The sequence below is a fragment of the Oncorhynchus tshawytscha genome, linkage group LG11 (assembly GCF_018296145.1).
Source record: "Oncorhynchus tshawytscha isolate Ot180627B linkage group LG11, Otsh_v2.0, whole genome shotgun sequence".
Classification (NCBI taxonomy): Eukaryota; Metazoa; Chordata; class Actinopteri; order Salmoniformes; family Salmonidae; genus Oncorhynchus; species Oncorhynchus tshawytscha.
The window spans coordinates 13145991-13218079 of NC_056439.1; the positions used below are offsets into that span (position 1 = coordinate 13145991).

The 72089-nt window shown below is 42.1% G+C and overlaps 3 protein-coding genes and 1 long non-coding RNA gene across 8 annotated transcripts; 1 reads left to right on the forward strand and 3 right to left on the reverse strand.

The window, feature by feature from the left end:
* The first annotated feature begins 10024 nt into the window (after positions 1–10024).
* gnpnat1 (glucosamine-phosphate N-acetyltransferase 1) lies at positions 10025–14751 on the forward strand. The gene is made up of 3 exons (XM_024438080.1): positions 10025–10034; positions 14059–14217; positions 14624–14751. The coding sequence occupies exons 1-3, from the start codon at positions 10025–10027 to the stop codon at positions 14749–14751; spliced, it is 297 nt and encodes a 98-aa protein (XP_024293848.1).
* An 8795-nt stretch (positions 14752–23546) lies between these two features.
* styx (serine/threonine/tyrosine interacting protein) lies at positions 23547–32650 on the reverse strand. Of its 3 annotated transcripts, none has more exons than XM_024436787.2 (12): positions 32431–32650; positions 32027–32059; positions 31829–31882; positions 30858–30955; positions 30688–30748; positions 29040–29072; positions 27591–27627; positions 25938–25977; positions 25738–25788; positions 25550–25622; positions 25267–25360; positions 23547–24112 (listed from the first exon to the last, which is right to left on the reverse strand). In XM_024436787.2, exons 1-12 carry the CDS (start codon positions 32488–32490, stop codon positions 24039–24041), a joined length of 708 nt encoding a protein of 235 aa, XP_024292555.1. In that variant the 5' UTR covers positions 32491–32650; the 3' UTR covers positions 23547–24038. The 3 variants fall into 3 exon arrangements, with proteins under 3 accessions (XP_024292555.1, XP_024292557.1, XP_024292556.1); XM_024436789.2 differs by lacking the exon at positions 32431–32650 and adding an exon at positions 32156–32369; XM_024436788.2 differs by lacking the exon at positions 29040–29072 and having other exon boundaries at positions 32431–32647.
* A 4474-nt stretch (positions 32651–37124) lies between these two features.
* Positions 37125–44501, reverse strand: LOC121847719. Its single transcript, XR_006084531.1, has 2 exons — positions 44247–44501; positions 37125–38962 (listed from the first exon to the last, which is right to left on the reverse strand). It is a non-coding gene; the product is annotated as an uncharacterized LOC121847719 (long non-coding RNA).
* An 8954-nt stretch (positions 44502–53455) lies between these two features.
* Positions 53456–62747, reverse strand: LOC112261460 (fos-related antigen 2-like). Of its 3 annotated transcripts, XM_024436791.2 has the most exons (6): positions 62390–62747; positions 62084–62203; positions 61413–61582; positions 59089–59343; positions 58735–58842; positions 53456–56049 (listed from the first exon to the last, which is right to left on the reverse strand). In XM_024436791.2, the coding sequence occupies exons 3-6, from the start codon at positions 61413–61415 to the stop codon at positions 55519–55521; spliced, it is 897 nt and encodes a 298-aa protein (XP_024292559.1). In that variant the 5' UTR covers positions 61416–61582; positions 62084–62203; positions 62390–62747; the 3' UTR covers positions 53456–55518. The 3 variants fall into 3 exon arrangements, with proteins under 3 accessions (XP_024292559.1, XP_042185727.1, XP_024292558.1); XM_042329793.1 differs by lacking the exon at positions 61413–61582 and having other exon boundaries at positions 62390–62746; XM_024436790.2 differs by lacking the exon at positions 61413–61582 and having other exon boundaries at positions 62084–62747.
* Between the last annotated feature and the right edge of the window lie 9342 nt (positions 62748–72089).

Here is a 72089-nt window from a genome sequence, read left to right on the forward strand (position 1 = left end):
CTTGGCTGATTTCTTTTGATTTTCCCATGATGTCAAGCAAAGAGGCACTGAGTTTGAAGGTAGGCCTTGAAATACATCCAAAGGTACACCTCCAATTGACTCAAATGATGTCAAGTAGCCTATCAGAAGCTTCTCAAGCCATGACATCATTATCTGGAATTTTTCAAGCTGTTTAAAGGCACAGTCAACTTAGTGTATGTAAACTTCGGAACCACTGGAATTGTTATACAGTGGATTACAGTGGGGAGAACAAGTACACTGCTCAAAAAAATAAAGGGAACACTTAAACAACACAATGTAACTCCAGGTCAATCACACTTCTGTGAAATCAAACTGTCCACTTAGGAAGCAACACTGATTGACAATAAATTTCACATGCTGTTGTGCAAATGGAATAGACAGGTGGAAATTATAGGCAATTAGCAAGACACCCCCAATAAAGGAGTGGTTCTGCAGGTGTTGACTACAGACCACTTCTCAGTTCCTATGCTTCCTGGCTGATGTTTTGGTCACTTTTGAATGCTGGCGGTGCTTTCACTCTATTGGTAGCATGAGACGGAGTCTACAACCCACACAAGTGGCTCAGGTAGTGCAGCTCATCCAGGATGGCACATCAATGTGAGATGTGGCAAGAAGGTTTGCTGTGTCTGTCAGTGTAGTGTCAAGAGCATGGAGGCGCTACCAGGAGACAGGCCAGTACATCAGGAGACGTGGAGGAGGCCGTAGGAGGGCAACAACCCAGCAGCAGGACCGCTACCTCTGCCTTTGTGCAAGGAGGAGCAGGAGGAGCACTGCCAGAGCCCTGCAAAATGACCTCCAGCAGGCCACAAATGTGCATGTGTCTGCTCAAACGGTCAGGAACAGACTCCATGAGGGTGGTATGAGGGCCCGACTTCCACAGGTGGGGGTTGTGCTTACAGCCCAACACCGTGCAGGATGTTTGGCATTTGCCAGAGAACACCAAGATTGGCAAATTCGCCACTGGCGCCCTGTGCTCTTCACAGATGAAAGCAGGTTCACACTGAGCACGTGACAGTCGTAACAGTCTGGAGACGCCGTGGAGAACGTTCTGCTGCCTGAAACATCCTCCAGCATGACCGGTTTGGCGGTGGGTCAGTCATGGTGTGGGGTGGCATTTCTTTGGGGGGCCGCACAGCCCTCCATGTGCTCGCCAGATGTAGCCTGACTGCCATTAGATACCGAGATGAGATCCTCAGACCCCTTGTGAGACCATATGCTGGTGCGGTTGGCCCTGGGTTCCTCCTAATGCAAGACAATGCTAGACCTCATGTGGCTGGAGTGTGTCAGCAGTTCCTGCAAGAGGAAGGCATTGATGCTATGGACTGGCCCGCCCGTTCCCCAGACCTGAATCCAATTGAGCACATCTGGGACATCATGTCTCGCTCCGTTGCACCACAGACCGTCCAGGAGTTGGCGGATGCTTTAGTCCAGGTCTGGGCAGAGATACCTCAGGAGACCATCCGCCACCTCATCAGGAGCATGCCCAGGTGTTGTCGGGAGGTCATACAGGCACGTGGAGGCCACACACACTACTTAGCCTCATTTTGACTTGTTTTAAGGACATTACATCAAAGTTGGATCAGCCTGAGGTGTGGTTTTCCACTTTAATTTTGAGTGTGACTCCAAATCCAGACCTTCATGGGTTGATCAATTTGATTTCCATTGATCATTTTTGTGTGATTGTTTTTGTCAGCACATTCAACTATGTAAATAAAAAAGTATTTAATAAAAATATTTCATTCATTCAGATCTAGGATGTGTTATTTTAGTGTTCCCTTTATTTTTTTGAGCAGTGTATTTGATACACTGCCGATTCTGCAGGTTTTCCTACTTACAAAGCATGTAGAGGTCTGTAATTTTTATCATAGGTACACTTCAACTGTGGGAGACGGAATCTAAAACAAAAATCCAGAAAATCACATTGTATGATTTTTAAGTAATTCATTTGCATTTTATTGCATGACATAAGTATTTGATCACCTACCAACCAGTAAGAATTCCGGCTCTCACAGACCTGTTAGTTTTTATTTAAGAAGCCCTCCTGTTCTGCACTCATTACCTGTATTAACTGCACCTATTTGAACTCATTACCTGTATAAAAGACACCTGTCCACACACTCAATCAAACCGACTGGTAATTTGGCTAAATGTCCTAACCTACTTACCAAAACTATAGTTTGTTAACAATAAATTTGTGTAGTGGTTGAAAAAAAAGTTTTAATGACTCCAACCTAAGTGTATGTAAACTTTCGACTTCAACTGTCCACTCAATCAACGGTTTTTCTTCAATTTTACTCTTTTCTACATTGTAGAATAGTTGTGAAGACATAAACTATGAAATGACACACATGGAATCAAGTAATAACCAAAAAAGTGCTTAACAAATCAAAATATATTTTAGATTTGAGGTTCTTTGATGTACCCACCCTTCGCCTTGATAACAGCTTTGCACATGCTTGGAATTCTCTCAACCAGCTTCCTCTGGAATGCTTTTCCTACAGTCTTGAAGGAGTTCCGACATATGCTGAGCACTTGTTGGATGTTTTTCATTCACTCTGCAGTCCATTTCATGCCAAACCATCTCAATTGGGTTGAGGTCGGCTGATTGTGGAAGTTTAAAAAATCCAAATAAGAAATAAAAGGAACAAGTTATTAAAGAGCAGCAGTAAAATAACAATAGATAGACTATATAGGGGTACCAGTACAGAGTCAATGTGCGGGGGCACTGGTTAGTCAAAGTAATTGAGGTAATAAGTACAGTTAATAAAGTAACTATGCTTAGATAATAACAGAGAGTAGCAGCAGCGTAAAAGAGGGGGTGGGGGGGCAATGCAAATAGTCTTGGTAGCCATTTGATTAGATGTTCAGGAGTCTTATGCCTTGGAGTAGAAGCTGTTTAGAAGCCTATTGGAACAGTCTATGACTAGGGTGGCTGGAGTCTTTAACAATTATTAGGGCCTTCCTCTGACACCTGGTATAGAAGTCCTGGACGGCAGGAAGCTTGACCTCAGTGATGTAATGGGCCGTACGCACTACCCTCTGTAGTGCCTTGCGGTCGGAGGCTGAACAGTTGCCATACCAGGCAGTTATGCAACCAGTGCTCTCGATGGTGCAGCTGTAGAACTTTTGAGGATCTGAGGACCCATGCCAAATCTTTTCAGTCTACTGAGGGGGAATAGGTTTTGTCGTGCCACGACCGTCTTGGTGTGCTTGGACCATGATAGTTTGTTGGTGATGTGGACTCCAAGGAACTTGACGCTCTCTTCCTGCTCCACTACAGCCCCATCGATGAGAAAGGGGGCGTGCTCGGTCCTCCTAATCCTGTAGTCCACAATCATCTCCTTTGTCTTGATCACATTGAGGGAGAGGTTGTTGTCCTGGCACCACACGGCCAGTTCTCTCACTACAGGCTGTTTCGTCGTTTTCGTTGATCAGGCCAGCCACTGTTGTGTCATCGGCAAACTTAATGATGGAGTTGGAGTCGTGCCTGGCGTGCAGTCATGAGTGAACAGGGAGTACAGGAGGGGACTGAGTGCGCACCCCTTGAGGGGCCTCTGTGTTGAGGATCAGCTTGGTGGATGTGTTGTTACCTACCCTTACCACCTGGAGGCGTTCCGTAAGGACGTCCAGGATCCAGTTGCAGAGGGAGGTGTTTAGTTCCAGGTTCCTTAGCTCATTGATGAGCATTGAGGGCACTATGGTGTTGAACTCTGAGCTGTAGTCAGCGAATAGCATTCTCACATAGGTGTTCCTTTTGTCCAGGGTGGGAAAGGGCAGTGTGAAGTGCACCAGAGATTGCATCATCTATGGATCTGTTGGGGAGGTATGCAAATTGGAGTGGGCCTAGGTGTCTGGAATAATGCTGTGTATGTGAGCCATGACCAGCCTTTCAAAGCACTTCATGGCTACAGACGTGAGTGCTACGGGTCAGTAGTCATTTAGGCAGGTTACCTTAGTGTTCTTGGGCACAGGGAATTTGGTAGTATGGTTAAAACATGTTGATATTACAGACTCAGACAGGTAGAGGCTGAAAATGTCAGTGAAAATACTTACGAGTTGGTCAGCGCATGCTCGCAGTACACTTCCTGGTAATCCATCTGGCCCTGTGGTCTTGTGAATGTTGACCTCTTTAAAGGTCTTACTCACATTGGCTGTGGAGAGCGTGCTCACACAGTCGTCTGGAACAGCTGGTGCTCTCATGCATGTTTCAGTGTTTTTTGCCTCGAAGAGAGCATAGAGGTAGTTTAGCTCGGCTGGTAGGCTCGTGTCACTGTGCAGCTCTCGGCTGTGCTTCCCTTTGTAGTCTTTAATGGTTTGCAAGAGCTGCCACATCCGATGAGCGTCAATACAATCTTAGTCCTATTTTGATGCTTTGCCTTCCTCGGAGGGAACCATCAGCGGGATTTCTTATAATCTTCTGTGTTAGAGTCTCTCTACTTGAAAGCGGCAGCTCTAGCCTTTAGCCCAGTGTGGATGTTGCCTGTAATCCATTGCTTCTGGTTGGGGTATGTACATACGGTAACTGTGGGGATAACATCATCGATGCACTTATTGATGAAGCGAATGACTGATGTGGTGTACTCCTCAATGCCATTGGAAGAATCTCAGAACATATTCCAGTCTATGCTAGCAAAACAGTCCTGTAGCTTAGCTGCTGCATCTGACCACTTTTTTATTGACTGAGTCACTGGTGCTTCCTATTTTAATTTTAGCTTGTAATCAGGAATCAGGAGGATAGAATTATGGTCAGATTTGCCAAATGCTGTGTGTGGAGTAAAGGTGGTCTGGAGTTGTTTTCCCTAAGGTTGCACATTTAAAGTGCTGATAGAAATGTGTTAAAATGGATTTAAGTTTCCCTGCATTAAAGTCCCCTGCCACTAGGAACGCCGCCTCTGGATGAGCCTTTTCCTGTTTTCTTATCAAGGAATACAACTCATTGCGTGTGGTCTTAGTGCCAGCATCGGTCTTTGGTGGTATGTAGACAGCTATGAAAAATATAGATGAAAACTCTCTAGGTAGATAGTGTGGTCTACAGCTTATCTTGAGATACTCTACCTCAGGCGAGCAAAACCTTGCGACTTCCTTAGATATCGTGCACTAGCTGTTGTTCACAAATATGCATATTTATTGGGGCGGCAGGGTAGCCTAGTGGTTAGAGTGTTCGACTAGTAACCGAAAGATTGCAAGTTCAAATCCCCGAGCTGACAAGGTACAAATCTGTCATTCTGCCCCTGAACAGGCCGTTCACCCACTGTTCCTAGGCCGTCATTGAAAATAAGAATTTGTTCTTAACTGACTTGCCTAGTTAAATAAAGGTTAAAAAAAATAAGCCGACCCCTTACCAGACACTGCTGTTCTAACCTGCCGATACGGAGTTTAACCAGCCAGCTGGCTGTTAATGTTGTCGTTCAGCCACGACTCTGTGAAGCATAAAATATTACATTTTTTAATGTCCTGTTGGTAGTTTAATCTTCCTCGTAGGTCGTCATTTTTATTTTCCAATGACTGCATGTTAGCTAGTAGAACAGAAGGCAGTGGGGGTTTATTCGATAACCTACGAATTCTCAGAAAGCAGCCCGACCTCCATCCTCTTTCTCTCCATCTTCTCTTCACACAATTGACTGGGAATTGCGCCTGTTGTCTAGAAAGCAGTATGTCCTTCAAGTCGGGCTCTTCGAACTCGTTAAAGGAAAAAAAACTTTTGCCAGATCTTGGTGAGTAATCGCTGTTCTGATGTCCAGAAGATATTTTCGGCCATAAGAGATGGTAGCAGCAATAATAAGTTACAAACAGCTCAAAAAAACACATTCGGTTAGGAGCACGTAAAACGTCAGCCATCTTCTCCAACGCCATGATACCTGGAGGTGTGTTGAGTCATTGTCCTGTTGAAAAACAAACGATAGTCCCATTATAGTGCAAAGCAGATGGGATGGTGTATCGCTGCAGAATGCTGTGGTAGCCATGCTGGATAAGTGTGCCTTGAATTCTAAATAAACCACTGACGGTGTCACCATCAAAGCACCCCCACACCATCATAACTCTTCCTCCATGCTTCACGGTGGGAACCACACATGCAGAGATCATCCACTCACCTACTCTATGTCTCACAAAGACACAGCAGTTGGAACCAAAAATCTCAAATTTGGACTCAGACAAAGGACAGATTTCCACCGGTCTAATGTCCATTGCTTGGGTTTCTTGGCCAAAGCAAGTCTCGTCTTCTTATTGGTGTGCTTTAGTAGTGGTTTCTTTGCAGCAATTCGACCATGAAGGCCTGATTCACGCAGTCTCTCTGAACAGTTGATGTTGAAATGTGTCTGTTACTTGAACTCTGTGAGGCATTTATTTAGGCTGCGATTTCTGAGGCTGGTAACTCTAATGAACATTTCCTCTGTAGCAGAAGTAACTCTGGGTCTTCCTTTCCTGTGGCGGTCCTCATGCGAGCCAGTTTCATCATAGCACTTGATGGTTTTTGCGACTGCACTTGAAGAAACTTTAAAAGTTCTTGAAATGTTTCATATTGACTGACCTTCATGTCTTAACATAATTATGAACTGTCGTTTCTCTTTGCTTATTTGAGCTGTTCTTGCCGTAATTTGGACTTGGTCTTTTACCAAAATAGGCTATCTTCTGTATACCTTGCCACAACACAACTGATTGGCTCAAATGCATTAAGAAGGAAATAAATTCCACAAATTAGTTCAACATTTGAAGTCAATGCGCAAAGTGTATTTTATAGCATTAAGAATTAAGATTAGGTTAACAAAAAAAGTGGTTTGTTCCCTTTTCCATGATGGCAGCCTCCCGAAATAGAAAGAAGCCTTCTTCAAATTCTCATCTAACCAACCCTGTATAGTTTCCGTGTGGTCTTTGTATAATGTACGTTTAAACAATGCATACAACCCAAACGTTTTAATTATGAGTGATTGACAAAAAAGTGTTGTTACACTTACCGCATTGGCGACCCACTTCAATCAAAATGAAACACTTAAAAATGTAGCTGGCTATCTTCTACAAGTTGTCCTGTACCTGTGATATACAAATTATTCCCAGATTCCATGTGGTTTTAGAGCTGTGCTAGTTTTACCAGGACTTTCCACTTGATTTCCTCCCTCTTGTTCTATTGATTTCAATGTGATATCGATATGCGATGTGATATAGATATTCACAACTACAATGACTGACCGCTGAAGCGCCTAGGGGGCTGGGACCAGCTCGTGCGCCAACAATCAATGATAGGCTGAGTGAGTTTAAACCACGCCCAGTCTCTACTCTGTGACAGGCCGGCTCCGAAGCAGGAACTATTTCTTTCAGAGTATATTATAATAACTTTGTCAGGAACAAGTCAGCTCTCTGTTTGCCCTGCGAGGTGGGACAGAGAGCCCATATATATGAAAATTGCATTTACCACTTATTGCTTAGCTAATAAAAAGTACATAGTATACAATCGATGACTCAGCGTCATACTTATCCTGATACCAGATTCGATTGACGCAACCCTTAACAATAACCATTATATCGAAATAAACTTGATATGGTGTTTGGTCTTCACACACCAACAAAACTATCAGTAGAGTTGAAAATGCGATTGAAACTCATTTAAATTGTATTTTTTATTCGGTACATGGGAATTTTTATGCGCAACCTTTTATGCGCAACAAGTTAATTTGATGGAAACATGGTGGGAAAATGCAGATTTTAGAATATTGTCAAGAAAATCTGTTGCCAATTGGATGCGTTTCCCTTTCTGTTTTGGCAACCCCCCTATCAAAATCCAACACTGAAATGTAGCTGAATGTCTTCTGCGGGTTTACCAGTGAGGTAAAAAATAACTCCCATTTCCATGTCATTTTTTAGTTGTGCTAGTTTCAACAGCATGAACAACCAGATTTCCCCCCTAATTAATATGAGTGATTTATTGCCACTTGTCAAAACAACAGGGTTTTTGGTGCTTGTGCAGTTATTAAGGTTTAAAATAATACAAGTAATATGATTACTATTAGCTAGGTTTCCATCCAATTGGTGACAGAATATTCAATAGAATATTCAAAAATCTTCATAAAGAAAATATGTGCATTTTCCCACCAGTGGTGTGTTGGCACCAAAGTGATTTGTTGCAGATAAAAATCAGTGTGTGACGACTTAGTGCACACAAAATGTACTTTTGCGCTTAAGTTCTCATTTACAGAATAAAAATCTAAAGTTCAATGTGTTTCAACTCCACCAATAGTTTTGTCACAAAAGCTGTTGTAATGAATAGCATTTATGCCAACTCTGGTTTTGGCATGTGCGCAGTAGCCAACAGTTTGCAGATACAGTAACCAAAGGGTTGCTAGATCAAATCCCCAAACTCACAAAAATCTGTTGTTCTACCCCAGAACAAGTCAGTTAACCCACTGTTCCTATGCTGTCATTGTAAGTAAGAATTTGTTATTAACTGACTTGCCTAGTTAAATAAAAATTAAATAGTCTACATATTAATTTTGGATATGTAAGAATATTTTTTGTTGTTGTCAAGCATCGATTATCAAGTCACCAGAATAACACCCTTGATATTTATTGGAAAGGAGCATCAAGCTCATCACCATGCACATTCACCCCCTGTGAAGTTCATCATAATATATTTCATATGTAGCCTAATATGCCACGTTCACGTGCTAGTCTGAACTAGGAACTCAGAAATTTCAGACATGCTAACTGGTTGTAGTTATACATGTGCCCAGTTCAACCAGTTAGCAAGTCAAACATTTCCAAGTTCTGACTAGTACGTGAGCGTGGCAATAAACTGCATGGTTTCCTGAGTCGTAGTGGGAGGACCACACACCATGTCATTGCGTGACTCCAAGTTTACTTAAATTGATGGTTGTTATATCAATATTGTACATTTTACCGACATGAAAAGATCCCACCATGTAAACGAACAAATTAACTGTCAGAATTATACAATTGTACCAAAACTTCCTGTTTTCATCACAGCTGGGGGGGTTTTATACGGTAAAACAGACAGGGTTGGCTTAGACTGTTGACAACATGTAAACTACACTGAGTGTACAAAACATTAAGAACACCTGCTCTTTTCATGACCAGCTGAATTCAGATGAAAGCTATGATCCCGTATTGATGTCACTTGTTAAATCTACTTCAATCAGTGTAGATGAAGGGGAGAAGACAGGTTAAATAAGTATTTTAACCCTTGAGACAATTGAGAGATGGATTGTGTAAGTGTGCTATTCAGTGGGTCAATGGGTAAGACAAAATATTTAAGTGCTTTTGAATGGGGTATGGAAGTAGGTCCCAGGTGCACCGTTTTGTGTCAAGATCTGCAATGGTGATGGATTTTTACGCTCAACCGTTTCCCATGTGTATCAAGAATGGTCCACCACACAAAGGACATCCAGCCAACTTGACACAACTGTGGGATGCATTAGAGTCAACATGGACCAGCATCCCTGTGGAACACTTTCAACACCTTGTACAGTCCATACCCTGATTAATTGAGGCTGTTCTAATGGCAAAAGGGGGGGGGGGCAGGGGTGCAACTCAATATTAGGAAGGTGTTCTTAATGTTTTGTACACCCCTCATCACTGTCAAACGCCCCCTAAATCACTTCTGCGAGCAAGCCTTCCAGTATCTTGGAAGGATATTGCCCTCATCCCGTCAGTAGAGGATGCCTGGTTGTTCTTTAAAAGTAACTTCCTCACCATCTTAAATAAGCATGCACCTTTCAAAAAATGTAGAACTAAGAACAGATATAGCCCTTGGTTCACTCCAGACCTGACTGCCCTCGACCAGCACAAAAACATCCTGTGGCGTATGTCACATGAGTTGACGCTGGAGAGACGAAGCAGGTACGGGGAGTCAAACATTTAATAAGGAACGTACATGGAACGAGACAGGAACAGCGTAATCATACAACAAAAACAAAGACAAAACAATCAATGCAGAAGCTGGGAACAGACCTGGGGAACAGACAAATATAGGCGAGTTAATAACAGGTGATGAATGAGTCCAGGTAAGTCCAAAATTGCTGATGTGCGTAACGAGGGAAGGCAGGTGTGTGTAATGGATGATAGGAGTGCATGATGCAGGGCAGCCTGGCGCCCTCAAGCAAGAGCAGACGTGACAGTGCCCCCCCCAGGGCTGCCACCTGGCGTCCCACCTGGGCAAACTGGCCATGACATGGGCGCTGGGCAAGCCAGTTGGGGTGCGGAAGCCCAACGACCCGGCAGGAGCATGAGAGCCTGGCGAGCCGGCTGAGGCATGGAAGCCCAAAGATCCGGCTAAGGCAAGACACCTGTCGATCCCGCTGCAGAGAGGGAACCCGAAGATCCGGTGGAGTGTGACCTTGGATGGGAAGCCGCCAAGCCAACCGAGGCAAGGAAACCTCTCGAGCCAGCCAGGGCGAGAAAGCCTGACGGGCTGGCTTAGGCACCCCCAGTTCCATCGGCAGAGGAATCCACCCCGACGTCACCAACAAAACAAAAAACAAACAAAAAACCCTCCTGGACCGGCTGGGCGAACAAGAACTGACGATCCGGCTGAGGCCAGAAGTGGGATGGGTGCCATCCGAGCCAACCGGGGCAAGGAAACCTCTCGAGACAGCTAGGGCGTGGAAGCACGACAAGCTGGCTAGGCACCCCCGGTTCCATCAGTGGCAACCCAGAGCCGATGCCACCATACCAACCGGAACACCAGTACTCCCCGATGCTTCGGGGGAATTCCTTGATCCACCTCTACGCAGACGACACCCTTCTTTGGACACTGTGTTACCAAACCTCCAAACAAGCTTCAATGCCATACAACACTCATTCCGTGGCCTCCAACTGCTTTTAAACGCTAGTAAAACTAAATGCATGCTTTTCAATCGATTGCTGCCCGCACCCACCCACCCGACTAGCATCAATACTCTGGACGATTCTGACTTAGAATATGTGGACAACTTCAAATACCTTGGTGTCTGGCTAGACTGTAAACTCTTCTTCCAGACTTATATTAAGCATCTCCAATCCAAAATTAAATCTAGAATCGGCTTCCTATTTTGCAACAAAGCCTCCTTCATTCACGCTGCCAAACATGCCCTCGTAAAACTAAGTATCCTACCAATCTACAACTTCGGCAATGTCATTTACAAAATAGCCTCCAACATTCTACTCAGCAAATTGGAAGCAGTCTATCACAGTGCCATCCGTTTTGTCACCAAAGCCCCATATACCACCCACCACTGCGACCTGTATGCTCTCGTTGGCTGTCCCTCGCTACATATTCGTCGCCAGACCCACTGGCTCCAGGTCATCTATAAGTCTTTGCAAGGTACAGCTCCACCTTATCTCAGCTCACTGGTCACCATAACAACACCCACCCGTAGAACGCGCTCCATCAGGTATCTCACTGGTCATCCCCAAAGCCAACACCAGTATTTTGCACTCCAGTATTTCTACTTGCACATCATCATCTGCACATCTATCACTCCAGTGTTAATTTGCCAAATTGTAATTACTTCGCTACTATGGCCTATTCATTGCCTTACCTCCTTACGCCATTTGCACACAATGTACATAGATTTTTCTATTGTGTTATTGACTGTTCTTTTGTTTATCCCATGTGTAACTCTGTGTTGTTGTTTTTTGTTGCACTGCTTTGCTTTATCTTGGCCAGTTGTCAATGAGAACTTGTTCTCAACTGGCCTTACCTGGTTAAATAAAGGTGAAATAAAAAAATAAAAACGTATCTCTCAAATACATCGGCACAGTTGTTTGTTAGCTGTCGAATTGTCACAATATTATCATAGACACGACATGAGTCAAAACACCTCAAAACAAGAAACGGTATCAATATGATACAACGAGCTGAAACGAGCAACCTGACTTCCCCATATGGCAGCTTCTTGTCATTGTTGCTAGCTATCTGACCTTAGACTCGTGCCTCATCAATGTGCGTGCATAATTTTGGTGAAGTTTTCAGCCAATCCGTCTATACAAGGCAACACAATTTATTTTTACCACCATCAGTCATTTCCCTTACTTAGAAAAAGGTGAAAGTGGAGGTAAATGCTTGTTCTATGGCTACACCCAATAGTATCCAAGAAGTGAGATTGGTCCATCTCCTGTTACACATCCTGGATAAGAGGAGAGTATTGAGGTGGCATATCCACAATACAGTTGTTATTCAATCACAGTAAATGGGATATATGAGACAATGAATTATTTTGCTTGACAAAGCCAAGAGCAAATAATAATTTCCCCCATATAATTGTGTGAATAATTTAAATTATTCACACAATTTCCTCAAGTAGAATGTTAGTCACTCACTCACATTGTGTGTACCATTTTAGAAATGTAAATTTGAACCCACATTTAGATACATTTTGGACTTCATTCATGTTGAATAAGAGCATACCGTATTTTCTCAGTCAAGGTCCATTGTCTGTACATCAGAACTGTTGTGACTTTGTTGAATCATTTACTGATTCATTATGGGAATGATTAATTTATCTAATTAATTTGGTTATCCTATCCAAATTAATCTAAGAAGGGCATCATTCAGGGTATTGATATAGAGAGAACCTTTGAATTAACTTTATCAGTAGTTATCATTAACCGTCATATAATTAATCCTAAATCAACAATAGACTTAATCAACAATCAATTTACTATATTATCATTCTGAATAGTTGTCAAGCTCTCAGACTTCAAGAACTCAATCGCTCGATAAGCACTTCGAAGCAGATCAATTGAATAGGCTTATGTAGCCTACTCACAGGCAGATATGATAACACTTTAACAGGACTTTGGAGAATTGGAAATTATTATTTGTGAGAACAAGAAAAGTGAAGGAGAGACGACATCAGTAAAGTTTCACAGCCGTGAAACTATAGACTCCCTAACTAGAGGTAGACCAGCCTGGTTACAGATTAACACCCACTGTGGACAGTGTCAGGACGGTATTGGTCATTGATATGTAATTCAAACTAATAGTCTACAATAACCAGTTACAGCCACCACTTTCACACAGACACAAAGAGATAAAGTTTGTTTAAGGCACTAGGGTGCACTGGAATATCCGGGTCCCTTTAGGTAAAGATAAAACTTTGTGGTTCGTCGTGAGTGAGAAGAGTGTGTTGTTTGGCAAAGTTCTTCTCCGGTGAGTTGGATAAGGCTTCCTCGATCAGTGTTTTTGGCTTCTAAGGAGGATAATTCGTCCCAAGTGCGTGGCCTTGCCATGTGGAACTTGAACTCATTTCTGGTTAGTAAAGTCCTCTAATTTATAGGGACTCACAGAAGGTGGGCTCTAATGGCCGGACAGTGTCATTGGGACCACCCCGTTGATTGTAACGATTCAGCATAGCAATACTCACATGATATAAACCTGAGACTTACTCATAAGTGTTCACAGCATGTTTTTCTTGTCCGGAAGACAGTTTCACATTCCCCATGATGAAAAACGTAGACTGTAGAGTACAAACATGACCATGGTTACCTTTACACACGGTATGTTACAGCAACATCCACATTATACTCCCTTTTAACGACAGAAAAATCAGAAGAAAGATATTCAAGTTACAGTATATCAACATGTCATGCATGAGTCCTTCGGTTTTAAATGTCCTTTTACACTCTAGGCGCCATTTTATCAATGCTACAAAGGGTAACAATTCCTGACTCTCCTCTTGGGATACACATGCAGATCACCAGGTGGTCTGCTAACTTGCTGAAGGTTCTGGTTTATGTTTCCTGACCTGCTCAGGCCATTCAGAGTCACAAAGGGAGAGCAGTTTATTGGTCTTGTGATGGGTTGAAAGGGGGCGCCGTCAATTACAGAACTGTAAATCTTGGCCTGGAATGTGGTACTCTGTCCACTTATGGGCTCTCATTATAACAGAACTGAACACAACTGAATTAATACTGCATTTGTAATGAAAAAAAGTAAGCAAATTAGGCAAAAATTGGGGAAAGGATTGACCCACTATACATGGTCAGTATTTCATTAGTACATTCATTGTATTCCCACACCTTTCGGTGTGTCTGTGTCTGGCAGAGCCTGTGGCATGCTGCTGGTGGAGACGCCCCTGTTCGAGTCAGCACTGTTCCAGGAGCTGGACTGTAGTAGCAACACCCATGTCCTCTCCCCCATCTCCCCCTCCCAGCCTGGGGAAGGCCTGGTCCTCAGGTCGCTCTGTACAGCTGACTTCAACAGGGGTAAGGAAGGAAGTGCCACTGCAACACAGCTGTACCTGGGTTGTCTTCATTCGGAACCAAACAGAAGAAAACTGACTGAAACAGGAAGACTATCTGGACTTGTCCAATGGGAAACGGTCATTTCTGTTGCAAAACCTTTTCCTACTGTGTTCCGTAATGAACACACCCTGACTGACGTGTTCCCAATAATAAGATTGACTGACCTGAAACAATAAGAGACTGACTAACATGTCCCTAACAATAGAGTGACTTTCCTGAAAGTCAAGGTCTTCACAATAAGAGACTGACTAATGTATTGTATTCTTTACTGCTCAATGTCAAAAAGAAAAGGTTGTCTAAAAGAAAAGGTTGAATTTACGTTGAATGGAAGTTTGCTAATAGTCCCAATGCTGTTTTTGCTACACAGGATTCTACAAGATGTTATCCCAACTCACAACTGCCGGGGATGTTACTCCAGAGCAGTTCATCAGTAAGTACCAACCAATGCATATACTGTATGATGCCTCAGATATGGCAAGTAATTTGACAGGTTGATTTCGACAGTGGGCATTGTATAGTGGATGTAAGTTTTTCCAGTTTTCCAGTATACCAAATATCATGCTACATTAAACCCCTCCTGGATCTAGGTGATTTCATCTCCTTTTTGGTTTATGTAGTTGGTCTATTCATATAGAGACATATTCTGATTTGTGGTACACCTAAATCATGCTTTAATGACAATGGGATATTTGTTTAAAATCACATTTGTCAAAATTGTATTTCAGCCCATAGGTGACCTCTGCCTACTGACAAATTTACATATCATCTGCCATATTTTGACTATTTCACAGAGAGAGGAAGGGTAGAGGAGGTGGTTGTCAGTTACGTGCCGGGGGAAACAGCTGGGGAAACTGTGAGTAGTCTGTGGTGCCTCTGTTTCAAGCCCTGTTCTGGCCTGAATGCCAAGCGTCACGTCTGGAGGAAACCTGGCACCATCCCTACGGTGAAGCATGGTGGGGGCAGCATCATGCTGTGAGGATGTTTTTCAGATGCAGGGACTGGGATACTAGTCAGGATTGAGGGAAAGATGAACAGAGCAAAGTACAGAGAGATCCTTGATGAAAACCTGCTCCAAAGCGCTCAGGTCCTCAGACTGGGACGAAGGTTCACCTTCCAACAGGACAACGACCCTAGGCACACCGCCAAGACAATGCAGGAGTGGCTTCGGGGCAAGTCTCTGAATGTCTGAATACTTTCCGAAGGCACTGTATATAACATTCTATTGTTTTCAAGAATTTTGTATAATTTAAATTGAAAAACTAAGTTTTAAATCCAGTGCATTTTGTGTATCAGTTCATTAACAATGTGCCATGGAATTGGTACATTGAAAATCTCTTCCCAACTATTTTGCAATCTATATGACACAGGTTTGGTCCTTCAATGAAACTGGTATAACTATTTATCACATTTGTCTTTAGCAGGGCCGACAGACAAGTTCCTTACTTTCTCCCCCTTCCACTTGCCTCTTCCATTTTTGCGGTAATGCTGCAATTAGTTGGTTGTAATTTTGAGTAGAGCGGACATTTACATTAATATATGTTAGCTGAATGTGTGACATAACTCCACAAGTCCTATTTATGATTAAAAATATATATTTACCAAGATGTTTTATTCCCCTGCCAAAAATGTAATCAATTAGAATATTTGAGTTGTACCATAATATTTGTTGTAATATTTGTTTTGTCTTTTCTGTTGGATTAAACTGAAATTACAACCAACTTTCCATGGCTTGTTATAAAAATAGCAATATTATAGAGAGAATTACATTTTCTAATTTTCAAACCAAAAGTGAGAGGTTGTAATCTGAAAAAAGGGAAAAATGCCATGCTTGAACATGAGGTGAGACATTCTTACTAATCTGCTAGAGAACCAGTTCGGATTTAGTTTTGCATGACTGAAGCTTTTAGTGAGAGGTCTAATGCTTTAATATTGACTAATTTCTGCCCTCTAAATTCATATTCATTATATAAATAGGCTAGATGAATTTTGTCTGGCTTGCCATTCCAGGGTGATTATTCCACAAATAGACCGGTATTTTCCTTTCACGGTAGCAAGATCTTAACTATTTTTGCTAACTTTCTAGAAAAATGTATTTTAGTGAGATTTTAGTGAGATTTCTTTCTTTTGGGATATTAATGCCGAGTATGTCCACTTCAAAGTCAGATCATTTTATTGGTAAACTTACCAATAAAATTATCTGACTTTGAAGTGGACATACTCGGCATTAATATCCCAAAAGAAAGAAATCTCACTAAAATCTCACTAAAATACATTTTTCTAGAAAGTTAGCAAAAATAGTTAAGATCTTGCTACCGTGAAAGGAAAATACCGGTCTATTTGTGGAATAATCACCCTGGAATGGCAAGCCAGACAAAATTCATAGTAGTTACACGGTAATGTAAAAGTTGTTTTTTTGTGATCCAATACATAATATAGTACACTTAACATAACTTGGCTGTATCCAGAGAGGTTAGAAAAATGATCTAGATCCTCTATGAGGCTGTGGAGGGATCCAAATGGTGGATTTAAAAGAACATGGATCATCAACGTACAATGACACCTTTGTTTTATATTTCTAATCCCTTAATACTATTATTGGATCTAATTTTAACAGCTAACATTTAACAGCTAACCGTTGAAAAATAAATCCAATATGGATGGTAAGAGATAGATGGAAGGGGTTGAATGTAAAACATACAGGGTCTGTAAAATGTATATAAATTCAGAACTTTTGTGAAATAGCAGTTAAAAATATCAAACTGGATGGACATCAGAAATAGAGGAAGGCCAGGAATAAAAACAAACAAAACATAACCATAATGTGTATAGCTGGAAGTAGGAGCCGAAGTGATATTGTTTATTACTGTATTCCAATTGGGGGAGTGGTGGTAAGGGTTTGCGGGGAATAATACGGAAAGGTATATTTTTAAAGAAGTGTACATGTGTATGTATATATGTACAGTTGAAGTCGGACGTTTACATACACTTAGGTTGGAGTCATTAAAACTCATTTTTCAACCACTCCTCAAATTTCTTGTTAATAAACTATAGTTTTGGCAAGTTGGTTAGGACATCTACTTTGTGCATGACACAATCATTTTTCCAACAATTGTTTACAGTCAGATTATTTCACTTATAATTCACTGTATCACAATTCCAGTGGGTCAGAAGTTTATATACACTAAGTTGACTGTGCCTTTAAACAACTTGGTAAATTCCAGAAATTATGTAATGACTTTAGAAGCTTCTGATAGGCTAATTGATATAATTTGAGTCAATTGGAGGTGTACCTGTGGATGTATTTCAAAGCCTACCTTCAAACTCAGTGCCTCTTTGCTTGACATCATGGGAAAATCAAAAGATTGTAGACCTCCACAAGTCTGGTTCATCCTTGGGAGCAATTTCCAAATGCCTGAAGGTACCACGTTCATCTGTACAAAAAATAGTACGCAAGTATAAACACCATGGGACCACGGAGCCATCATACCGCTCAGGAAGGAGATGCGTTCTGTCTCCTAGAGATGAATGTACTTTGGTGCGAAAAGTGCAATCAATCCCAGAACAACAGCAAAGGACCTTGTGAAGATGCTGGAGGAAACGGGTACAAAAGTATCTATATCCACAGTAAAACGAGTCCTATATCGACATAACCTGAAAGGCCGCTCAGCAAGGCAGAAGCCACTGATCCATAACCGCCAAAAAAATAAGCCAGACTACGGTTTGCAACTGCACATGGAGACCGAGATCGTACTTTTTGGAGAAATGTCCTCTGGTCTGATGAAACAAAAATAGAACTGTTTGCAAGCCGAAGAACACCATCCCGACCATGAAGCACGGGGTGGCAGCATCATGTTGTGGGGGTTCTTTGCTACAGGAGGGACTGGTGCACTTCACAAAAATAGATGGCATCATGAGGTAGGAAAATTATGTGGATATATTGACATCAGTCAGGAAGTTAAAGCTTGGTCACAAATGGGTCTTCCAAATGGACAATGACCCCAAACATACTTCCAAAGTTGTGGCAAAATTGCTTCAAAGTCAAGGTATTGGAGTGGCCATCACAAAGCCCTTACCACAATCCCATAGAACATTTGTGGGCAGAACTGAAAAAGCGTGTGTGAGCAAGGAGGCCTAGAAACCTGGGTCAAACATTTTGGGTAGCCTTCCACAAGCTTCCCACAATAAGTTGGGTGAATTTCGGCCCATTCCTCCTGACAGAGCTGGTGTAACTGAGTCAGGTTAAGCAGCCAACAAGTGCTCAGTATATGTGGGAACTCCCTCAAGATCGTTGGAAAAGTATTCCAGGTGAAGCTGGTTAAGAGAAAGCTTTGCACACTCTTGGCAATTATCAAGGCAAAGGGTGGCTATTTGAAGAATCACAAATATAAAATATATTTTGATTTGTTTAACATTTTTTTGGTTACTACATAATTCCATAGGTGTTATTTCATAGTTTTGAAGTCTTCACTATTATTCTACAATATAAAAAATAGTAAAAATAAAGAAAAACCCTTCAATGAGTAGGAGTTCTAAAACACTTGACCGGTAGTGTATATTTCGCCCCCTCCCAGTCCTTTCTCCACACAACTTCATCTAAAATTGTTTAATGAGTTTCCTGTAAACAATAGATATTATATTCCTTCTATTTTAGCCAGGTAAATACGAATTGTCTTTTATTATCTGCTAAGCCATTACAATTATAACTGGCTATACTTATTTCACCATTTACAATAATGCAATACAAGTTTCAATTCTATTTATCATAATATATGTTTGTAAACTTTCAATTAAAAAGTAACATAATGATTGAGTGTCCATATAGCTGTACCATGGTATTTGCACTGCCACTGAATAAATCTCCAATTGTTCTCCACTATTACACCCTCTAAAATCTCCCCCCATGGATTGTCATTCCAGTGACTGGCAGACCACCCGTCCACCTGTATCCTAGGGCGTTTGAGAGGTTGGGACCCATCCTTTAAAAAGAGCATGCAGTGCCACCTACAGAACAGAAGCAGTTTAAATGCCAAAAGCGTTTCCAAAAGCACTCACCTCAATTCTATTGTATAGTTATTTAAAAAATGTCTATATATTAAAACTCTTGCATATCTCCATTTATTTATACAATTAATGAATAATATGCGTAATAATGTTGGCAGTCCATACAAAGGATTGTTACCTATAACCAGGATTGACTTTACAAAAATTATTTTGGCAAACAATTATTGTGATTCATCCTGTATTGTCCCTAACATCATTACCCCATAGCAACAGATGTGGGATACAGTACATACACACACACACCTCACAAACATCCACAAGCTCAGATGTTTAACAGTTGTTGGATCCCCGAGCCAAACTCAAGAGAACACTTGGTGTGAACACATATACAGTTGTAGCTTTTTGAGAAGGCATGCAAAATTGAGCAAGAACGGGGAGATTTGATTAACCAATGTCAATTTATAGCTGATGCCGCTCAGATCCCCCCCTGTGCAGTCAGACCTTTTGATTATTTTGTGCCACAATACTTGCTGGCAACACTAGCTGCAGTAAGCCATGGGGAGGGTCACACACAGTCAGAGGGGGCAAAGTATTGTGGCACAAAATAATACCTGGGTCATCAACGTTCTCATGGGGCGGCAGGGTAGCCTAGTGGTTAGAGCGTTGGACTAGTAACCAAAAGGTTGCAAGTTCAAATCCCCGAGGTGACAAGGTACAAATCTGTCGTTCTGCCCCTGAACAGGCAGTTAACCCACTGTTCCTAGGCCGTCATTGAAAATAAGAGTTTGTTCTTAACTGACTTGCCTAGTAAAATAAAAAATAAATACAAATTTGCAGCTTGTATATTATGCTCACCCAACTTGGGGCTTTGGCTTTGTTGAATCTTTGTATAATTTTGTATAATCTATTTTAAATGTATATCCCATGTATGCACAACATTGAAAGCGCTCTGTCACAACTCCTGCTCACAGACACACACAAATCGGCTCTGGCTTTTGCAACCAATTTTACTCACTTTCCTCCACACATTTCCGAATACAAAAAACACACACCCCACCTTCCATCACAATACACTCACACATATCCATATAATGGATTGTCTTGACAAAGGAGAAATGCTCACTAACAGGTATGTAAACGAACAGATTTTTTTTGAGGAAAACGTTTTTCGTGCGTATAGAACATTTCTGGGATCTTTTATTTTAGCTCATGAAACCAACACTTTACATGTTGCGTTTATATTTTTGTTCAGCATATACAGTTGAAGTCGGAAGTTTACATACACCTTAGCCAAATACATTTAAACTCAAGTTTTTCACAATTCCTGACATTTAATCCTAGTAAAAATTCTCTATTTTAGGTCAGTTAGGATCACCACTTTATTTTAAGAATGTGAAATGTCAGAATAATAGTAGAGAGAACTATTTATTTCAGCTTATATTTTTGTAGTTCTGTTTCACCAGACCAGAGGACATTTCTCCAAAAAGTATGATCTTTGTCCCCATGTGCAGTTGCAAACCGTAGCCTGGCTTGTTATGACGGTTTTGGAGCAGTGGCTTCTTCCTTGCTGAGCGGCCTTTCAGGTTATGCCGATATAGGACTTGTTTAACTGTGGATATAGATACTTTTGTACCGGTTTCCACCAACATCTTCACAATGTCCTTTGCTGGTGTTCTGGGATTGATGTGCACTTTTTGCACCAAAGTACGTTCATCTCTAGGAGACAGAACACGTCTCCTTCTTGAGCGGTATGACGGCTGCGTGGTCCCATGGTGTTCATACATGCATACTATTGTTGGTATGTGGTACCTTCAGGCATTCAGAAAATTGCTCCCAAGGATGAACCAGACTTCTGGAGGTCTACAAAAAAATTCCTGAGGTCTTGGCTGATTTCTTTTGATTTTCCCTTGATGTCAAGCAAAGAGGCACCGAGTTTGAAGGTAGGCCTTGAAATACATCCACAGGTACACCTCCAATTGACTCAAATTATGTCAATTAGCCTAACAGAAGCTTCTAAAGCCATGACATAATTTTCTGACATTTTCCAAGCTGTTTAAAGGCAGTGTCAACTTAGTGTATTTAAACTTCTGACCCACTGGAATTGTGATTAAGTTAAATAATCTGACTGTAAACAGGACTAAATGTCAAATTGTGAATAACTGAGTTTACATGTATTTGACGAAGGTGTATGTAAACTTCTGACTTCAACTGTATACATATGTGATTCTTCCATTCCCCCCCCAATTTAGTTTTGGAAAATATTTTCTTAACTCCATTGTTGGTTAAGGGCTTGTAAAGTAAGCATTTCATGGTAAGGACTACAGTCATGGCCAAAAGTTTTGAGAATGACAAATATTAATTTCCACAAAGTTTCTTGCTTCAGTGTCTTTAGATATTTTGGTCAGATGTTACTATGGAATACTAAGTAGAAGTATAATTACAAGCATTTCATACGTGGCAAAGGTTTTTATTGACAATTACATGAAGTTGATGCAAAGAGTCAACATTTGCAGTGTTGACACTTCTTTTTCAAGACCTCTGCAATCCACCCTGGCATGCTGTCAATTCACTTCTGGGCCACATCCTGACTGATGGCAGCCTATTCTTGCATAATCAATGCTTGGAGTCCGTCAGAATTTGTGGGTTTTTGTTTGTCCACCCGCCTCTTGAGGATTGACCACAAATTCTCAATGCGATTAAGGTCTGGGGTAGTTTCCTGGCCATGGACCTAAAATATCTGTTTTGTTCCCCAAGCCACTTAGTTGTCACTTTTGCCTTATGGCAAGGTGCTCCATCATGCTGGAAAGGGCATTGTTCGTCACCAAACTGTTCCTGGATGGTTGGGAGAAGTTGCTCTAGGTGGATGTGTTGGTACCATTCTTTATTCATGGCTGTGTTCTTAGGAAAAATTGTGAGTGAGCCCACTCCCTTGGCTGAGAATCAACCCCACACATTAATGGTCTCAGGATGCTTTACTGTTGGCATGACACGGGACTGATGGTAGAGCTCACCTTGTCTTCTCCGGACAAGCTTGTTTCCGGATGCCCCAAACAATCGGAAAGGGGATTCATCAGAGAAAATGACTTTACCTCAGTAGTCCAATCCCTGTACCTTTTACAGAATATCAGTCTGGCTTCTTTGCTGCCCTTCTTGACACCAGGCCATCTTCCAAAAGTCTTCGCTTCACTGTGCGTGCAGATGCACTCACACCTGCCTGCTACCAATCCTGAGCAAGCTCTGTGTTGGCGGTGCTCCGATCCCGCTGCTGAATCAACATTAGAAGATGGTCCTGGCACTTGCTGGACTTTCTTGGGTGTCCTGAAGCCTTCTTCACAACAGTTGAACCACTCTCCTTGAAGTTCTTGATCCGATAAATGGTTGATTTAAGTGCAATCTTACTGGCAGCATAATCCTTGCGTGTGAAGCCATTTTTGTGCAAAGCAATGATGACGGCATGTGTTTCCTTGCAGTTAACCATGATTGAAAGAGGAAGAACAATGAATCCAAGCACCACCCTCCTTTTGAAGCTTCCAGCCTGTTATTCGAACTCAATCAGCATGACAAAGTGATCTCCAGCCTTGTCCTCATCAACACTCACACCTGTGTTAAAGAGAGAATCACTGACATGTCAGCTGGTCGTCTTGTGGCAGGGCTGAAATGCAGTGGGAATGTTTTTTGGGGATTCAGTTAATTTGCATGGCAAAGAGGGACTTTGCAATTCATCTAATCACTCTCCATAACATTCTGGAGTATATGCAAATTGCCATCATACAAACTGAGGCAGCAGACTTTGTGAAAATTAATATTTGTGTCATTCTCAAAACCGTTGGCGACGACTGTACACCGGTTGTATTCAGCGCATGTGACAAATACAATTTGATTTGACATGGGTTGTATTAGTTACTGGTTATTTCAGCCCTCAGGAAGTTTGTAATCAAGAGGAAATTCTGTCCCATAAACTACATAGCTACAGTACATTTGGTATCAGATATCAAAGAATTGCCATGTATATTTGTGTGGGGTAAATTAAGTGTAATTGTAGTGAAAGCTTATTTATTCAACCTTATTTTCAGTAGTCTTAACTGTAGACATTTGTATTTTATCATTTAATTATAAGAATACATTCTATGTAAAAGGCAAATAAATACTTTTTAAACATTCGACTGGTTGTTACTTTGTCTATTGCTCGAAATACAAAAACCTGACTTATACTACTTGGGTGCATTGACTTTTACGTAAACGTCCATAATAGTGTTAATTTGATAATCTAGAAATGACAGTACAACAGGCATGTTAGCCGTCTGTTTATTGAGCAGTGGGTCGTTAATTCTCTGGCAAGCTTTTTTCTCTCCCTTTCATTTAAATACCATCACATTTTAAGCCTGATCTCTGTCCAACACTCCCAAATGTGGGCCTCCATCTCTCCATAGGGCATTGACTTTCTATTACTGTCACTTACGCCAACTGCCACCTTCTGGCGAGAAATGACAAATCAAGTATCAAAAGTGCATTATTGCAATACTGTCCCGCTGAAAATGCAAAATGCTTTAAATAGTATAAAACTGCAAAAAACAGTGCATACAGCAAAAAATAATAATCACTTATGAAACTGTACCCCCCCTCCCTTTGGTCTCAAACGTCAGGAAGCGAACCTAATCCCCCCCCCACCCGTCCCCTTTAGAAAAGTTGAAATATTCACATTTTTAATCCCAATAAAAATGTTTTTTTTTTTTTTAAAAGAGTGCACTGTATGCAAAGACACCTCTATCTGCATAATAAACCTATCCGTTCTGTGCAGCAGTGACCTGCATTCCCCCGAAATCCTCGTCTTCTTCCAGGCTTCGTTTAAGGCTGCCTGAGAAGTACAGACATTCACAGGGTCAAACATCCAGTAATAAAGAAAGGGAAAGATAGCAGTGACTGGTGGTGAACTTAAAAGGGATACTTCGGTACAATATGTTACCTTACATTTTTTTCAAACTGCACGCAGAGCCATAAAAATGGTATCTGTGAGTTTGTCTGAATCGGGTATGTAGGAAATTACCGAAGTATCCCTTTAATAAACTGTGTGTAAACACCTGAATTTCATGGGAAAGAGTCGCTTATCTTTGGGCACTTATGAGAGCATCAATTCTGTTCAGTTGCTGATCAACTTCTTTCAATGCATATTGCAATACAGGGATAAAAGTTGAGCCTACATGTCAACTGCATAAACCACATGATTGGCGGTCATGCCGTTTTGATTTAAGTCGCTTCAAGTCTCTGCAGTTGCTCCTCATCCACTGCACCCTGCAGCTATTGTGGAAAGCACAATTGTCCCCCAATCATTAATTAGGGTGTTTAGCTTGACCTACGTGAACCTGAATAAGAATAATTTGCCACGATTTATAAGCTGTAGTGCCCCCATATACTCTACTGGCAGACCGCGGTCAGTCTTCAACCCGATATCATATAAACACTCATAAGGCATGGAAAATGTGTAGAATTGCGGGAAATTAGCTTTAAAATGAATAATTCTATCTCCGCCAACAGGGCTGTGAACAGTTTGGGTCGCATGGGTTTCGAGTTGGGGGGTTTGCCACCTAGGAAAGGTGTGTGACCGGAACTTCTCAAATAGTACTTGAGTACCCCTGCTATAGTGGATCCAAACAAATGTGATATTTGAGAGACCTCTTACCACAATATGATATTTAGTTTGTGAGTGTTCTTAATGTGTTGTTGGACGATATAGGGTGGTAGAATGTCACAATAAACTCTTCTCTAACTAAAACCTCTATTGAACAACGGTGGGTATTTTGACGCTGCCCTGTTGCTATGAGCTTTGCGGTTGGAAAACCACTAAATGTGTTGTCTGTACATAAGAACCTCCGCCGACTGCAATCGAGGACTTTCTAGGCTGTTGGTAAGTCATCTTAAAATGCACCCACGGTGACACAGACGTGTATGGTAAGCGTGGAATGAGCCCAGGTTCCTGTAACTGTAACATGAATGGAAGATGCACACACTGACCTGGCATTCCAGCATGCAGGGAGAACGATCTGCCCAGCTGTATTGGTGACATCATCTTGATGGTTAGTTTAGCTGAGTAGATCGCTTCATATTCCTGGAAAACACATCATCAAGAGATGGAGCGCTGCATTAAAAACCATTCAGACAGAAATGTCTTGTATCAAGCAGACATCCATCTGACACATTTGTAAAGTTGAAAACCATTGAATATGCCTCATGTAATCTCAGTGATCAGAGCTGTTTGAAAGATTATGAGTTCACGACTTGATACACAGGACCCTACCTGTAATTGATGCACAAAGCCCACGTTAGGGTTGATGCAGAATCTCCTCTCCTGAACGTGGCTGAAAGCATCCCTGTAGAAGAACCAGCACATTTCAGAAGGACATGTTACTAGATATTTGGTCACAATGCATCTGGACAGTGTCTCTGCAATAAATTAAACCTGCTTGGTTTGTTGAATGGTCTTACCTGTACTTTATGCCAAATGTCTCCATAAGGTATGCAATAACTAAGGCAGCGCTGAAAGGACAAGACAATAATTGTGATTGAGAGTAATACTTGTCTAACAGGAAGATCAAGCAAGATCAATACTCAAGCAGGCAAGAAGAGTATTTTCAAACAGTAAGGATCTATTAAAAATCTAATCTATAACATGAGATGTGACAAACCTTCTTGATATCCCTGCGTTTCCATGAACTAGTACCTTTCCTATGTGAACAAGACAAGGACAGAGTCAAGATACACTACTGTTCAAAAGTTTGGGTCACTTATAAATCCCCTTGTTTTTGAAAGGCACATTGTTTGTCCATTAAAACATCAAATTGATCAGAAATAGTGTAGACATTGTTAATGTTGTTATTGACTATTGTAGCTGGAAACAGCTGATTTATGGCATATCTACATAGGCATACAGAGGCCCAATATCAGCAACCATCACTTCTGTGTTCCAATGGCATGTGTTAGCTAATCCAAGTTTATAATTTTAAAAGGCTGATGTTGATTAGAAAACCCCGTTGCAATTATGTTAGCACAGCTGAAAACTGTAGTTCTGATTAAAGGAGGAATAAAACTGGCCTTCTTTAGACTAGTTGAATATCTGGAGCATCAGCATTTGTGGGTTCGATTACAGGCTCAAAATGGCTAGAAACAAATAACTTTTCTGAAACTCATCAGTCTATTCTTGTTCTGAGAAATGAAGGCTATTCCATGCGAGAAATGGCCAAGAAACTGAAGATCTGGTACAACGCTGTGTACTACTCCCTTCCCAGAACAGCGCAAACTGTCCCTAACCAGAATAGAAAGAGGAGTGGGAGTCCCCAATGCACAATTGAGCAAGAGGACAAGTACATTAGAGCGCCTAGTTTGAGAAACAGATGCCTCACAAGTCCTAAAACTGGCAGCTTCGTTAAATAGTACCTGCAAAACACCAGTCTCAACATCAACAATGAAGAGGCGACTCCGGGATGCTGAACTTCTAGGCAGAGTTGCAAAGAAAAAGCCATATCTCAGACTGGTCAATAAAAAGAAGAGGTGGGCAAAACACAGACACTGGACAGAGGAACTCTGCCTAGGCGGCCAGCATCCCAGATTCGCCTCTTCACTGTTGATGTTGAGACGGGTACTATTTAATGAAGTTGCCAGTTGAGGACTTGTGAGGCGTCTGTTCTCAAACTAGACACTAATGTACTTGTCCTCTTGCTCAGTTGTGCACCGGGGCCTCCCACTCCTCTTTCTATTGTAGTTAGAGCCAGTTTGCGCTGTTCTGTGAAGGGAGTAGTACACAGTGTTGTACCAGATCTTCAGTTTCTTGGCAATTTCTCGCATTGAACAGCCTTCAAACAGGCAAAATGGTTTTCTAATGATCAATTTGCCTTTTAAAATGATAAACTTGGATTAGCTAACACAACGTGCCATTAGAACACAGGAGTGATGGTTGCTGATAATGGGCATCTGTAGATACTCCATAAAAATACATTTTTTTAAAAATCAACCGTTTCCAGCTACACTAGTTATTTACAACATTAACAATGTCTACCTTGTATTTCTGATAAATGTGAAGGTATTTTAAACGGACAAAAAAAGTTGCTTTTCTTTCAAAAACAAGGACATTTCTAAGTGACCCCAAAATTTTTAACAGTAGTGTATATTGTAAAGAGTTCACAAGTACTGTATAGTACTGCAAATTCCAACAATTCTCAAGATGCAGGGTACAAGAAATGTAACATTGAAGTAAAAGTACCCGCACACTGTTGTACGCACACAGTTTATTGCAACTAAATTCTAAAGACAAGATACTATTCAATTAAAGAAATGTTTATTACCTCCACTGGCTAAACAGTCATCAATAAATTCTTTAATCTGTGGAGAGAGGAAAATATATACATTTTAACATGACAGGGCAAATCAAATCAAATTGTAGTCACATGTCCCGAATACAACACCTTTACAGTGAAATGCTTACTTATAAAGCCCTTAACAAAAAAATTAACTGCATTGTTGGTTAAGTAAAAAAATGAAAAATAACAGTAACAAATAATTAAAGAGCAGTGGTAAAATAACAATAGCGAGGCTATATACAGGGGTACAGGTACAGATTCAATGTGCGGGGGCACCGGTTAGTCAAGGTAATTGAGGTAATATGTACATGTCGGAAGTTAAAGTGACTATGCATAGATAATAAATAGAGTAGTAGCAGCGTAGGTGGGCAATGCAAATAGTCTGGGTAGCCATTTGATCAGCTGTTCAGGAGTCTTATGGGTTGGGGGAAGAAGCCTTTTGGACGTAGCACTCTTTTGGCACTCCGGTACCGCTTGCCATGCAGTAGCAGAGAGAACATTCTATGACTAGGGTGGCTGGATTCTGACAATTTTCAGGGCCTTCCTCGGACACCGCCTGGTATAGAGGCCGAGCAGGCCATACCTGGCAGTGATGCAACCAGTTTTAATGGTGCAGCTGTAGAACATTGAGGATCTGAGGACCCATGCCACATATTTTCAGTCTCCCGAGCAGGAATAGGCTTCGTCGTGCCCTGGATTGTCTTGGTGTGTTTGGACCATGATGGTTTATTGGTGTACTGGACACCAAGGAACTTGAAGCTCTCAACCTGTACCACTTCAGCCCCGTCGATGAGAATGGGGGCATGCCCGGTCCTCTTTTTCCTGTAGTCCACAATCATCTGCTTTGTCTTGATCACGTTGAGGGAGAGGTTGTTGTCCTGGCACCACACAGCCAGGTCTCTGACCTCCTCCCTATAGGCTGTCTCATTGTTGTCGGTGATCAGGCCTACTACAGTTGTGTCATCGGCAAACTTAATGATGGTGTTGGAGTTGTGCCTGGCCATGCAGTCATGAGTGAACAGGGAGTACAGGAGGAGAATGAGCACGCACCCCTGAGGGGCCCCCATGTTGAGGATCAGCGTGGCAAATGTGTTGTTACCTACCCTTACCACCCGGGGGTGGCCCGTCAGGATCCAGTTGCAGAGGGAGGTGTTTAGTACCAGGGTGAGCATTGAAGGCACTATGGTGTGGAACGCTGAGCTGTAGTCAATGAATAGCATTCTCACAGGTGTTCCTTTTGTCCATGTGGGAAAGGGCAGTGTGGAGTGCAATAGAGATTACATAATTTATGGATCTGTTGGGGCGGTATGCAAATTGGAGTGGGTCTAGGGCTTCTGGGATAATGGTGTCTATGTGAGCGATGACTGACCTTTCAAAGCACTTCATGGTTACAGACGTGAGTGCTATGGGTCAGTAGTCATTTAGGCAGGTTACCTTAGTGTTCTTGGGCACAGGGACTATGGTGGTCTGCTTGAAAAAAGTTGGTATTACAGACAGGGAGAGATTAAAAATGTCAATGAAGACTCTTGCCAGTTGCGCATGCTCGGAGTACACGTCCTGGTAATCCATCAGTAAGATTCGATCTTATTCCAGTATTGACACTTTGCCTGTTTGATGGTTCTTCTGAGGGCATTGTGGGATTTCTTATAAGCTTCCCGGGTTAGTCCCCCACTCGTTGAAAGCGGCAGCTCTACCCAATAGCTCAGTGCGGATGTTGCTTGTAATCCATGGCTTCTGGTTGGGGTATGTACAGTTGAAGTCAGAAGTTTACATATACCTTAGCCAAATACATTTAAACTCAGTTTTTCACAATTGCTGACATTTAAGCCTAGTAAAAAAATCCATCTTAGGTCAGTTAGGATCACTTAATTTTAAGAATGTGTAATGTCAGAATAATAGTGGAGAGAATTATTTATTTCCGCTTTTATTTCTTTCACTTTCCCAGTGGGTCAGAAGTTTACATACACTCAATTAGTATTTAGTAGCATTGCCTTTAAATTGTTTAACTTGGGTCAAACGTTTTGGGTAGCCTTCAACAAGCTTCCCACAATAAGTTGGGTAAATTTGACAGAGCTGGTGACAGAGCTGGTGTAACTGAGTCAGGTTGGTCGGCCTCCTTGCTCGCACACACTTTTTCAGTTCTGCCCAAAAATGTTCTACAGGATTGAGGTCAGGGCCTTCTGATGGCCACTCCAATACCTTGACTTTGTTGTCCTTTAGCCATTTTTCCACAACTTTGGAAGTATGCTTGGGGTCATTGTCCAGTTGGAAGACCCATTTACGACCAAGCTTTAACTTCCTAACTGATGTCTTGAGCTGTTGCTTCAATATATCCCATAATTTTACTTCCTCATGATAACATCTATTTTGTGACGTACACCAGTCCCTTCTGCAGCAAAGCACCCCCACAACATGATGCAGGACAAGTTTTACTGTGGATATAGATACTGGAGGAAACCGGTACAAAAGTATCTCCACAAGGTCCTTTGCTGTTGTTCTGGGATAGATTTGCACTTTGACACCAAAGTACATTCATCTCTAGGAGACAGAACATGTCCCCTTCCTGAGCGGTATGACGGCTGCGTGGTCTAAAGCCATTACATAATTTTCTGGAATTTTCCAAACTGTTTAAAGGCACAGTCAACTTATTGCATGTAAACTTTTGAGCCACTGGAATTGTGATACAGTGAAGTATAAGTGAAATAATCTGTCTGTAAACAATTATTGGAAAAAATACTTGTGTCATGCACAAAGTAGACTTGCCAAAACTATAGTTTGCTAACAAGAAATTTGTGGAGTGGTTGAAAAACTAGTTTTAATGACTCCAACCTAAGTATATGTAAACTTCCGACTTCAATTGTACGTACAGTCCCTGTGGGGACGACGTCATCGATGCACTTATTGATGAAGCCAGTGACTGAGGTGGTGTACTCCTCAATGCCATCAGAAGAATCCCGGAACATATTCCAGTCTGTGCTAGCAAAACAGTCCTGTAGCTTTGCATCTGCTTCAGCTGACCACTTTTTTTATTGACCGACTGAAATACTATGTGACATTATCCACCACACATGCTGAAACTCACCATAGGGAAATATCTAATTATGTTTTCCACAGGATTGTCAGCAATATCTAAAACGAGGTATCTGAAAACAGAAGAAAGCAGGCCACATTAATTGGCTGATAAATTAAGTGAGAGATGTCATTGGCTGAGTTATAAACACTACAAGTACCTGTTCTCAGTTTGTCGCTTACCTAAATTTATGTGGGAAGTTGGGCTTTATAAAATTGGCCTCGATATCTTGGCGGACACACACCATGTGCGTTATCCCCTGTCTTTCAAGGACAGAAAGCTAAAAGAGACCAAAAGAGATGAGTTAACTTTGAGATTCTACAATATGTTGTTATTTTTATAGTGCAGGGCACGATTTCCCAAAATCATCTCACTAGGAGCTGATCCGTCATTAATATTGTGGAATAATTATCATTTCAAGGTAAGATTTGGAGAAGGTTGATCAGAGAGCAGCCCTGCCTTTCTTTCGATCCTATCAGTATTAACACATGCTCCAACGACACACAATTTGTTATTCGGCGCGTTGTAGGATCATTAAAACACTTGTAAGCATAAGTTCCATCACTTTCGGAAAACCGTGCTGAGGACCTTCAATGTTTCGATGACCAACGTAGAGGGCCGGTGTGGGTTCTGGCTTTTCATCTAGCCAAGCAGAAACACACCTGCTTCTAGTAATCAACTAAACCCAGTCTATAGTCAAGATTTGACAGGTTGAATCAGGGGTGTAAACCATTACGCCAATTCTGTTGCAAAACGTTATCTATTGCAAATTAGCGTTACTTATGGGGGGAGTGGACTAAGACACTGCATCTCAGTGCAAGAGGCGTCACTGCAGTACCTGGTTCGAATCTAGGCTGCATCACATCCGGCCATGATTGGGAGTCCCATAGGGCGGCGCACAATTGGCCCAGCATCGTCCGGGTTTGGCTGGGGTAGGCCGTCATTGTAAATAAGAATTTGTTCTGAACTGGCTTGTCTAGCTAAAAAAGGTTAAATAAAAATACTTTGGTAGTTTCCTCTTAGTTTCATTCCGTTTGGTTCTTAAACTGTAAACAGTTTCTGCTTGACTAGTCTGGAACAAATGCCTGCACCCACACCTGCCCTCAGCAGATAAGAACAGCCACCCCAGCAGATTTACAGGATACCAAATTACCTTGCTTTTCATAGCAGCTGAGTAGGGACCTAAAAACAGGCCTGGTAGAATTTCCTAAAACAGATGAACAGGTTTTAGGTACATCATTATGAGATTACATGATTTAGCTACTATAGCTAATCACTCAGCAGCAGTCACTTTTGGTGCCCCTTACAATAATTCAATTTTGGGGACAAAAGGGCAACAAGCAAACGGTACCTGCATCTCTCTTCTCATTGGATACGCCCAGTCCTGTGGAATAGATAAGAAAATCAATGGAATATGTTAACGGACTGGTTAGCTAGTTCTCTAGCCGGTCAGTAGTCATCGGCCACAAGATACCCCTACCTGGATGTGTTATTGTAGCGAGCATAAGCTACACTTGCCAATGGGACAGCCAGGTGAACTCTTTCGACTGGCGATATGTAGTTAGCTAGTTAGCAAACAAACATTTGAAAAATGCTTCATACGTGATTACATTTAGCTAAAAGTCCAATTTAGCGAGTGCGATTACATGTTATTAGAGTAATTTGTTCATACGGGCTGTTTTTGAGTATGCTCGCAAAAGTTAGCTAAATTGTTCATGATTTGCTATTTGCGTTAGCTTGCATGCTAGCGCTTACCAATAGGTCATCCTTTGACGCAGGAAGGGACGGGAACTGAAGTTTATTATCCTCGTCCATGTTGCAGTGACCTCAGGCGGACGTGGCCTAGGCCTGTCGCACGGTTTTCGTGGTTTGCTAAATGTATAATTGCAGGAGTTTGTTTTGAGGTTGCGTATTCATGTCCGCCATGCTGCTCGCTCGGAGGAGTCACGTGACCAAAGTTACGTAGATGTCGTTCGTCACTAGTTATCAACTCCACAAAGTCATAAACCACGCCTATTTCTACAATTTATCTTCTTAAAATGTGATTTTAAACCTACCCTTCAACCTAACCACGCGGCTAACATTATGCCAAAACATAAACTTAAATTAAGACTAAAACGGGTTGCTTTCATGGTAACTAGTGGAAACCATTCTTCTTCTCAGGTGATGTTTTAGGGCAAACGGTGTATTTCCGCACACTACTGGATGCTGGAAATTAAAAAAAGCTTTGGTGCTATCTGGTTCATTGGGACATCCCTACCCCACTGAATTTGAAATTTAAAGAAATTAAGATTAGGGTTAGGATTATGGTTAAGGTTAGGGTAGGGATGTCCCAAGGATCCCGGATGACCAATAAAAAAAGGGATATCCAAAACGTAAAATGGAATTCACTAAAAACTAAATACAAAGCAAAAACGTAAAACCCTCAGTCCCTCAAAACACACTCAGAGCCCTACTCAGGCCTGTATGTCCATTCCATAATTTCCATTTTACTGTCCTGTCCTGTCCTGTTATTAGGGCATGTTGTTTGTTAATAACATGTCAGCACTTTTTTATTTGATGGGCGCCATTTAGGCTATTTGATCAGAGAAACCTGCATGATGTAAAAACTGTCTCTCATTACATTGTCATAGATTTTATCTACAGCCGGTAGGCTACAGAAAAGGCCACATACTCTTTCTACAGATATATACTATATCTGCTACATGATTTATGTTAGATTCTTTTTTTGAATGATGCGTCACTGCAACAGCGCCCCGGAGAGGCGATAAATATTTTGCGAATTGGGCACTGCTTATCACAGGGTGGCATCAGTGCTCACCTAAAAAGCCCCTATGCCAGTGGTTGAGATAATTTGTAATTGTTTTGGGGCAGAGTTATGTGAAGTTTTATGTGTTGTTGGAGGTGAGTCTTGATCAGTTGAGGTCAGAAAATTCTGACTCCATAGGGGGCCTCCTAATCTACTTCTGCAGTTTATCGCCATAGCAATAAATGCCAAAATATCTACTTCCTTCATAACAATGGAGCCAGAGAAGGCAGACGTTTTAAGTGCCCCCAACCAATTGTATTTTTTGTTTGTTTATTTGCGTTGTTTGTAACTTATTTTTTTTACTTATTTTGTACATAATGTTGCCGCTACAGTCTCTTATGACCGAAAATAACTTCTGTATATCAGGACCGTGATTACTCACCACGGACTGGCAGAATCCTTTTTTCTATTAATGAGTCTGATGAGCACGACGTGAACGATATACTGCTTTCTCAGGAACAGGCGCAGATCCCCATGATTTGCGCGAAGAGGAGGTGGAGAAAAAGTGTCCAGAGGGCGGGCTGCCTTCTAATAATTCGTAGGCGATCGAATAAACCCCCACTTCCTTCCATTCTGCGAGCAACCATGGAATCTTTGGACAATGAAATAGATGACCTACTCAGAAGATTAAACTACCAACGGGACATTCAAAACTGTAATATCTTATGCTTCTCGGAGTCGTGGCTGAATGATGACACTATCAACATACAGCTGGCTGGTTATACGCTGCACCGGCAGGATAGAATAGCGGCTTCTGGTAAGACAAAGGGTGGCGGACTATGTATTTTGTAAATAACAGCTGGTGCACGATATCTAAGGAAGTCTCGAGCTATTGCTCACCTGAGGTAGAGTATCTCATGATAAGCTGTAGACCACACTATCTACCGAGAGAGTTTTCATCTGCATTTTTCATTTACATACCACCACAGTCAGAGGCTGGCACTAAGACAGCAATGAATAAGCTATATTCCACCATAAGTAAACAAGAAAATGCTCACATAGAGGCGACGCTCCTAGTTGCCGGGGACTTTAATGTAGGGAAACTTAAACCAAATTTCTATCAGCATGTTAAATGTTCAACCAGAGGGAACAAAAAAACTCTGGACCACCTTTACTCCACACACAGAGACGCATGTAAAGCTCTCCCTCAACCCTAATTTGGCAAATCTGAAAATAATTATATCCTCCTGATTCCTGCTTACAAGCAAAAATGAAAGCAGGACGCACCAGTGACTAGATCAATAAAATAAAATGGTCAGATGAAGCAGATGCTAAGGTACAGGACTGTTTTGCTAGCACAGACTGGAATATGTTCCGGGATTCCTCCGATGGCATTGAGGAGTACACCACATCAGTCATTGGCTTCATCAATAAGTGCATCGATGACGTCGTCCCCACAGTGACCGTACGTACATACCCCAACCAGAAGCCATGGATTACAGGCAACAGTCGCGCTGAGCTAAAGGGTAGAACTGCCACTTTCAAGGAGCACTACTTGAGCGGGACTCCTTGAAACTTATAGGAAATCCTGCTATACCCTCCGACGAATGCTCTCCTCCATCCAACAGGCAAAGCGTCAATACAGGACTAAGTTTGAATCGTACTACATCGGCTCTGACCCACTCCAATTTGCGTACCGCCCCAACAGATCCCCAAATGATGCAATCTCTATTGCACTCCACACTGCCCTTTCCCACCTGGACAAAAAGAACACCAATGTGAGAAAGCTATTCATCGTTCAGCTCAGCGTTCAACACCATTGTGCCTTCAAAGCTCATCAATAAGCTAATGATCCTGGGACTAAACACCTCCCTCTGCAACTGGATCCTGGATTTCCTGACGGGCCGCCCTATATGGTAAGGAGAGATCATCTGCCACGCTGATCCTCAACACAGGGGCCCCTCAGGGGTGCGTGTTCAGTCTCCTCCTGTACTCCCTGTTCACCCATGACTGCATGGCCAGGTATGACTCCAGCACCATCATTAAGTTTGCCGATGACACAACAGTAGTAGGCCTGATCACCGACAACAATGAGACAGCCTATAGGGAGGATGTCCGAGACCTGGCCGAGTGGTGCCAGGACAACAACCTCTCCCTCAACATGATCAAGACAAAACAGATGATTGTGGACTACAGGAAAAAGAGGACCGGGCATGCCCCCATTCTCATCGAGGGGCTGAAGTGGAGCAGTTTGAGAGCTTCAAGTTCCTTGGTGTCCACTTCACCTGTATGGTCTCAGTGAGATTACATACCCCCATAGCTGGTATAATATCAAAGATAAGGACCATGATTTTTATTGCAAAAAGTTATCGGAACCTGCAAAACTTATTAAGGTTAAAAAAGGGTTCTATAGAACCGTCGTCAGGATCGTCTCCGAGTGGGGGTATGTAATCTCGCTGAGACCATACGGTTGTCAGCCACTTGGAGGCTTGGTGCATGTACAAAGAAAAAGTACCAAATTCAACCATTGGTGGATGGAAACTAAAATAACGGCAATGCATGTAGTCGTGTTAAGGTTTTCATTGTTTTCTTGTCAGAGTTCTATGGTTTTGCATATAACATATTTGACACGTATTGCAGGTTACAGAAGACGCCTGTTGTACTATGAAATCGCCACTCATCCCTGTTAGATCTTGATGTGTTGGCTCTCTATGTATGTACACGTTAGTACAAAAACGTAGAATAGCATCTGTTTCATCTGCTCTTCCGAAGTCGTTCAGAGTGCACACTTTGTTTTTTAATATATAAATATCATTGTGGATATTTTTGTTTGTTTTTTGGGGAAAATTGTGTGATGGTGAAGGGCTACGTAAAGGACAGGGCGCAGTTTGCTTCTGAGAATCCCTGTCTAACAGTCGCTTCCCAATCACTTATGTCCAGTAGCCTTCAGAAATATCCATTAGGCGGGATTCACAGACTATCTTTTTATCTGTCCTGGCCGATAAATATTCGGGGCCATTGGCCTGTGGGCTTGAAGCTAAAGCTGTGCTAACATAGTGTTAAAGTATATGCTCCACTAGACTCGCTCCGCGTTCGTGTCCCTAACTAGAGAAAATACGGAATGAGTTTACAGGGCCATGGTGGACATTTTTTGGGGAGATATCATGTATTTAACACCCTGTATATTTGGTTTAGAGAACAAAGGCAGTGAATTCAAACAACAGGAGGGGATGTCGAGACATTTTGTCTACAACCGGGGTGGGGGCACCGGGCGCTAATTAGAAATATCAATGTTTAAACCCGGGGGGTCGGCAGATATCTGGACATGCTGCATGCACGATAGTGTAAACCTTGGTTTCAAACGATCCCCTACAGAGAGAAGGGGCCTTGAGTGCAGATGCCTGGGCATTGTTGAACACACACCCCTCCCCTTTGTTTTTGAAACACACACTCCTGCTGGCCCGTCACACGCACCCTGATTTTCTGTGTCTTTTTTCTTCGCAACAGACCGGAGTGATGATGTAAAATACATTTTCCTATCGTTAAAGGGTGAGATACTGTTTTAAATACCTTTTATTTAATTCCAAAATATTTAGTACAAACTTTTTAAAGACATGTTAGAATTAATTACCCAATTTTACTAATATTTAAACATGCATCACGAGTGTTTTATGTAAAAACATTGGAGGCCTACAGTTGTAAATCATTACAAACTTTAATAACCAGTAATGTTTATAACATACCATTGTAGGAAAGACTATAAAATAATACATTGTTTTTTTAAGACATTGCATTTCTCTGCGACAGACCAGGGCATGAGAGAAAAGACAGTTTCCCCTTTCGTTAAAGGGTGAGATACATTTTTAAAACCAATGATTTAATTCAAAATATTTAGTACATACATTTTAACACACGTTATAATTCAACATTTTTACTATTTCTGACAGATAAAGGGGCTGGTTAGCCCTGACCATTATCCGTTTCCAATTCACCATCGCAAAGACGCTTGCCCGCTCCATCAAAGCTCCGGACGTTTTCACTCTAGGGAAAGATCCTCCTTCTGGCTTGCGAGTCCTGTGTTTGTCTCAACGATAACCTCGGCCATCGCCGTAATTGTTCACGATTTTGGAAAAGACTGTCCAGCTTATTCATAAGTGTTCTGAAGATATGATAATCACGCCATTTAAAACTTAACACAGGCATAAAAAAAAAGTTTACATCCTTGCATGCTTTGGAAAATACATATGAACTGACAGTGCAAATGCGACGAAATCTATCAAATTGTTCACATGCTAAAATTGTCACTTTGGAGTCAGGGGTATACGCCATTGAAGCGATTCTTAGGGCTCCATTAACTCCATTAAAACATTCTGGGGTCTCACGCAAAACATCCTCCAGGCTTTTGTCATTGGGTTCATGACATGAGCCGCATAGCACCCCGAGAATTGGCCTAGGAGACATATTTTTATGTTTAATATTCTGGGTTTTATTTTAAAAATCTTGTTTAGGTTCTAATCTCCCTGGTGTACATGCACCGAACATCCATAGGCTGGAACCACCTGGAAGCTCTGTGCATGTACATATAAAGAGAACTAAATAGGAAACTCAACAGAGTGTTAGGCTGAGAAACATTATTTAGATGGCTGTTTTATTGTTGTTGAAAGCGTGAAATGTACACAATGCCAAGGGACCTTGTTTCTAACACACACACACACACATTCCTGCTTCATAGATAGCAATCCTACAGGCAATAAAACAGGGGTGTGGGGCCATACTCTTTCAAAAGTTCAAACACAGAACCCCCCAGTTCAACCAGGTACCTAGACATCAATCAGCATGACAACTTCAAAGGAATAGATGCAATATAGATATAAAATAACACACCCTCTAACACGTGACAACAGGAACAGGATGTCCTGGCCGGATGCCCATATTTGGACATGTACGCATCATCTGGACACAGGGCCATAAATCAAAATTTTGACCCGTGCCGTCTGCTCTATACTCACTCCCAACTACACTCCAGACATTTTCATATTGGTCTTCTCCACTCCAACTTCCACAGAGACTCCAGAAAAAACACCCTTCAATGGTGCTCTGCTCCGATGGCAGTCACCTCTTTCTCCTTGATTCTGGTGAGGCGCAACGCATAGTCCTTTTGTTCTGCCGACACAAAAAAATCTACAGAATTCCAGTTCTCGTCAGCCTCAAAGATTTCACTTTACCCAACAGATTATTCACCATTTAACATCAAAACAGATCTCCCAGGTACATCTTCTTATCCTTAAACCATGCTGCTACTACAAACTGTGAAGTAGGCCTAGTTGAAGTATTTGTCTTATTATACTAAAAATCAATTAGTAGTAGGCTTAGATGTTTTTTTCATTGTGATTTGAGCTCTCTTTATCTGTCCTTCAGTGACGGTTGTCCGTCCAGTATTGTCGTCACCTTCATTCTCATCTTTGCTAGTGCCATCAGATTCAAACTCAGCATCAGATTCCGCCATTTTCTGCTCACCATGTAATGTGTTCAACTGCTCTGTGTAAAAAAACAAACAGGAGAAGGACTCGTGAGAATTAAGCAAGCAGGTATAATAGAATAGACTCAGTTACAATGAACTTCACTAGTCCACTGTATCAATAGGCCTAACTCTACATACAACCATCCATACGATATTTTAGTAATTACATATTGTACATACATGATGGTGATCATGATGAGGATGATGGTGACGTAGAACAGACAAACATACAGTCAAGAAACATGCAAAATACATAAATGTATAGTAAGATGCAATTTAATTCCCTTTGCAGCTGTGACATTAAAGTTAGTGTCAGTTAGAATAATTTGTGCTGTCCTAAGACAAATACTTCCTGTACAGTGTGCGTACAGTATAATGATGTGTGACTGAACAACATGGCAAGGCATGGCACAAGTAGTAGAGAGACACAAGCATTGGAAAATGTTAAGATGAAGACTCCGCCCATGATCTACTGCATATGCATTCACAGGGTAGGTACATATCAAGAGTCGCTTTAGGTGAAGAGAGAGAAGGACCACTGCCTTTAAAATGAGTCTCTTTCAAGAAAGGAGAAGAGTTCAGCCTCTGAAATGAGTCCTGCCGTGGATTAGGACCCCTTCCATGGAGCTAAGAAGTGAAAACAGTCTGTGCTGTATGTTTGAGTATCTGTGTGTGCAGATATGACTTGAGATCTGAAATCCTGCAAGGAGCTCAATACAATTCCATCATTTTCAGACAGTTTGAATTAAAGCTGGAATGTTTTTCTGTGTTGTCCTGAGGCCCCGTCCACAAGCATAGACCGGCTGTATGTCCATGAAGAGTGACCAGTCTATGATGCTGCCAATAGAATTCAGACAGAAAGCTTTTCCTACAAAACAAGGGTACATTCCCATGCATATCTTTTTGTTGTTGTGGAGGGTGACATTTTATGATACTTTTTACGAGTTTGCGGTCTATCAAAAAGCCAGTGAAGTTCAGGGATGGAGAACATTACATAATAGCATGAAATGTAACAAAGTTATTACAATTGAAATGATGCATAGAAATCATAGAACATGGTCAGAGGAAAAATACACTATTGCTAAATCCAAAAGAGAATGACTTGACATTTAAAAGGCATGATATTCTTTGTTTCGTGGTTTAACTAATGTTCATGTTATGTTTTTGACAAGGCCCAGCATGAGAGATCGGACTCACCTGTTACCTGTGTGTGTCCATGAAGACTGCCTATAGAATTCAGACAGAAAGCCTTTCCTACAAAACAAGGGTACCTTCCCATGCATATATTTTTTGTTGGGTGACATTTTATTCAAATCAAATGTATTTATATAGCCCTTCTTACATCAGCTGATATCTCAAAGTGCTGTACAGAAACCCAGCATAAAACCCCAAACAGCAAGCAATGCAGGTGTAGAAGCACGGTGGCTAGTAAAAACTCCCTAGAAAGGCCAAAATCTAGGAAAAACCAGGCTATGAGGGGTGGCCAGCCCTCTTCTGGCTGTGCCGGGGTGGAGATTATAACAGAACATGGCCAAGATGTTCAAATGTTCATAAATGACCAGCATGGTCAAATAATAATAATCACAGTAGTTGTCGAGGGTGCAGCAAGTCAGCACCTCAGGAGTAAATGTCAGTTGGCTTTTCATAGCTGATCATTCAGAGTATCTCTACCTCTCCTGCTGTCTCTAGAGAGTTGAAAACAGCAGGTCTGGGACAGGTAGCACATCCGGTGAACAGGTCAGGGTTCCATAGCCGCAGGCAGAACAGTTGAAACTGGAGCAGCAGCACGGCCAGGTGGACTGGGAACAGAAAGGAGTCATCATGCCAGGTAGTCCTGAGGCATGGTCCTAGGGCTCAGGTCCTCCTCCTCCGAGAGAGAATTAGAGAGAGCATACTTAAATTCACACAGGACACCGGATAAGACAGGAGAAGTACTCCAGATATAACAGACTGACCCTAGCCCCCCGACACACAAACTACTGCAGCATAAACACTGGAGGCTGAGACAGGAGGGGTCAGGAGACACTGTGGCCCCATTCTCTGATACCCCAGGACAGGGCCAAACAGGCAGGATATAACCCCACCCACTTTGCCAAAGCACAGCCCCCACACCACAAGAGGGATAACTTCAACCACTAACTTACCATCAAGACAAGGCCGAGTATAGCCCACAAAGATCTCCATCACGGCACAACCCAAGGGGGGGCGCCACAACCCAGACAGAAAGATCACATCAGTGACTCAACCCAGTTTACAAATGACTTTACAAATGTTTCTCTCTACAGTACTCTACGGCAGGGTTTCCCAAACTCGGTCCTGTGGCTCTCCCTGGGTGCACGTTTTTGTTTTTGCCCTAGCTAGATAAGGATTTTTTTTAGCAGCTGTGTCGTGCTAGGGCAAAAACAAAAAGGGGGGCAGGACCAAGTTTGGGAAACCCAGCTCTATGGGACAAAGTTCTTAAAGTAACTGCCCAGTAAAAAAACTAATTTTTAAAAGTTCATATTCATGTAACTCATACCCAAATAATGTTGTTGGATCATATTTGTGGCCAAGGCATGAATTTGAGAAACTTGTAAACAGACTTGTAAACTTGTTTCAACTATTTGATGGTCATGAGAATGAGATGGCTAATCAGCGGTCTACTCGCATTAATATTTTGAATGACTGGTATATGTCCATATCATTCTGTTGTTGGGTTATGCCCACCCCATTCTAACACAGACAAGCCTTTCTTTAACATACTTAATTGAAATGTTATGCATTGTTGGGAAGGGCTCGCAAGTAAGCATTTTACTGTTGGTCTACACCTGTTGTTTACAAAGCATGTGACGAATACAATTGTATTTCATTTTTTTGTAAGGAAAACAATTTCAATCATATTGAATGTAATTAATTATAGGTCATATTTCATAGAAATCAGGATCCTGGCTTTTTTCATATAAACCGGCACAGTTTCATCCTCTTCTAGGGTCTGGGTTGAGTGGGGTATTTCCTCCTGATGGCAGTCCACATCCCATTGCAGTATTGATCAAATGGAGTCTTTATGGCAAACATCCCTCTCATCCCTGCATCATTCATGAGTTCACAACATTCCTGGTCCCCCATGCATCTATTCATGACAGCCACCATGTCTCATACTGTCAGTTCATCCGCTGCAGTCAGGCTCTCAAAGGCCTTCACCCACCTACATTCAGACTCTTCTGGTAGCGGCAGGGCTTCTACTAGAGTCTGCAAGTCCCTGTGAGCCCAATGTTTGTATACGGTTTGTCCACCAGGTAGTTGTATTAGTGGCATCATGTTAGCACCACCCTGTTTGGTCTTACTCCTGGTGTGGTGTGCGGGAGCGGACTGTTGATCCCATAGGCCCCCCTCAAATACGCCACAGATGAATCTTTGGTCAAGCTCACACTGTGGGGGCCCAACCCGGGGTGTGTCTTCACCATTTTCATATTCCTCTGTTCCTTGGCTGTGCGTACCCAGCCTGATGAAATGTACACCTGGCCCTGATGTCGGTGTGCATTGATTCAGCTTAGTCTGTTCCTTACACCTTATTTCAATCCGTTCCATGTCTTTCAGGGTCCGTTCCAGTATTTTCACTGCTCCCTCCTCCTTTCTGAGTTTGTCTTGGAGTTCATTCCATACTCTCCTCCGCTCCTCTTCTTCCTCTTGGGTATTTGTCAGGCTTGTTTCAGTCCATCTGATTCCGAGGATCCACTTTCACTCCTGCTGTCTATGCTCATATTTCCTCCTTCCATCTGTACTTTACTTAGTTCAGCCACTCCTCTGCTCAGCTCTCTGGCAGCTTCCACCAGAGCCTGTATTTCTTCTTTCCTTCCCTCTGACGCCAGGCACCATTCTTGTCCACTGCTGCCCTCATCTGGTCTTTTGTGGTAGTTTACTGTGGCTGAGCGATCCAGTACAGGTGCCATTATTCGTGGACTATCATAGGGTGGTGGCGCTTTAGGGAGTTCCGGGTATAGTCTACCTCCCTGTGGTTTTGGTGGGTTTTCATACGTGGGTTTTCATTTTCTTGAGTTTTTCCAGCATAGCCAGTCCTATGCGTTCCTTCAATTTAGCCTTCTCCATGTCTTCCTTGATTTGACCCTTACTCGGCTCTCCTCCCTGTTTCCACTCGGAACAGGTTTTGTATGTTTTACGCTTCAGCGCTTCCAGCATTCTACCAGGCTCCCCTTCGTCTGGGAGCCCGTTGGGCACAGCAATACTGCCCTCTTCTATCCAATGTCTGTATAATTTTCTCCTTTCTTTCTCCAATTTTTTCCCTCTTTTCCTCCATTGGTCTCTAATGCTGATTTCAATGTTTTCAACACCTTCTCTGCCTCCTGATTAGCCATTGTCTAATGTATTTCAATTACTTGTTTTAATTTGAATACAATATAAATTATCAGGTTCAATTGTGTGCTGCCTTAGAATGTGTCCCAATCTAGCCACTGTCTAGTAAACACCGTGCACTTCTTTACCGTTTCAAAACATAACCTAGGTCTCACACCTGTTATTTACCCGAAGGTCATACAAACTTGGTATTAGTATTTCGACTTAATACCTAATGTACTACAATCATACGGTTCGACTCTCTCAAACCTTACAAACATACACGGTTGAATCACTCAAACCTTAGACATACGTCAGTTCGAAGCACTCAATTTAAATAAAAATGCGCAGTTATTTATCCTCCCTTACTCTTATGCAATATAACCAGGTACTATAACCCTTATAAGGATTTATAAACCTTTCATTCAAACTTGATACCAGCTACAACTGAAATATCTAATGTACTACATATGCTTCAGCAACCATCCAATGTAACACAGGTCTTTTTAATTTGTTGGCCTGCAAATTCTATCCGTAGATCATTCACTCTGATACAGCGCGCCCACTTATATCCCAGTGTTACTGCACTCACTCTAAATTTACCCAAAGTAAATATCCATTTATACTAGAAAAATGTCCTTATGCACACCAGTACACAGCATTCATTGTTACATTGCGATCCTGCTCACACACACACTAGTGAATTCCTTTAACCAATCCGATTCACCGTCATTCAAACAACTGGGTACACATTACACCAACCGACCCATTTAGTACAGTACATTCGTTGTTATACCATAAGAGCAATCGATCAGTTCAAAATTGTATTTATCACTATGTATTCCTCATGATCCTTTACCAATATAAATTAATAGAATTTGGTTACTTACAACAAACAGGTGTCTCACAAAACTAAATTTGGATAACTCCAATGTGCAGAACTTTAGTTTTTCACAACAGGTTTCTGCTTACCTTTTTTAGTTGACCGGTCAGGATTTGTGAGACACACCGTCCGACGACAGTACTGGCCAATCGGCTGGCACACCAATGTCCAGCGAAATCCTTCACCAGATCACGTTAGGGGTCACCAATTGTTAGAGTCGCGTCAATCGAATCTGGTATCAGGATAAATATGATAATGAGTCACCGATTGTATACTATGTATTTTTTATTAGCTAAGCAATAAGTGGTAAATGCAATTTTCATATATACGGGCTCACTGTCCCACCTCGCAGGGCAAACAGAGAACTGACTTGTTCTTGACAAAGATATTATAAATATACCCTGACAGAAATAGTTCCTGCTTCCGAGCCGGCCTGTCAGAGTAGAGACTGGGTGTGGTTTAAACTCACCCAGCCTATCGTTGATTGTTGGCGCAGAGGCTGGTCCCAGCCCCCTAAGCGCTTCAGTTGATAGATGTAACTGTTGCTGTGAAGAATATCTATGCGCTCATGCTCGATACCGTTATCTCGCACCTGGCTCCTGTTATCTAACAAAAGACTGTTTGTTCTCCCAACACTACGTTCTGAATGTGCCCCCCCAACTCATTGCACAGTTCCTGTCTTCATGTTATTCTGTATTTTTCCATCATGAGAAAGGCCCATGGCCCTGAAACTGTTAACAATGTCAGCTATGTTGCAAAACACATACATACATCCACAAAAGCCAACAGCAGATAATATTCAATCACATATATGGTAACGGGCTGTAGTGCATAACACAGAATCCTCATATTACTGATTTGTCTATAAATGTTGTTTTCTCCATCGGATGCCTGTAAGCTCACACTGGATCCAAACACAGCACACAGAACACTCTCTCTGTCTGAGGGAAACAGAAAGGTGACACAGGGAAGCTATCAGCCATACAGCGCATTCAAAGTATTCAGCCCCATTCCCTATTTTCACATTTTGTTACAACCTTATTCTAAAATGTATTAAATTATTTTTAACCTCGTTAAATCAACATAATTAAAAAGCAACAGGTTTTTAGACATTTTAATTATCAGGGAGATGACCAAGAACCCAAATTGTCACTCTGACAGAGCTCCACAGTTCCTCTGTGAAGATGGGAGCACCTTCCAAAAGGACAACCATTCTCTGCAGCACTCCACCAATCAGACCTTCATGGTTGATTGGCCAGATGGAAGCCACTCCTCAGTAAAAGGCACATGACAGCCCGCATGGAGTCTGCCAAAAGGCACCTAAAGGACTGAGAAACAAGATTCTCTGGTCTGATGAAACCAAGATTTAACTCTTTAGCCTGAATGCAAAGTGTCATGTCTGGAGGAAACCTGGCACCATCCCTACGGTGAAGCACAGTGGTGGCAGCATCATGCTGTGGGGGATATTTTTCAGAGACAGGGAGACTAGTCAGGATCGAGGGAAAGATGAACGGAGCAAAGTACAGAGAGACCCTTGATGAAAACCTGCTCTAGATCTCTCAGGACCTAAGACTGGGCCGAAGGTTCACCTTCCAACAGGACAATGACTGTAAGCACACAGCCAAGACAATGCAGGAGTGGCTTCGGGACAAGTCTCTGAATGTGCTTAAACACAAACCTAAAATAGCTGTGCAGCAACAATCCCCATCCAACCTGACAGAGCTTGAGAGGATCTGGAGAGAAGAATGAGAGAAATTCTGCAAATATTGGTGTGACGAGCTTGTAGCATCATACCCCAAAATAATTGAGGCTGTAATCACTGCCGAAAGGTAACTTCAACAAAGTACTGAGTAAAGGGTCTGAATACTTATGTAAATGTGATATTTCAGGTTTTTTATTTGCAAAAATGTCTAAAAACCTGTTTTTAATTTGTAATTTTAGGGTATTGTGTGTAGATTGATGAGGGGGTAAAAAAAACAATTTAATACCTTTTAGAATAAGGCTGTAATGTAACAAAATGTGATAAAGGTCGAGGGGTCTGAGTACTTTCCGAATGCACTGTATCCAAATCACCCAGAGAAATATGAGGTCTATGAGGTCTGTGTAGAGAAGGGCTGACTGGTCACTGTTACTGGGAGGCAGAGTGGAGTGGGACAGGGACTATTTTAGGGGTGGCATAAAGGAAATAGCGGGACAGGAGAAGAGGTTAACTGAATGCTTAGAAATTATGAGTCCTAGATTCTGCAATGCTCTAAGCACATATACTCTGCCTGCCGCAACTGTAAGCAGACTACCATACACTCCTATTCTGTTGGAGGGGGCAGGTATCTGGACTGGCCAGTTGACACTCTGCCCTTCTACACCATAACCCAACTGTACACATTCTACTCCACTTTCACTCAGCCTCTCTACCCAGTGTTTTAGGTTGAAAATTCATTGACTCTTTGCTGTAATTGAATTAAAAGAAACTCAAACATAAGTGTGACGATGTGGTTTTCCTGCTAAATCAATTCTACAGGCAGTTGGTTGAGCGGCGGTGTGTTTTACCCTGTTCTGTTGGCTGTCCAGATGTTCCGTCTCACTTTATCCACTAGAGATCAGTGTATACTGTGAAATTGATACAAACTTTTGAAAAGAGAAGGATAATGGCACCAACCACTTACCTGTAAATGTTTATAATTATTGGCCATGTGTTGACAATGGCGACAAGTGTAGTTTAATGCTCGTCACTGCAGGCATGTTCTGATTTATTTATTTCACCTTTATTTAAACCAGGTAGGCAAGTTGAGAACAAGTTCTCATTTACAATTGCAACCTGGCCAAGATAAAGTAAAGCAAAGCAGTTCGACACATACAAACAACACAGAGTTACACATGGAGTAAAACAAACATACAGCCAATAATACAGTAGAAAAATAAGTCTATATACAATGTGAGCAAGTGAGGTGAGATAAGGGAGGTGAAGGCAAAAAAGGCCATGGTGGCGAAGTCAATACAATATAGCAAGTAAAAGACTGGAATGGTTGATTTGCAGTGGAAGAATGTGCAAAGTAGCGATAGAAATAATGGGGTGCAAAGGAGCAAAATAAATAAATAAATAAATACAGTAGGGAAAGAGGTAGTTGTTTGGGCTAAATTATAGATGGGCTATGTACAGGTGCAGTAATCTGATAGCTGGTGCTTAAAGCTAGTGAGGGAGATAAGTGTTTCCAGAAATTTTTGTAGTTCGTTCCAGTTATTGGCAGCAGAGAACTGGAAGGAGAGGCGGCCAAAGGAAGAATTGGTTTTGGGGGTGACCAGAGAGATATACCTGCTGGAGTGCGTACTACAGGTGGGTGCTGCTATGGTGACCAGCGAGCTGAGATAAGGGGGGACTTTACCTAGCAGGGTCTTGTAGATGACCTGGAGCCAGTGGGTTTGGCGACGAGTATGAAGCGAGGGCCTGCATCCAATTTATTGAGTAGGATATTGGAGGCTATTTTGTAAATGACATCGCCGAAGTTGAGGATTGGAAGGATGGTCAGTTTTAGAAGGGTATGTCTGGCAGCATGAGTAAAGGATACTTTGTTGCAGAATAGGAAGCCAATTCTAGATTTAACTTTGGATTGTAGATGTTTGATGCGAGTCTGGACGGAGAGTTTACAGTCTAACCAGACACATAGGTATTTGTAGTTCACATATTCTAAGTCAGAGCCGTCCAGAGTAGTGATGTTGGACAGGCGGGCAGGTGCAGGCAGCAAATCGGTTGAAGGGCACGCATTTAGTTTTACTTGTATTTAAGAGCAATTGGAGGCCACGGAAGGAGAGTTATAATGGCATTGAAGCTCGCCTGGAGGGTTGTTAACACAGTGTCCAACGAAGGGCCAGAAGTATACAGAATGGTCTCGTCTGCGTAGAGGTGGATCAGAGAATCACCAGCAGCAAGAGCAAAATCATTGATGTATACAGAGAAGAGAGTCAGTCCAAGAATTAAACCCTGTGGCACCCTCATAGAGACTACCAGAGGCCCGGACAACAGACCCTCTGATTTGACACACTGAACTCTATCAGAGAAGTAGTTGGTGAACCAGGCGAGGCAATCATTTGAGAAACCAAGGCTGTCGAGTCGGCCGATGAGGATGTGGTGATTGACAGAGTCGAAAGCCTTGGCCAGGTCAATGAATACGGCTGCACAGTATTGTTTCTTATCGATGGCGGTTAAGATACCGTTTAGGACCTTGAGCGTGGCTGAGGTGCACCCATGACCAGCCCTGAAACCAGATTGCATAACAGAGAAGGTATGGTGGGATTCGAAATGGTCGGTAATCTGTTTGTTGACTTGGCTTACGAAGACCTTAGAAAGGCAAGGTAGGAGAGATATAGGACTGTAGCAGTTTGGGTCAAGAGTGTCCCCCCCCTTTGAAGAGGGGGATGACAGCAGCTGCTTTCCAATCTTTGGGAATCTCAGACAACACGAAAGGGAGGTTGAACAGGCTAGTAATAGGGGTGGCAACAATTTCAGCAGATAATTTTAGAAAGAAAAGGGTCCAGATTATCTAGCCCGGCTGATTTGTACGGGTCCAGATTTTGCAGCTCTTTCAGAACACCAGCTGACTGGATTTGGGAGAAGGAGAAATGGGGAAGGCTTGGGCGAGTAGCTGTGGGGGGTGCAGTGCTGTTGACCGGGGTAGGGGTGGAAAGCATGGCCAGCCGTAGAAAAATGCTTATTGAAATTCTCAATTATAGTGGATTTATCGGTGGTGACAGTGTTTCCTATCTTCAGTGCAGTGGGCAGCTGGGAGGAGGTGCTCTTATTCTCCCACTTTACAGTGTCCCAGAACTTTTTTGAGTTTGTGTTGCAGGAAGCAAATTTCTGCTTTAAAAAGCTAGCCTTGGCTTTTCTAACTGCCTTTGTATATTAGTTTCTAGCTTCCCTGAAAAGTTGCATATCACAGGGCTGTTCGATGCTAATGCAGAACGCCATAGGATGTTTTTGTGTTGGTTAAGGGCAGTCAGGTCTGGAGAGAACCAAGGGCTATATCTGTTCCTGGTTCTAAATTTCTTGAATGGGGCATGCTTATTTAATATGGTGAGGAAGGCATTTAAAAAAAAATAACCAGGCATCCTCTATTGACGGGATGAGATCAATATCCTTCCAGGATACCCCAGCCAGGTCGATTAGAAAGGCCTGCTCGCTGAAGTGTTTCAGGGAGCATTTGACAGTGATGAGTGGAGGTCGTTTGACCACTGACCCATTACGGATGCAGGCAATGAGGCAGTGATCGCTGAGATCTTGGTTGAAAACAGCAAAGGTGTATTTAGAGGGCAAGTTGGTTAGAATGATATCTATGAGGGTGCCCGTGTTTACAGATTTGGGGTGGTACCTGGTAGGTTCATTGATAATTTGTGTGAGATTGAAGGCATCAAGCTTAGATTGTAGGATAGCTGGGGTGTTAAGCATGTTCCAGACTAGGTCGCCTAGCAGCACGAGCTCTGAAGATAGATGGGGGGCAATCAGTTCACATACAGTGAGGAGAACAAGTATTTGTTAACCTGCAGAATCGGCAGTGTTTCCTACTTACAAAGCATGTAGAGGTCTGTAATTTTTATCATAGGTACACTTCAACTGTGAGAGACGCAGGTTTTTTAATTCACGTTTGAGTGAAATGTGCTCCAAATGAATTTCGTTTTTTTTTTTTACCATTGAATTCTCGCCATTTACAGTAACAGGCTTATTACTAAATATTGTGTTATGCCGATTATAACGTTTTTAGCTATAAAGATTAGCACTGTTCTATAGATAACCTACAAAATTGGCAGCACATGCTTTGTAAGTAGAGGTCTGTAATTTGTTTTATCATAGGTACACCTCCTCAACTGTGAGAGTCGGAATCTAAAACAAAAATCCAGAAAATCACATTGTATGATTTTTAAGTAATTAATTTGCATTTTATTGCATGACATAAGTATTTGACACATCAGAAAAGCAGAACTTAATATTTGGTACAGAAACCTTTGTTTGCAATTACAGAGATCATACATTACCTGTAGTTCTTGACCAGGTTTGCACACACTGCAGCAGGGATTTTGGCCCACTCCTGTATTGCCGGGGCTGTCGCTGGGCAATACGAACTTTCAGCTCCCTCCAAAGATTTTCTATTGGGTTCAGGTCTGGAGACTGGCTAGGCCACTCCAGGACCTTGAGATGCTTCTTACGGAGCCACTCCTTAGTTGCCCTGGCTGTGTGTTTTGGGTCGTTGTCATGCTGGAAGACCCAGCCACGACCCATCTTCAATGCTCTTACTGAGGGAAGGAGGTCGTTTGCCAAGATCTCGCAATACATGGCCCCATCCATCCTCCCCTCAATACGGTGCAGTCCTGTCCCCTTTGCAGAAAAGCATCCCCAAAGAATGATGTTTCCACCTCCATGCTTCACGGTTGGGATGGTGGTCTTGGGGTTGTACTCATCCTTCTTCTTCCTCCAAACACAGCGAGTGGAGTTTAGAGCAAAAAGCTCTATTTCTCTCTCATCAGGCCATCCAGATGGTCATTGGCAAACTTCAGACAGGCCTGGACATGCGCTGGCTTGAACAGGGGGACCTTGCGTGCGCTGCAGGATTTTAATCCATGACGGCGTAGTGTGTTACTAATGGTTCTTTGAGACTGTGGTCCCAGCTCTCTTCAGGTAATTGACCAGGTCCTGCCGTGTAGTTCTGGGGTGATCCCTCACCTTCCTCATGATCATTGATGCCCCACGAGGTGAGATCTTGCATGGAGCCCCAGACCGAGGGTGATTGACCGTCATCTTGAACTTCTTCCAATTTCTAATAATTGCGCCAACAGTTGTTGCCTTCTCACCAAGCTGCTTGCCTATTGTCCTGTAGCCCATCCCAGCCTTGTGCTGGTCTACAATTTTATCCCTGATGTCCTTACACAGCTCTCTGGTCTTGGCCATTGTGGAGCGGTTGGAGTCTGTTTGATTGAGTGTGTGGACAGGTGTCGTTTTATACAGGTAACGAGTTCAAACAGGTGCAGTTAATACAGGTAATGAGTGGAGAACAGGAGGGTTTCTTAAAGAAAAACTAACAGGTCTGTGAGAGCCAGAATTCTTACTGGATGGTAGGTGATCAAATACTTATGTCATGCAATAAAATGCATATTAATTACTTAAAAATCATACAATGTGATTTTCTGGATTTTTGTTTTAGATTCCGTCTCTCACAGTTGAAGTGTACCTATGATAAAAATGACAGACCTCTACATACTTAAGTAGGAAAACCTGCAGAATCGGCAGTGTATCAAATACTTGTTCTACCCACTGTATGGTGTCCAGAGCACAGCTGGGGGCAGAGGTTGGTCTATAGCAGGCGGCAACGGTGAGAGACTTGTTTTGAGAGAGTAGTTTTTAAAAGTATAAGTTAAAATTGTTTGGGTACTGACCTGGATAGTAGGACAGAACTATGCAGGCTATCTTTGCAGTAGATTGCAACACTGCCCCCTTTGGCCGTTCTATCTTGTCTGAAAATGTTGTAGTTAGGGATGAAAATTTCTGAATTTTTGGTGGTCTTCCTAAGCCAGGATTCAGACACGGCTAGAACATCCGGGTTGGCAGAGTGTGCTAAAGCAGTGAATAAAACAAACTTAGGGAGGATGCTTCTAATGTTAACATGCATGAAACGAAGGCTATTACAGTTACAGAAGTCATCAAACGAGAGCACCTGGGGAATAGGAGTGGAGCTAGGCACTGCAGGGCTGGAACAGAGTAAAAGGAGGTTTCTGGGGGCGATAAGATAAGGTACAATGTACAGACAAAGGTATGGTAGGATGTGAATACAGTGGAGGTAAACCTAGGTATTGAGTGATGAGAGAGATATTGTCTCTAGAAACATCATTGAAACCAGGTCATGTCATCGCATGTGTGGGTGGTGGAACTGAAAGGTTGGATAAGGTATAGTGAGCAGGGCTAGAGGATCTACAGTGAAATAAGCCAATAAACACTAACCAGAACAGCAATGGACAAGGGCATATTGACATTAAGGAGAGGCATGCTTAGTCGAGTGATCATAAGGGTCCAGTGAGTAGAGGTTGGGGTCACGGCGATTCAGACAGCAAGTCGGGCCATCGGTAGCAAGCTAGCATTGGATGGAGGTCTGTTTTTAGTCTCCTCGTGCGTTTCCGTCGGTAGATTAGTGGAGTTCCGTGTGGTAGAGGGGATCAATCCAATTAGCAAAATAGATAGTTATAGTGACCCAAGAAAAATAGTCCGATAGACCTATTCAGATAGCAGCTGATAAGACAGCTAACGATTAGCGGGCCACAGATGGGTGTTCAGGTAAAGTCGCGACGGAGGGGACAGTCGGTACGTCGGTAGTCCAGTCGTGAACGCTCCGTATCTGCAGTAAAACGGGTCCGGATAGGTGATTGTAGCCCAGGAGTGGCTGATGGAACTCTTCAGCTAGCTAGCTCCGGAATATTGATGTTTGCTCCGGGATCGACGTAAGCCAATAGTCACACGGATAGCAGCCATCTAGCTGCGAGATCCAGGTGTAAATGTCCAGAGCTTGCAGTTGAAATCCGGGGATATGGAGAGAAAAATAGGTCCGGTATGTTCTGAGTTGCATTGTACAAAACTGGCGATAGATTTGAGCTAAAGGATATCCGATGACCACAAACCGTGGTTAGTGGAATTACTAACGGTCGCCAGTAAACTGGCCAGCTTCTATTGTGGATTTCAGATGAGGTAAAAATATATATTTTTTTAATTGGTGAGGTGGGTTGCAGGAGTGTTTAAGTTGTTTTTGGAAAATAAAAAGATATGGGACACAAGACAAGTACGGACTGAAACTGACTGCTTAGAATGACCTACCAAGATGTGTGCATGTGTAACACTGACTTCCACCCCACCGTGAATCCTCCTGTATTGACATTTTCACCATCTTTTATGGCAGTGTTATGTTCTGCTATTGCATGACAGGTGGTTTACTCTACTCATACTCCACTTAAGGGCTTGATTCAATCCGGATCGAGGAAGATCTGTGGTATAGCACGATTTAAATTTAAAAAAGGTAGCCTAATGTCCGATTGAGCTGAGATAGAGCGTTTACCATGAATGCAGTCTCCATTAATGCGGGAACATTGTCTTTAAAATTTCCATCCTGCTATACCCTGGATCTTCTGCAATACAGATTGAATCAAGCCCTAATTTAGAGGTACGCCGCCTTTCAAATCAAATGTGCCTAATGTTGAGATACAAAAATGACACTGCATTGCCCATAGACACTGAAGACAAATGATGAACAGGTCAATAGCAGCTTAAGAATTCCTTGTTGAAAATGCTTTTTATTATTGAATTACGAAATTAACAAACATTGCGACACATTGCTGTTTTGTTTGTTTTGATTCATTTTAAAACAATTAAAGCATTTGGAAAAAATAAGAAATAGATTTCAAAAACAGAAGACATACAGCAGATGACATGTACAGTAGAATATCTAAAGTTGATGGCTTTCCTACGTGTTTTTAGGGGGCTCAAAGGACTCGAACAGACAAGAAACTGACAATTACGTTTTGTTCTTTTTCTCTTGGTCTGCAATTTATCCCAATGCATGATAGGAGTTGTCCAAATTCCATCATGTGATACTATAACCATCCAAACAAAGGTCACATCACCTATTGATTAGTCCACAACAGCAGCAATGCTTTTTACGTCTTATTTGCGGCACCCAGCACAACAAATGTTTCAGTCAGTCTTCTGCCCTGTGAACACCACAATGGTCATTACCCTACTGGCCATGTAAAGAATGTTTGAAGTAAACAATGTCTGAAATATTGCAATTCTATCCATTTCAGTGCTTGGTATCCTTAACCCTCTGTCCCATAAAACACAAGTGTTCTTTCACCATTATCCTCAAGACATTCCTCTTCCACCTCAGGCCAGCTGTAAAGAAAATCTCATTTGTCCCATCAGTCAAAAGGAATTGGAAAGTGCATTGTTTTTGCTATGGGTCTGAAATGGCCACACAATGGCCAGTGAACAGGTTACAATGTGCTTGTTGATATATATATATATATATATATGTGTTGCCCCTTAGAAGAACATTAATGATGAAATTACAAAATTATGTAGCCAGTGTTATTACTATTACCATGTTTTCACACCACAGTAGCACCTGAAAAGTTCAACCAGACCACTCCTTTTCGTACAAATGATATACAGATGTCTTTTCTTGGTTTCGAAACCTACCCTATTGCAAGGGAATATTGAGATCACTGGGCAATATCCAATCCCCTTTTTCTGACAAAGCCAGAGTTTGTTACAGGCGAGGGGAACAAAAGAATACTGATGCAAAACAAATGGCTAACTTTCAATCAAGCTCTAGAGTGTCTGGTTGAACTTGCCATCAGTAGTGGGGGTATAAGGAGTTGCTCACAATACCCTCATTGGTCAAACGGTCTTGGTGAATTACATTTTAGAAGTAAACACCGTTTCAATTTCTCCTCAGATATCACTCCAGCATTTAAACCCCAATGCCTCCCATGCTGCTCCTTAAAAGACATTGTATTCAACCACCACACAGAAGAGAAATCCCTCACAATGTAAATCGCACAAACTTGTAATAAATGCATATAGTTCAGGTACGTTACTAAGGAAAACATCAATACGATGGCCATCGATACTATGATCAATGTTAGGAGTAGACTGGTGACAAACAAGGCATTGAGTAAAAATTGGCTCTTTTCCTATGAGACACTGTGGCTTTACAGCTCACCCAGTGAACCATTTGCTGTTCTACAGGCAGATCAGAAGACATCAGAACGCAAGGACACATTTAGAAAATATTAGCACACGCCATAAATACAAGTAGATATGGAAATAGTCCGATGTTTATGAACAGTCTTTTGAAATCTCTCCATTGTCTCTGTATCCCTCCTTCAAACAGGAGGGATGTCAGGAAATTATTTGTCTCATTTAGTGATTTATTGATAAATTGATCGTAGGAGAGTGCAACTATAACCAGATGGCTTTACTTAATGTTGATCTAAAAATATGTCTTGCTTTCCAGTTTTCGCCTCATGAATGGCTTTGCTGGCATTTCTCACCGCCATGTCATCTGTTTATTGCTCAACAAGCAAATTGAGGTGCTGGAGTTGAAATGAAGGGATGACACTGGCTAGTACAGGTGCACACATTTGGGTATACATTTTATTTGATTTAAATCACACTGACGCGTATGAGAAAAACAAGCGGCTTAGCCCTTGAGGGTTCCTGGTGGCAAGAACACAGCTCACGGTTGGCTTGGTCCAAGTTTGAGTGTGCTTTTTGTCTGCCAAGTAGGGTGCGCTGCTCACCCTCCCCCACAAAGTAGCCATAACTGTCCCTGCTCAGAGGGCCAGGAGGGTGGGTGAGTTGAGGGAGTCCGAAGACTGATCCCCGCTGCTGCTGCTGCTGCGCAGGTGAGCCTTCGAGCAGGACTCAGAGGATGGCGAGGGGCTCTCGGGCTCCAGCATGCTGGGGTAGGTGAATATGAGGCTGGGGGCGCTGGGTGTGGATGCTGGGGTGGAGGCTGCCACCACCGGGGTGTTGAGGCTGTCACTATCGCAGAAGATCCCACTACCTCCCCCAAGACAGATAGGCTTAATGACAGAGCGCTGGGACTTGCCTTCCACGTCGTCTTCTTGAGGTTCTTGCTTCACCACAACGGGGTTGATGGGGCCTCGGGGACCCAGACTGTTGCGCATGGTCAGAGGGAGAGGGGCACACTGCTGCTGGCCCCTCTGGTGGCGATCGTTGGGGGGCAGCTTGCACATGGGGTTGTGGGCCACCAGCATGAACTCCAACTTGTCCTTCTCCTTCTGCAGTGTTTCTATCTCTTTCTGTAGATCAGACTTCTCTTCCTCCAGTTCCTCAGTCTCCTGTAAACCACAGCAACAAAAACCAGCTGATAAGGACACATTTAAAAAAAAAAAATCTTCAGTATCTGAAGGGTTCATATTCAGCTCAATTACAATTCTGGTGTATGATTAGACAGCAAAGCCCCAACCACTGTTTAAGGTTCATTGGTAAATTTCTGCATCACCTAATGCTACCACAAGAGGTCATCATTTCCCCAAAAGAACCCAAAGCACATTGTACAGTGCCTTCAGAAAGTATTCATAACCCTTTACTTACTCCATTCTGTTGTTTTACAGTCTGAATTAAAAATGGATTAGACGCAATACCCCATAATGACAGTGAAAATATGCTTTAGAATTTTATTTATTGAAAATGAAATTTAATTTAATTTTAATTTATTGAAAATGAAATACAGAAATCTCATATTACATAGGTATTCACACCCCTGAGTAAATACTTACAGCGGTGAGTCTTTATGGCCAATTTCAGAGCTTTCCACACCTTGATTGTGCAACATTTGCCCATTATTCTTTTCAAATGTATCATTGCTAGACAACCATGTTCAGGTCTTGCCATAGATTGAAGTAGATTTAAGTCAAAACTCAGACACAGGAACATTCACTGTCTTCTTGATAAGCAACTCCCGTGTAGATTTAGCCTTGTGTTTTAGGCTATTGTCCTGCTGTAAGGTGAATTCGTCTCCCAGTGTCTGGTGGAAAGCAGACTGAACCAGATTTTCCTCTAGGATTTTGCCTGTGCTTAGTTCCATTACGTACATTTTTTTATCCTGAAACTCACCAGTCCTTAACGATTAAAAGCATACCCATAACATGACGCAACCACCACTATGCTTGAAAATATTGAGTGATACTCAGTAATGTGTTGGATTTGCATCAAACATAACACGTATTCAGAACAAAAAGTGAATTGCTTTGCCATGTTTTTTTTTGCCTATTTTTTTCTTTAGTGCCTTGTTGCAAACAGGATACATGTTTTAGAATATTTGTATTCTGTACAGGCTTCCTTCTTTTCACACTGTCAATTAGGTTAGTATTGTGGAGTAACTACAATGTTGTTGATCAATCCTCAGTTTTTTCCTATCATAGCCATTCAACTCAGTATCTGGCCTCATGGTGAAATTACTGAACGGTTTACTTCCTCTCCGGCAACTGAGTTAGGAAGGACGGCTGTATCTTTGTAATCACATGGTGAATTGATACACCATCCAAAGTGTAATTAATAACTTCATCATGCTCAAAGGGATATTCAATGTCTGCCTTTTTTATTTTGAACCATCTACCAATAGGTGCCTTTTGTGAGGCATTGAAAAACCTCCCTGGTCTTTGAGGTTGAATCTGTGTTTGAAATTCACTGATCAACTGAGGGACCTTACAGATGTTCGTTTGGGTACAGAGATGGAGGTCATTCAAAAATCATGTTAACACTATTGTATTATTGCACAGTGAGTCCATGACACTTACGCATTACTCCTGAACTTATTTACATAATTCCACTGACATTATGGGGTATTGTGTGTACTGAAGGCCAGTGACAAAAACAATCTCAGTTTAATCCATTTTAAATTCAGGCTGTAAGACAACATTTGGAAAAAGTCTAGGGGTATGAATACTTTCTGAAGGTACTGTAAGTTTGCTAAGGAAAAGAGTTGAGATACAGCAAAAGGGCAATCAATACACATCTTGGCGGTGTGACCGTTATCCTGATACTAAAAGTAATTCCTATTACAACTTTGTCCAAACAAAAAACACATTCATGTTTAAGGTTGTTCTCAGATGGAGCTACGTGATCTAACACGCAAAACACAGCGTGTTTCCTCTAGCGTAATGTGTCATTAATGTGTCACGGACCCAGCAGAAAAAGACAGACCCTTAGAAGCCTGTAGTCACCAGATCTCGGGAGGGCAGAAAACAGATAAGTCACAGGCCTGTCTGAGAACTTTGTCTCCAACACAAAGATATGAGAAAGTAGGAAACAAACTAGCAGACCCCCCCAAAAAGAAAATGAGCAATAGAACAAGATGATAAGTTTGCTGACATGGCTGGAATATGACATTTCCTGATTTGGTAATTCAACTAAGAGTCGTGTGATGGAGGGAAGGCGTTTTTGCTGGAAGCAGTTGGGGGGAGTTGGAGGGTGTAGCCATGGATTCGTCAAAATTGCATGGGATAGTAAGAGATGAAACTCCCACTTTATAAAACATCTCCCATTCATAATGACAGCCGCCTGCAGCACATTCCTTTCCTGTTTCTTTTGTAATTGAGCTAATGAGTCTAATTAGTGCTGTCTGCTTAGCTAGGAGGGTTAGGGCCCAGCCCTGTCCACAGATGTCTGCACCCAGACAAAAACCCTTACATCCACTGTCAGCACGACTTAGTGCTAATAGCTAAAGTCCTCCGAGAGACCTAGACAAACCAGTGTCGCAATGTTCTGGTTTGAGGTCGACGCATAAATACATGCAACACTGTTTGAGAAGTGTTAGTGAACTGAGCTGAACATGAAACTGTCCTGCACAAGGGAATGTTTTTCCCCCTTTGGTGCCTCGTTTGTACTGCAAGTGCACAACATATGAAGAATTGTAGCAACTAAGTTGACAAATAGAGAGTCTCTGGAATTTAAACTGACAGGGGCGTATGTATGTGCGTGTGTGTACGCGTAGGAGAGTGTTGTGCAGTTGTCTAACTAACCCCTTGGAGCATCTCGGTGAGCTCTCGTCTGCGATTGCGGCACTTGGCGGCTGCCAATTTGTTCCTCTCGCGCCTCACCCTCCTCTTCTCCTCTTCCTCAGGGGTAAGCTGAGGGCAAAAAGAACACTTTGTGAGTTGTCATTAACACTTAAGCTGAACAGAACAAGTAGAGAAGCTTTGGGTTTACAACTATAAGCCATCTTCAAAAATCACCAAATTCCTCACATCTTGGTACTTTGAAAGTAAAACTGTTTTACAATATTAGATGTTTTAAAATGTTGCTTGCCGCCACAAGATGCTCTCTACATATAAGTAACTTTTGAACACAAGCATCTGTACACTTGTGGTCCTCACCTGCTCATCTCTCCTTCGTCGTACGCGGGTGTCCCCGACAGAGCGTATGACACCCGGGCGGGCGAGGGCAGTGTGACCCAGGAGCCCGGGGCTGTTGGAGAGGTGGTGGCTGTAGGGGTGGGAGCGTGAGTAAGGGTTGGACATGGAGGTGATCACTGTGGGCTGCACCATCCACTGCAGGTCCTGGCTGGTCGTTATGGCGTTTATCGTGGGGATGAAGGCACTGCTAGAGCCAGGCATGTCGGCCCGGTATTTCTAGATACAGGAAAGGTAGCAAAGAGAAAGGGAGGTTGGGAGAGGGAGAAAGAGGGCAGATCAGGAGAGAAATGGTGAGTGGTAGTCCTTTGCTTACTTTTGCAACCTCTGACATTTTCCCGGGAAGCCCAATTCAACCACTGCCAAAATCAAACTGTTTCTAACACAGACTGAAATTAAACAGACTTCCCCTTGCTAATCAGGAAACTCTTGGGTATGTTGTGGTGGACTGCTATAACAATTGCTTCATGTGAAGCTGGTAAAATTATATTTGTAGTGTAGCTAGCCACTGAACGGCTCGGAATTCCCTGCCAGCATGCAATTGGAGCCAACTCGTGCTCTCAAATCATATCCTCATGTCGACAGCAGATGGGAGTTATATTCATAATATTGCTAACTTAGCTAGCTAACATACACCTTAAGAAAACAATATATATTAAGTGGCTAGCATTAGCAACATTTGGAGGTCAATGAGACTGCATGCTAGCTAACCAGCTGGGCTAGCAAATAATGTAACAAAAGTATAATTTCAGATTTTAAAAATACTCCATGAACTGGCTCTGAATTTCAGGAATCACAGTTGCTCCTCCTGCAGCACTGTTAAATTATTCAGCCATTTAAACATTTACCATTAAATTATAAAATTAAAAAAAAAAACTGTTTATCAACATAGCCTTCACAGGCTTTCATACCATTTAAAAGTGAGCTTGTCCAGGTGGTGGACTCGACTATCCATTGGTTGCCCAAAATTCTGGGGCAGGGCCTAGCAAGTAAGTTCTGTGTGTCAACTCTAGGGGAAGACCCATCATTGTATTGGAGTAACATACCAACATGGTGACTATTTCTCAGATCTCAATTTCCATTCATTTTTTTTTTCTCCACTTGTTACAGAAGAAAAAACACCATGTAGGCCATTTGACTCTGCTATCAATTTCCAAGCCCTGTAGCTTAACCACCTTGAACACACAGGTCACCCACTCTTAATCATACTCACAAATCCTTTACATTGAAGCCTACTGTAGTAGTGAATCACTGACTCCACACACACAAACACTGTCTAGATTTGCCTGTTTAACCCCCAGAGTGGCAGTCAGTGACACATTCAGTGAATCATGGTGGGAAAGCCCGTAGTGCTGCTACTGCCTCCATCTTACTATGGCTATAGGAGAGAAGAGCTTAGTTGCGTCAATCAGCAAGTCATCTGGTGAGCAACATGGTATGGAATTGTACATCTCTGGAAAAAAATACAATCCATGGAGAAAGGACAAAGGTGTGATGACTAGTTTATACCCGTCAGAAAATGTGATAGTTGTTTTGCATTGGCACTGATAACACTGGATGGGCCCATCTCTTTCCATATACAAGTGTATACTATACTATATACTATCTAATAAAATAGATTATATGAATAGATAAGACATCAAGGTTACTTGGGTATCTGAAGACTATAACGCTCATAAGACAGTGACACATTTTACCAACATTGTGAGTCGCAGCACAGAAGTGACCATCTATGAGGCAGAATATAGTAGAGGCCTACTAAATAAAGCATACTCTTAAGCCCTCATGAGGCACCTTTATGGTGATAGAGTTAAAGGCAAGGATATGACACCAGTGAGCATGTCCATTGTACAGACAATGAAAGCTCTTACAATGTTCGATGATTAATTCATCCATCCATTATGTTGTGATGAGTCATGTTGGGGATATGTAACTCATGTGCATAAAACGGTCAGTTCCAGTAAGGCGGAAGCGGTATTATATTAGGCTAGAGAGAAAAAACAGGTCCCCCACCAAAACATTCCAGAAGTGAGGCAACAGTGAAAATTCCATTGCATTCATAAATCTCAGGGGCAGATAACTAACCAGAAGGTAAAGCTATAAATTGAGTAATCTAATGGTTGGTTACAATAAATTGAGGTGCCCGTTGCCACACGGAGAGGTCATACATTTCTGGTATAGAGGGGGGGATATGAAAATATGTCAAGTAAGGCGATTGTGCAAACTTGATTTTAAAGACAATAGGTGAATCGACCGTGGGTAAACTAATTAAAATGCATGAAAAGCACCATTGTTTGGAAACATTTCAGGTGTAGGGTCCAAATAAAACACAGCCAACACGTTTCATGGCACCGAGATTTGTCTCCAATAAACTATCATGTCAGACTTAGTGCCCCGGAAAACTTTCCCCGCTTTCCCGGATTCTGGTCCTTAATAACATACTGGGACTGGACCACTGCTGTAAGAGAAGAAAAAAAGACCACTTAAACAATACTTGTCCTCCGCCCCCAGAAAACTAAAATGTAAAATTCCAGGAACTTTCGCCTGCATAATACTAAACCCTTCCAGGGTAGAGAAAGCACCAACGGCAATGCTTGACTATCTCGAAGCTGATGTAACCCATACGGTCATTTGATGTATAGGCTCATTTCAAAAGACAAACTTAAACTATGACCAGTCCAGCTATTGTGCTTCCGCACGTCAACTGGTTCCATTTGGCAGAAGCAGACACCGTCATCATGACAAAATCCAAAAATTGGCACCCGTCTTCAGCGTGATAGCCTTGACAATACTGTAGCTACGCATCAAGTTAGGCCTACCAATCGAAGAGTGTGTCAAGTGGGTAGAAGCTCAGACAACTGCAGTGACATTTAGATACAATGAAACTCAAATTAAGCTAATGATAGCTGTGAATATCAATATTTTCATTTGAGAGAAGAGAAAATACAGTGTTGGTTACCTGGTAGCTTGAGGTAGAGATTGGACTGCCGATCGTGCTGCTGCCGCTCGTGAATGACTCTGGCTGGGCCGGAGAAGTGCTGCTGCCGCGGGACGAGGTGTCGTAGTTCACGGCGTAGTCCTGGTACATGATCCAGGAAAGAGGACGATTTCAGTAGATGATATGAGCTCCGACGCTCTCAAAAAAAGAACAGTTGACTTGAACAGTCTTTAAAACACTGAGAACCCTCACAAAATTCTCAAAATAGCCTGGCTATTAGTGCAATAAATCCAGTCTCTTCGAAATGAAATAACTTAAGGTAATTACCAAGAGGTAAAGCCGATTTTTTTTTTGTCCACTCCAAAATAATTCTCTCCTTGAGAATAACTTCAGCTATTGTTCTTTCCTCCACTGCTAGCCTATTCGGGTGTGCTACAAGAGCCAACTTCAAAAAAAAAAAGTCAGCAGGACACCTACTTTCGCTGTCAAAACAGAGTTGACGGAGAATAGACACGTTTTGCGTGTGAGTCACAGACAGAAGCTTTGTTTGCTTTCCACCTCAGCCTACTAAATAGAATCCCTTCCCCAAGACACATTTATTTCAGCTATCCCTTGGAACAGTTCTGTATTTCTTTCTATATCCCTTCACCGAACTTCCTAAGATGACTCACTCTAATGGCAATATGAACAAATGCAACCGCTTATCAACGCTAACGGCTCCCACGTCACAGTCCCTGGGCGTAGACACTTCACTTGGGAAGGGGTTATCACAGCTAAGATTGTAAAAATCAGCACACAGTATCATAAATCAGTTTTATTGTTTATACATGACATAGTTAAATGGGATTTATTATGTTTATGCTAAATGTTTATGCACATGTATGTAAAATCCGTTGGAGGTGAGAAACACCGTTTGTCTGATTTGGTACGGTCCATTGACGCATGTTTCCTGAAATGGGCAGTTGCGTCAGAGGACACGCGTGTGGGTTTCCTTGGTAAAGACACGTCAGAGACTGGAAGGGATTACCTCCCCTCCCTCAACACACTTTCTCATCTCTTGCTCTAGGGAAAGGGTATCTGGGCCGCACAGAGCAGGTCTATGCAGTTAATCACCGCATGTTATATCTTTACCAATCTTGCAGTCCTTGTAGATGTTCATTTCATAACTATTCAAAGTGTTTGAAGCTTTTGATTTTTACCGAAGAGAGAGAAAGAGAGAGATGATATCCCTTGAAAAAAAAAATCGCAGCTTCAGTATGTCAATTCCTGCCCTTATGTGTAGCCCAAGTAACAGATAGATGTCGCTAGGCCAACAGTAACGGGAAATAATAAATGAAACGCTACCACTTTCTCGACATTCTTTCCCCCGTCTCGAGTCCTCATAGCACATAGAACTATTTGGACCAGTGACATTTCAGAAAATACATCTTGCAAAGGCATATTGCTTATGTGGTTCATGCAGGATATATTGGTTATTTTGCTGTAAGGACATCTGGAAACAAAACACAACACAAAAAAATGCTATGGAATTATCATAGAGTGCAGCTGTGGATAATGTGTTACACACAAATGTGTGTTTCATAGCTACAGCAAAGGATGCGACATGAAATGTGGGGTAATTCAGACGCAGTTCCAGGAGGGCATAGAGCCCACAATACGCCACGTAGAAGAGGCCTACTAAATGCCAAATTAACTGCAATCCAATGTTATATGGTTCCTATGTTAATCGTTAAAACCACAACTACAAATAACACCACTAAAATAGTGTTTGTTACATGCATCCTTGCCAAGAAAGCGTAGATGCCTACTCAACAAACTACCGTTAAATTAGGTCTACACTTGTTTAGGAAACGTTCAAAACGAAAGACCAATGACAGAGACCAAGGGTGTTCTTCCAATATGACACAAAAGGAACAACAAATATTGGGAGTTACCTCAAATGACCTTTGAATTAATTGAGTCACCCTTGACCTATAGCCATAATCTGTTCAAGATAGTTTCCAGAGTGGTCCAATATGAAAAGCCAGGCTAAAGGGAAATAGTTGAAAGGTAAAAGCTACAATGAGACCAAAGGTGATATAAAAACTTAAATGTAGGCTTGGGGTAGTGCCAGATAGAACCTAGGCTATTGATCATTGCGCCCCATCCTCCACATTTGGTAGCCTGTAGATCAGGTGTGCAAACAGCCTTTGGGGTTTACTCCCTCTCAACATAAACAATGTGTTATATAATCCATAACATGAATTATAGTGTGTGATGTGCAAGTTTCAGCATAGGTAATGAAATAACTAATTTTCAATCTATTGCATCAGATTCTTATGACTAATTTAGTCTGCAAACTGACCTACATGGCAATGATGTTTAGAACAATAAAGCGCATTGGCCCTTTCCTGCATTTGAGTCTTTCTGCTGCCGAGTTCCAGTCAGACATGTGAGGGGGTCATCTATATTCATCACCAACAATGTGAGGAATGCTGGGTATGAGAATGGCAAATTGCAGGAATCAAAAGCAGGTACAGTGGGGCAAAAAAGTATTTAGTCAGCCACCAATTGTGCAAGTTCTCCGACTTAAAAAGATGAGAGAGGCCTGTAATTTTCATCATAGGTACACTTCAACTATGACAGACAAAATGAGAAAAGAGAAAAAAAATCCAGAAAATCACATTGTAGGATTTTTAATGAATTTATTTGCAAATTCCTCCTGCTTCACGGTTGGGATGGTGTTCTTCAGCTTGCAGGCATCCCCCTTTTTCCTCCAAACATAACAATGGTCATTATGGCCAAACAGTTATATTTTTGTTTCATCAGACCAGAGAACATTTCTCCAAAAAGTCCGATCTTTGTCCCTATGTGCAGTTGCAAACCGTAGTCTGGCTTTTTTATGGCGGTTTTGGATTAGTGGCTTCTTCCTTGCTGAGCGGCCTTTCAGGTTATGTCAAAATTGGACTCATTTTACTGTGGATATAGATACTTTTGTACCCGTTTCCTCCAGCATCTTCACAACATCCTTTGCTGTTGTTCTGGGATTGAATGTGCACTTTTCGCACCAAAGTACGTTCATTTCTAGGAGACAGTACGTGTCTCCTTCCTGAGCGGTATTGACGGCTGTGTGGTCCCATGGTGTTTATACTTTATACTATTGTTTATACTATTGTTTGTACAGATGAACGTGGTACCTTCAGATGTTTGGAAATTGCTCCCAAGGATGAACCAGACTTGTGGAGGTCTACAAAAACATTTCTGAGGTCTTGGCTGATATCTTTTGATTTTACCATGATGTCAAGCGAAGAGGCACTGAGTTTCAAGGTAGGCCTTGAAATACATCCACAGGTACACCTCCAATTGAATCAAATGATGTCAATTAGCCTATCAGAAGCTTCCAAAGCCATGCCATACATTTCTGGGATTGTAACGATTCTCGTCATCCTCTTCTGAGGAGGAATAGGAAGCTGGATCGGAGGACCAATGTGCAGCGTGGTACGTGTTCATGACGATATTTATTCAACTCAGAACACTAAAACAAAAATAACAACGAGAATGATACGAAACAGTCCTGTCTGGTGACATACACAAAGACAGAAAATAAACACCCACGAAACACTGGTGGAAAAAGGCTACCTAAGTATGATTCTCAATCAGAGACAACTAATGACACCTGCCTCTGAGAACCATACCAGGCCAAACACAAAACACAACATAGAAAACGGAACATAGACAACCCACCCAACTCACGCCCTGACCATACTAAAACAAAGACAAATCAAAGGAACTAAGGTCAGAACGTGACAGGAATTTTCCAAGCAGTTTAAAGGCACAGTCAACTTAGTGTATGTAAACTCCTGACCCACTTGAATTGTGATACAGTGAATTATAAGTGAAATAATCTGTCTGTAAACAACTGATGGAAAAATTACTTGTCATGCACAAAGTAGATGTCCTAACCGACTTGCCAAAACTATAGTTTGTTAACAAACCAAATAGGAGACATAAAAAGGATCTCTAAGGTCAGGGCATGACAGAACCCACCCCAAAGTTGCCAATTCCGGACGCAAAACCTGAACCTATAGGGGAGGGTCTGCTTGGGCATCTATCCGCAGGGGCGGCTCAGGTGCGGGACGCAGACCCCGCTCCACTACTGGCTCACACCACTTTGGTGGCACCTCTGGTGTGGGGACCATCGACGCCGACCCCGGACTGGGCAACCTCGCTGCGGGCCCCGGACTGGGCACCCTCGTTGCGGGCCCCGGACTAGGCACCGTCTCTTGAGGCCCCGGACTGGGCACCGTCTCTGGAGGCCCCGGACTGGGCACCGTCTCTGGAGGCCCCGGACTGGGCACCGTCTCTGGAGGCCCCGGACTGGGCACCGTCTCTGGAGGCTCCGGACTGGAGACCGTCTCTGGAGGCTCCGGACTGGGCACCGTCGCTGGAGGCTCCAGACTGGAGACTGTTGCTGGAGGCTCCGGACTGAAGGACGTCGTTGGTGGCTTCGTGCCATGACTCCTCACTGGAGGCTTTGTGCCGTGGATCATCACTGGAGGCTTCTTGCTGTGGATCATCACTGGAGGCTGCACCCCCTTTGCACCCCCTTTTGCCCTCAGAATAGCCTCAATTCGTCAGGGCATGGACTCTACATGGTGTCGAAAGCATTCCACAGGGATGCTGGCCCATGTTGACTCCAATGCTTCACAGAGTTGTCAAGTTGACTGGATGTCCTTTAGGAGGTTGACGATTTTTTATACACACAGGAAACTGTTGAGCGTGAAAAACTCAACAGCGTTGCCGTTCTTGACACACGCAAACCAGTGTGCCTGGCACCTACTACCATACTATGTTCAAAGTCACAAATATTTTGTCTTGCGCATTCACCCTCTGAATGGCAGACATACACAATCCATGCCTCAATTGTCTTAAGAGTATAAATCATTCTTTAACCTGCCTCCTCCCCTTCATCTCATCGGAATTCACCTGGTCAGTCTATGTCATGAAAAGAGCAGGTGTTCCTAATATTTTGTACACTCAGTTTTACTGTATGTGCGCAGGAAAATAGAGCATGCTGCAGACAGCATAGAGAATAAAAATATATGTTTAGAATTGATAATTGATCGCATGGTGCAAGAACGAATGCAAATAATTGTTTATCTGCTTAATAATATATCCTGTTAAGCCTCCCCCCTACTTTTTCGGAAATTCTGTTAAAAATCGCGCAACATTTTGGCGTCCTGCTACTCAGGCCAGGAAGATAGTATATGCATATGATTAGTATGTGTGGATAGAAAACACTCAGACGTTTCCAAAACTGTTTAAGTCACGGCTGTGACTATAACAGAACGTCTGTTTCATCGAAAAGCGCAGGAAAATCTGATCACTGGAGATGGAAAAAAATATCCATGCGCCACTTCCAGGAATTGTTAAAGGTGAACCGTATTAAATGAGGCCGAGGTTGCAGTACCTACAGCTTCCACAGGATGTATAGAGTCTTCTCATTTGATTCTGATTTGATTCTTGGTAGATCCGACCAAAGGGAACCGATTCCCTCCGACCACCAACTTGAGGCATTGTCTCTGTGTTTTTCCGGACATTTTTTCCACACGACCAGCTATCGAATTTACATCGCCTCCTGATGATTTTTATAGCTTATTAACGTGTAGTAATACCTAAAGTTGCATTAGAAAGGTATTTCGAAGTGTTTTGTGAAAGTTTATCGTCGACTTTTTAACTTTTAAAAAATGACGTTACGTTATGAAACGCTATTTTTTCCGTTTATCACACAGTCTTCATAGATCGATATCTAGGCTATATATGGACCGATTTAATCCAAAAAAAGACCCAGTATTGATTATGGGACATCAAGGTGTGCCAAGAAAGAAGATGGTCAAAGGTAATTAATGTTTTATATTTTATTGTGCGGTTTGTGTAGCGCCGACTATGCTAATTCTTTTGTTTACATCCCCTACGGGTCTTTTGGGGTGTTGCATGCTATCAGATAATAGCTTCTCATGCTTTCGCCGAAAAGCATTTTAAAAATCTGACTCGGTGGCTAGATTCACAACGAGTGTAGCTTTATTTCAATACCAAGCATGTGTATTTTAATGAACGTTTGCGTTTTAACTAATACTATTAGCGTTTAGCGTAGCGCATTTGCATTTCCAGAGCTCTAGGTGGGACGTCTGCGTCTCAAGTAGGATCAAGAGGTTTTAACAAACTCGAACTCGAGAACAAATTGTTTGGGGGTCTGCCTGGGTGCTGCAGTTCACGAACGATATCATGCTTATCACCCCTCACAGCAGTCAAGCAATGCATTCTGCCAAGAGACGTTCACAATCTAATCCGGTTACAATTAGACATCGTTTCAAATGTATCAATACATAATTTTGCAATCAACAAATGTACATACTCATTGATTAATAATATGTACATTACTTATATAGTTTAAGAAGATTTATTCATGAAAGTAATTATACATTGTTACCTAATTGTTTTACATGGGCTCTCTACAGCCTCATCAACAATGTAGGACAAGGCCGTGCAACACATAGGTAGTTACAAACAGTACAGGAATGAAATCATCAACATTTAATGATCTCATCTTTACTAATGCTGCAGACATGTGCTTTCAAGCAGTATCCAAATTCATTGGATGTAGTGATCACAATATAATAGCCATATCTAGGAAAACCAAAGTTCCAAAGGATGGACCTAATATAGTGTATAATAGGTCATACAATAAGTTTTGTTGTGATTCTTATATTGATGATGTAAAGAATATGTGCTGGTCTGTGGTGTGTAATGAGGAGCAACCAGACCTTGCACTTGACACAATTATGAAATTGCTTATTCCAGTTACTAATAAGCACACACCATTAAGGAAATGACTGTAAAAACTGTTGAATCCCCTTGGATTGATGAGTAATTGCAAAATTGTATGGTTGAGAGGGATAAGGCAAAAGGTATAGCAAATAAGTCTGGCAGCACAACCGATTGGCAACGTACTGCATATTGAGAAATCATGTGACTGAACTGAATAAAAAGAAGAAGAAACTGTGCTGTGAAACACAGATAAATTATATAAAGAACAAAAGTAAAAAGCTTTGGAACACCTTAAATGAAACTTTGGGTAAAAAGGCTACTCAGCTCCATCATTCATGGCTCATTCACCACAAAACCCACTGATGTTGCCAACTACTTTAATTATTAGCAAACTTAGGCATGCCGTGACAACAACAAACACTGACACTACACATCCAAGTATATCTGACCAAATTATGAAAGACAAGCATTGTAATTTTTAATTCCGTAAAGTGAGTCTGTAAGAAGTGAATAAATGTATGTTGTCCAGACAACAATGACAAGCCACTGGGGTCTGACAACTTCAATGGAAAATTACTAAGGATAATAGCGAATTATATTACCACTCCTATTTGCCATATTTTCAATCAAAGTCTACTAGAATGTGTGTGCCCTCAGACCTGGAGGGAAGCAAAAGTAATTCCGCTACCCAAGAATAGTAAAGCTCCATTTTTTTAAAGTGTTTGACCAGATACAATGCTATTTCACAGTAAACAATTGACAACATAATTTCAGAATGATTATAAGGAAGGACACTCAACAAGCACAGCACTTACACAAATGACTGATGATTGGCTGAGAGAAATTGATGATAAAAAGATTGTGGGGGCTGTTTTAGACTTCAGTGCGGCTTTTGACATTATTGATCATAGTCTGCTGCTGGAAAAAAATTGTGTTGTGGCTTTACACCCTCTGCTATATTGTGGATAAAGAGTTACCCGTCTTACAGAACACAAAAAGTGTTATTTAATGGAAGCCTCTCCAACTTAATCCAGGTAGAATTCCCAGGGCAGCTGTCTAGGCCCCTTACTTTTTAAAATTGTTAAAATTGTGTCATGTATGCGGTGACTCACTTCTATACACGTCAGCTACTATAGCGACTGAAATGATTGCAACATTTAACAAAGAGCTGCAGTTCGTTTTAGAATGGGTGGCAAGGAATATGTTAGTCCTAAATATTTCAAAAACTATTTGGGAGAAATCATTCACTAAATGCTAAACCTCAACTAAATCTTGTGGTGAATAATGTGGAAATTGAGCAAGTTGATGTGACTAAACTGCTTGGCGTAACACTGGAGTGTCATGGTCATGGTCAAAACATATTGATACAACAGTAGCTAAGATGGGGACAAGTCTGTCCATAATAAAGCGCTGCTCTGCCTATTTAACAACACTTTCAACAAGGCAGATCCTACAGGGCCTAGTTTAGTCACACCTGGACTACTGGTCAGTCGTGTGGTAAGGTGTCACAAAGAGGGACTTAGGAACATTACAATTGGCTTAGAACAGGGCAGCAGAGTTAACAATAATGATATGCATGTCTGTCTTTGTTTGTTGGTTTGGCAATGCCACTGCCAGCCAGAATATGCTGAGAAGGATTATCACCACACCAAGCAAGGTACTTGGAGTCAAACGGACAGGCCTGGATGAGTTCTTTAAGGTCAGGACCCTCCGCAAGGCTCCCAAAATAATTTTAGACCCAGGCCACCCCATGTACCCGGACTTTAAACTACTCCCCTCTTGGCGCGGGTATACAGGGCACACCTCAGCAGGAAAAACAGAACTAGACAATCATTTGTGCCAGATGTGATATCCCTCCTAAATAGCTTGGGCTAATGTTCCTATCGACTCAGTAAGGCCAGTAGGCTAGTCTTAAAAAAAAAATGTTTTATTGGTATGTAACTGTTCTGAAAGTTGTATTGTCAATTGTGTTATGTATTTAAAACACCACTGTGTACATGACACTGCAACAAAATTTCCCCACGGGGACAATAAAGTCAGTAAGTAAGTCTCTCATTGTCACGACTTCTGCCGAAGTCGTTGCCTCTCCTTGTTCGGGCGGTGCTCGGCGTTCGACGTCACCGGTCTTCTAGCCATCATTGATCCTTTTTTCATTTTCCATTGGTTTTGTCTTGTCTTCCCACACACCTGTTGTCAATCCCATTCATTACCTGTTGTGTATTTAACCCTCTGTTTCCCCTCATGTCTTTGTCAGAGATTGTTATTGTCAGTGTAGTGTGATTGTTTGTATAGGTGCGCGTCGGGTCCTCGTACCCATGTTTTGTGTTTATGTACATAGAGTGTTGTGGAGCATACTCCGTGGACTTTATTAAAAGACTCCATTTTACACTCCATTTGACTCTCCTGCGCCTGACTTCCCTGCCACCTATTACACCTATGCATGACACTCATGGCTCAAAGTGGAGAAGAGATTGACTTCATCACTACTTCTAGTTTAAGTGTTGACAAGTGGAGTGCACCGAGCTGTCTGTTCAAAATACTAGCACACACCTCGGACACCCATGCGTATTCCACAAGACATGCCACTAGAGGACTCTTCACAATCCCCAAGTCCAGAACAGACTATGACTATGACTACATGGCATTCTATTCCACATCAGGTAACTGATGCTAGCAGTAAAATCAGATAAAAAAAAAACAGATAAAAACATCTTATGGAACAGCGGGGACTGTGAAGACACACACAAACACAGGTACAGACACACGCTAGCACACGCACTCTACACACACATACATTGTAATATTGTTTTATGGTGGTTTGTATTGTGAGATATGTGTAATTATGTTATATGATGATAATGTTATATGATGTACTGTTTTATCGTACATTATTTTATGGTGGTAGGTAGCCTAGTGGTTAGAGCGTTGGACCAGTAACTGAAAGGTTGCTGGATCGAATCCCTGAGCTGACAAGGTAAAAATCTGTTGTTCTGCCCCTGAACAAGGCAGTTAACCCACTGTTCCTCAGTAGGCTGTCATTGTAAATAAGAATTTGTTCTTTAACTGACTTGCCTAGTTAAAAAAAAAAAAAAAATGTTAGCCTTGGCAGCAGCGAATGCGGTTCCTTAATAAATACAAATAGCGTGTAATTTCCTGCATGAGATCAGTAGGGTCAAACCCTTTTGACCCACTGCCTTCAATGGCTAAACCCAGTTCCTAT

Excerpts from the sequence above, each read along its gene's own strand:
- gnpnat1 (XM_024438080.1), top strand. Across the intron at positions 14,218-14,623 it reads TACAGCTGACTTCAACAGGG|GATTCTACAAGATGTTATCC; the intron begins GTAAGGAAGGAA and ends TTTGCTACACAG.
- styx (XM_024436787.2), bottom strand. The coding sequence starts at position 32,490 with ATGGACGAGGATAATAAACTTCAGTTCCCGTCCCTTCCTGCGTCAAAG. Across the intron at positions 30,749-30,857 it reads AACTTCCCACATAAATTTAG|ATACCTCGTTTTAGATATTG; the intron begins GTAAGCGACAAA and ends TTCTGTTTTCAG. Across the intron at positions 25,978-27,590 it reads TGACTGTTTAGCCAGTGGAG|GAAAGGTACTAGTTCATGGA; the intron begins GTAATAAACATT and ends TTGTTCACATAG.
- LOC112261460 (XM_024436790.2), bottom strand. The coding sequence starts at position 62,212 with ATGTACCAGGACTACGCCGTGAACTACGACACCTCGTCCCGCGGCAGC. Across the intron at positions 59,344-62,083 it reads TCTCTACCTCAAGCTACCAG|AAATACCGGGCCGACATGCC; the intron begins GTAACCAACACT and ends TCCTGTATCTAG. Across the intron at positions 58,843-59,088 it reads GACGAAGGAGAGATGAGCAG|CTTACCCCTGAGGAAGAGGA; the intron begins GTGAGGACCACA and ends TTTTGCCCTCAG.